Genomic DNA, 72,089 nt, shown 5'->3' on the forward strand with positions numbered 1-72,089 from the left:
CCACCAAGTTCAGTATTGGGCCCATCTACGAATTTAGTGCGACGGTTTAAATGGAAGAAATCCCGGAACAGCTCGACAGTTGGTTCTTCTTGTAGATACGCTTCACAAAAAACCTGAAAGTTGCAAATATTGGATACCAAGTTGGGTCCAATATCTTGAGGGTGGATCTGAAAGATGGCAAGTACATCTCAGAAAAACTTAGATCTGGGCGGTTTAAAGCCACGACCTATATGATCAAAAAACACCACTACTTCACCCTGTCTGAGGGTAGGAGGATTTTCCGACCCAGGAACTCGCCACCGGATTTCATTTTTCTTCGATAAGGTACCAATATTGACCATTCCGTTCAGTTGCTCCTCTGTAACCTGGGAAGGGACCCAATTATAGGAATAGAACTATTTGGCATTGCAAGTGAAGAGCTGGAAAGAAAATAATGCCGGTTTATGATTCATTAATGACAAAGCGTATGGCACAATAGGTTGAGGAGAAAGGAATTTAAGAAGATAATATGGTTAAATTAGAGGCTGATGCATTTATAAATGGTAAAGCAATAAGCAGAAGCAGAGGTATATGCACATTGTTAACCGGAGTTTAGCGATGGAAGAAGTGACAGAATAAATGAATCGGCGGTTTAGGAGGGGACTAATGGTATATGCCAGATTATCATGCTTCCAAAGAGTTAAACCACCTATATTGGTATGACGAGTACAAATCTACAAATGCCTAAGTGAAGGAAAACAAGTTTCACAAGAGTTATATGATGATTTCAGATCTGTGATCTGACAGAAAACAAGAATATATTCAAGACCTAAATTACAGATACCAGTTCATCAGGTTCAGATGAGTTTTTTCCTATATGAAGGGGATGGTCAGATAAATAAAGGTGAGATTATGGCTACAAATAAAGGTGAGATTATGGCTACAGTCGCACAAAGAGCTAGCAGATCTAACTAGTTTTTGATGCTACTGGGAAGGAAAGAGAAGAACAACACCGGAGCTTCGACGAACTCCGATGAACACTGAAACCCTAAGTCAACATGGAGCTTCTTCATGCGTTTTATACCGATATGACTTACGTGGCTGTGCCACAAGTAGGTGGTACTATCTTTTGGCATGAACATGTGTATCACTACGATCGAGATTCAATAAACCATTCATTTTAGGTGTAAGACCATTGAAGGTATTATTCAAATAAACAGAGTAACCATTATTCTCCTTAAATGAATAGCCGTATTGCGATAGACATAATCCAATCATGTCTATGCTCAACACAAACACCAATCTCGATGGTAGAAGGAGCGTACGATATTTGATTATATCAACATTGGAAACACTTCCAACACATATCATCAGCTCACCTTTAGCTAGTCTCCGTTTATTCCGTAGCTTTTATTTCGAGTTAGTAACACTTAGCAACCGAACCGGTATCTAATACCATGGTGCTACTAGGAGTACTAGTAAAGTACACATCAACACAATGTATATCCAATATACTTCTATCGACCTTGCCAGCCTTCTAATCTACCAAGTATCTAGGGTAATTCTGCTCCAGTGGTTGTTCCCCTTATTACAGAAGCACTTAGTCTCGGGTTTGGGTTCAACCTTGGGTTTCTTCACTAGAGCAGCAGCTGAATTGTCGTGTCATGAAGTATCCCTTCTTGCCCTTGCCCTTCTTGAAACTAGTGGTTTCACTAACCATCAACAATTGATGCTCCTTCTTGATTTCTACTTTCGCGGTGTCAAACATCGCGAATATCTCAAGGATCATCATATATGTCCCTGATACATTATAGTTCATCACGAAGCTCTAGCAGCTTGGTGGTAATGACTTCGGAGAAACATCACTATCTTATCTGGAAGATCAACTCCCACTTGATTCAAATGATTGTTGTACTCAGACAATCTGAGCACAAGCTCAACAATTGAGCTTTTCTCCCTTAGTTTGCAGGCTAAGAAAATCGTCGGAGGTCTTATACCTCTTGACGTGGGCACGAGCCTGAAATCCCAATTTCAGCCCTCAAAACATCTCATATGTTTCGCGATGTTTCAAAACGTCTTCGGTGCCTCAATTCTAAACCGTTTAACTGAACTATCACGTAGTTATCAAAATTAAATGTGTATGTCAGATGTTCGCAACATCCATAGACGACGTTCGAGGTTCAGCACACTAAGCGGTGCATTAAGGACATAAGCCTTCTATGAAGCAATGAGGACAATCCTCAGTTTACGAACCTAGTCCGCACAATTGCTACTATCAACTTTCAACTAATTTTTCTCTAGGAACATAACTAAACAGTAGAACTGAAGCGCGAGCTACGACATAATTTGCAAAGATCTTTTGACTATGTTCAGGATAATTAAGTTCATCTTATGAACTCCCACTTAGATAGACATCCCTCTAGTCATCTAAGTGATTACATGATCCGAGTCAACTAGGCCGTGTCCGATCATCACGTGAGACGGACTAGTCAACGTCGGTGAACATCTTCATGTTGATCGTATCTTCTATACGACTCATGCTCGACCTTTCGGTCTTCTGTGTTCCGAGGCCATGTCTGTACATGCTAGGCTCGTCAAGTTAACCCTAAGTGTTTTGCATGTGTAAAACTGTCTTACACCCGTTGTATGTGAACGTAAGGATCTATCACACCCGATCATCACGGCGTGCTTCGAAACGACGAACTGTAGCAACGGTGCACAGTTAGGGGAGAACACTTCTTGAAATTTTAATGAGGGATCATCTTATTTACTACCGTCGTTCTAAGCAAATAAGATGTATAAACATGATAAACATCACATGCAATCAAATAGTGACATGATATGGCCAATATCATATAGCTCCTTTGATCTCCATCTTGGGGCTCCATGATCATCTTGTCACCGGCATGACACCATGATCTCCATCATCATGATCTCCATCATCGTGTCTTCTTGAAGTTGTCATGTCATCTATTACTTCTACTACTACAGCTAACGGTTAGCAATAAAGTAAAGTAATTACATGACGTTTAAGTTGACACGCAGGTCATAAATAAATAAAGACAACTCCTATGGCTCCTGCCGGTTGTCATACTCATCGACATGCAAGTCGTGATTCCTATTACAAGAACATGATCAATCTCATACATCAGATATATCATTCATCACATCCTTTGGCCATATCACATCACATAGCATACCCTGCAAAAACAAGTTAGACATCCTCTAATTGTTGTTTGCATGTTTTACGTGGCTGCTATGGGTTTCTAGCAAGAACGTTTCTTACCTACGCAAAGACCACAACGTGATATGCCAATTGCTATTTACCCTTCATAAGGACCCTGTTCATCGAATCCGATCCGACTAAAGTGGGAGAGACAGACACCCGCCAGCCACCTTATGCAACTAGTGCATGTTTGTCGGTGGAACCGGCCTCACGTAAGAGTACGTGTCAGGTTGGTCCGGGCCGCTTCATCCCACGATGCCGCCGAATCAAGATAAGACTAGTAACGGTAAGCATATTGAACAAAATCAACGCCCACAACTACTTTGTGTTCTACTCGTGCATAGAATCTACGCAATAGACCTAGCTCATGATGCCACTGTTGGGGAACGTAGCAGAAATTCAAAATTTTCCTACGTGTCACCAAGATCTATCTATGGAGAGACTAGCAACAAGGGGAAGGAGGGTGCATCTACATACCCTTGTAGATCGCTAAGCGGAAGCGTTCAAGTGAACGGGGTTGATGGAGTCGTACTCGTCGTGATTCAAATCACCGATGACCAAGTGCAAAACGGACGGCACCTCCGCGTTCAACACACGTACAGCCCGAAGACGTCTCCCATGCCTTGATCCAGCAAGGAGAGAGGGAGAGGTTGAGGAAGACTCCATCCAGCAGCAGCACAATGGCGTGGTGGTGATGGAGGAGCGTGGCAATCCTGTAGGGCTTCGCCAAGCTCCGCAGAAGAGGAGGAAGAGAGAGGGAGGGCTGCACCAAGAGGCAGAGATCAGATCGCGTGTTATGGGCAGCCCTATGCCTCACTATATATAGGGGAGAGGGAGGAGGGTGCGCCCCCATCTAGGGTTCCCACCCCTAGGGGGGCGGCAGCCCTAGATGGCAAAGGGGGTGGCGGCCAAGAGGGGAGAGGGGAGGGAGGCGCAGCTAGATGGGCCCTAAGGCCCATCCCCTTTAGGGTTTGCCCCTTTCCCACCTCTTAGGCGCCATGGGCCCTTGTGGGAGGCGCACCAGCCCACTAAGGGGCTGGTCCCTCACCACTCTTGGCCCATGCAAGCCTCCGGGGTTGGTGGCCCCACTTGGTGGACCCCCGGGACCCTCCCGGTGGTCCCGGTACATTACCGATAAACCCCAAAACTCTTCCGGTGTCCAAAACAGGACTTCCCATATATAAATGTTTACCTCCGGACCATTCCGGAACTCCTCGTGACGTCCGGGATCTCATCCGGGACTCCGAACAACATTCGGTAACCACATACAAACTTCCTTTATAACCCTAGCGTCATCGAACCTTAAGTGTGTAGACCCTACGGGTTCGGGAGACATGCAGACATGACCGAGACGTTCTCCGGTCAATAACCAACAGCGGGATCTGGATACCCATGTTGGCTCCCACATGTTCCACGATGATCTCATCGGATGAACCACGATGTCAAGGACTTAATCAATCCCGTATTCAATTCCCTTTGTCTAGCGGTATTGTACTTGCCCGAGATTTGATCGTCGGTATACCGATACCTTGTTCAATCTCGTTACCGGCAAGTCTCTTTACTCGTTCCGTAACACATCATCCCATGATCAACTCCTTGGTCACATTGCGCATATGATGATGTCCTACCGAGTGGGCCCAGAGATACCTCTCCGTTTACACGGAGTGACAAATCCCAGTCTCGATTCGTGCCAACCCAACAGACACTTTCGGAGATACCTGTAGTGCACCTTTATAGTCACCCAGCTACGTTGTGACGTTTGATACACCCAAAGCATTCCAACGATATCTGGGAGTTGCACAATCTCATGGTCTAAGGAAATGATACTTGACATTAGAAAAGCTTTAGCATACGAACTACACGATCTTTGTGCTAGGCTTAGGATTGGGTCTTGTCCATCACATCATTCTCCTAATGATGTGATCCCGTTATCAACAACATCCAATGTCCATGGTCAGGAAACCGTAACCATCTATTGATCAACGAGCTAGTCAACTAGAGGCTTACTAGGGACATGGTGTTGTCTATGTATCCACACATGTATCTGAGTTTCCTATCAATACAATTCTAGCATGGATAATAAACGATTATCATGAACAAGGAAATATAATAATAATCAATTTATTATTGCCTCTAGGGCATATTTCCAACAGAAATATGGAAGCAACTCTCCATTCACTCGAATAGAGTAGCGAACAGAAGTTACACACTTCATAATTAGTCTGACCAAGGTAGCACCGAAACCCAGTTTCAGCAACATAGCCTCCAAGAAATGCCATTCTACCCGATCATATGCTTTCATCATGTCCAACTTGATTGCACAAGAGAAATTATTTCCTTTCTTCCTTCTTTTCATTGTGTGAACACTTTCGAAAGCAACTAATACGTTATCTGTGATCAAACGACCCGGAACAAAGGCACTCTGTTCTTCACTGATTATAGCATCCATGCAAGGTCTCAAACGATTTGTAAAAGCCTTGACAGCAAGTTTATAAAGCACCTGACATAGTGCAATAGGACGATATCGTGTGATATTTTGTGGATGGCGTACCTTGGAAATAAGAGTTATCAAAGTGTCGTTTAGTCCCTCTAGTAGCTTGCCACCATTCAGAAATTCAAGCACCGCCGGAACGACCTCATGTTGAAGTAGCTTCCAGTGGCGCTGAAAAAATCCTGCTGTAAACCCGTCGACTCCCGGCGCTTTAGAAGGTGCCATTTGAAATAAGGCCTTGTGGATCTCAGCAGCCTCAAACGGCATCTCTAGGAGCTGACTCATCTCTGGAGTAACCCGGACTGTTACATGCCATAACAGCTCCTCCATGTTGTTGTGACCTTGGGAAGTATAAAGGGCTTGGTAAAACGCCTGTACCTCGTCTTTGTCCTCATAACCATTTGCACAAGTGGAACCATCAGGTCTTTGCAGATTAGCAATTATGTTGATGCTTTTCCGTTGCTTTGCTTGTGCTTGGAAATAGGCCGTATTGCGATCCCCTTCCCTTAGCCAGGGAACGCGAGATTGTTGCTTCATCGATATCTCTTCCAGTAGGAGTGCCTCTCGAAGTTTATCCACAGTTCTTTTCTCTTCCTCAGACAGACCCCGACCAATGGACTGCTCCCTCAGCCTAGATAGACGTTTCTTCAACTGTCTAACTGTCCTAGAAAGGCAGCCAAATTCCCTTGCCCCCCAAGGCGTAAGTTGACGTTGTAACGCACTTACGGAGTCCAGTATACCATGCAAGCCTGGCGTCCGGGCTTGATTACGCCAAGTATCCTTTACCAGCTGCTCGTAGTCGCTATGAGATTGCCATACATTCTCATAACGGAAGGGTTTTGGTACAGAAGAATTGTTCCCCAGTGCATGATGGCGAAATTCAGCAACCACAAAGCAATGATCAGACTCCGTCGCACAAACATGCCGCACTCTGGTGTACTCATACATTTGTCTGAATTCTTCATTGGCAAATGCTCGATCAATACGAGCTTTCACATTTGCATCTCCGGACTATCGGTTATCCCAAGTGTAGGGGACGCCGGTCCAACCCAAGTCCTAAAGAGCACAATCATCTGTGACTTCTCGAAATGCCCTCATCTGCCACTCCGGTCGTGCCGCCCGACTAAAGTGTTCCTCAGCATAAAATGTTTCATTGAAGTCACCCATACAGAGCCAGGCTGAATGTGCAACTATCCCTAGGTTGTTTTGGTAATTCATAACAACATATAGCTCATTGAGCTAATGCTATTCCAAGGTGATTATTTCAGGAAAGCTCAATGATTGGCATGGCATGGCTGTGAAAGTGGAACCCTCAAAATGCTAAGGAAAAAGGATTGGCTCAAGCTCAAAAGCTCAAGACTCTTCATTTTATATTTTAGTGATCCAAGATCACATTGAGTCTTTAGGTAAAGCCAATACTATCAAGGAGGGATGAGGTGTTGCTTAATGAGCCTCTTGCTTCATGTGCTTAGTGATATGCTCCAAAAACCCTCAACTACTTTCCCATATCCACATTTGACCTAAACCCTAAGCCAAACTCGGTCCTACCGATTCTTCCTATCCGGCGCCACCGAGTTTCACTTGTCATTAGCCACTGCCAAACCCTAGCAATTCGGTTCTACCGATAGGGATCTCGGTCTCACCGAGATGGGATTGCAAACTCTCTGTTTCCCTTTCGTAACTTTTCGGTCTCACCGAAAGAGCGAATCGGTCCCACCGAGATTGCAATGTAAATTCAGTGTTTCCCCTTTGTAACTTTTCGGTCTCACCGAAAGAGCAAATTGGTCCCACCGAGTTTGCCTGACCAACTCTCTGGTTAGCTAATTACCAAATTCGGTCTCACCGAGTTTGTGTAATCGGTCTCACCGAGATTACGTTATGCCCAAACCCTAACCATATCGGTCCTACCGAGTTGCATGTCAGTCCCACCGAAAATCTCTAACGGTCACTAGGTTTACATTTTCGGTCCGACCGAGTTTGTTGATTCGGTCCCATCGAGATTGGAAAATTGTGTGTAACGGTTGGATTTTGTGTGGAGGCTATATATACCCCTCCACCTCCTCTTCATTCGTGGAGAGAGCCATCAGAACACATACACCATTCCAACTCGTATGTTCTGAGAGAGAACCGCCTACTCATGTGTTGAGACCAAGATATTCCATTCCTACCATATGAATCTTGATCTCTAGCCTTCCCAAGTTGCTTTCCACTCAAATCTTCTTTCCACCAAATCCAAATCCTATGAGAGAGAGTTGAGTGTTGGGGAGACTATCATTTGAAGCACAAGAGCAAGGAGTTCATTACCTACACACCATTTGTTACTTCTTGGAGAGTGGTGTCTCCTAGATTGGCTAGGTGTCACTTGGGAGCCTCCGACAAGATTGTGGAGTTGAACCAAGAAGTTTGTAAGGGCAAGGAGATCGCCTACTTCGTGAAGATCTACCGCTAGTGAGGCAAGTCCTGTGTGGGCGATGGCCATGGTGGGATAGACAAGGTTGCTTCTTCGTGGACCCTTTGTGGGTGGTTGCTTCTTCGTGGACCCTTCGTTGGTGGTTGCTTCTTCGTGGACCCTTCGTGGGTGGAGCCCTGTGTGGACTCGCGCAACCATTACCCTTTGTGGGTGGAGCCCTGTGTGGACTCTCGCAACCGTTACCCTTTGTGGGTTGAAATCTCCATCAACGTGGATGTAGGATAGCACCACCTATCCGAACCACGGGAAAAACATCCGTGTCTCATATTGCGTTTGAATTCTCCAAACCCTTCCCTTTACATTCTTGCAAGTTGCATGCTTTACTTTCCGCTGCCAATATACTCTTTGCATGCTTGCTTGAATTATGTGATGATTGCTTGACTTGTCCCAAAATAGCTAAAATCTGCCAAGAACTAAAATTGGGAAAAGGTTAAGCTTTTATTTGGTCAAGTAGTCTAATCACCCCCCTCTAGACATACTTTCGATCCTACAAGTGGTATCAGAGCTTTGGTCCCCACTTGCTTTGATCTCCATAGCTTTGGTGGTCATAGCCTTGGTTTCACAACCTAGGAGAGTATGGCGTCTAGTGAGGTAAAGTACCACCGTAGAGGTCCCTACTTTGATGGTACTAATTTTGCTAGTTGGAAGCATAAAATGAAAATGCATATTCTTGGACATAACCCCGCCGTTTGGGCTATTGTGTGTGTTGGTTTGCAAGGTGACTTCTTTGATGGGAGAGAACCAAACTATGAAGCTACCGCGGATGAGTTGAGGATGTTGCAATACAATGCTCAAGCTTGTGATATTCTCTTCAACGGATTATGCCTCGAAGAATTCAACAAAATCAGCCGTCTTGAGAATGCGAAGGAAATTTGGGACACTTTGATTGATATGCACGAAGGTACCGACTCCGTCAAGGAATCTAAGTTGGATGTGCTTCAAAGCCAACTTTACAAGTTCAAGATGAAGGATGGTGAAGGTGTCGCTGAAATGTACTCTAGGCTTGCTCTCATCACAAATGAGATTGCCGGATTAGGAAGTGAAGAGATGACCGACAGATTCATCATCAAGAAGATTCTAAGAGCCTTGGATGGAAAATATGATACCGTGTGCACATTGATCCAAATGATGCCCAATTACAAAGATCTCAAGCCAACGGAGGTGATTGGAAGAATTGTTGCTCATGAGATGTCACTTAAGGATAAAGAGGAACTTCACAACAAATCAAGTGGTGCCTATAAAGCCTCATGTGAATCCCCTACATCATCAAGTGAGAAACAAGACTTCAATGAAGAATTGAGCTTAATGGTGAAGAACTTCAACAAGTTCTACAAGAGTATAAGCAAAGATAGAAGCTTCAAGTCAAGGTCCTACAATGACAAAAGATCTTCTAGTCGAGAGCGAAACTGCTACAGTTGTGGAAGACCCGGACACTATTCCAATGAGTGTACGGCTCCCTACAAGAGAAGAGAAGATTCTCCAAAAAGAAGAAGCAAAGAATAACCACCAAGAGAGAGGAGGAGTAGAGATGATCGTTATGAACGAAGATACTCACGGAGAAGCAAGGATTCGGAAAGGAAGGAAAAAATCATCAAGGAGCTACACAAGACGAAGACATCAAGCTCATGTTGGTGAATGGGTATCCGGCTCCGACTCCGACAGCCACTCCGAGAGAAGTTATCACTCCGACTCCGAAGATACTCAAGATGAAGGTGTTGCCGGTCTAGCACTTGTGTCAACCAACTCCTACGACATATTTGACTCACCAAATGAAGGAATTGGAAGATGCTTCATGGCCAAACGTCCTAAGGTAACACACCCCGAGTATGTTGATTTCAATAGTGATGAAGATGACTTGTTAGATGATGATTTGCTTGTTGACAACTCTAGTGATGAATACTATGATGAAACATCAATTAAACATGTTAATCAAGATAAAACGAATGACAATGATAAGGAGAATATTGAGGCTCTAACTAAAGAACTAAACACTCTTAAGTTAGCTCATGAAACTTTCTTCGAAGATCATCGAGAACTTTTAAGAGCTCATGAGAAATTACGCTTTGAAAATCTCAATCTTGAGCAAGAGCATGAGTTCTTAAAAGCAATCAATGATGATATCCGCAAGAAAAGCTCTTCTTACATTGCCAAGCGTTTACTCTTATCCACTTACATGCCTCAAGTCAAGTCTAGTAACAAGAACGAGAAAGATTCTTCCTCTAGCAGTAACAATGATCATGCTAAATCCAATATTGTTGCTTCTAGTAGTTCTCTTGATTCCACTAATGATTCTCTTAGCCAAGTTACACTTAAGCAAGAAAATAGTTTATTGAAGGGAATTATAGAGAAAGGAGTGTACAAAAGCCTTGCCGGGAGTAAGCAATTCGAGGAAATTGTGCGCAAGCAAGGAATGCATCGGAAGAATCAAGGTGTTGGTTTTGAACGAAAGTTCAATGCCAATGGAGTTGAGTGGGAAGAAGATCAATACCCCAAGACAAAGTTTGTTCCTCAACAAGAGAAGTATACTTCTTTCAAGGGGGCACAAGCTCAAGATGATCTTCCACCACAAGACTGCAAGCAAAAAGGCAACGACAAGCTTCAAGAGGAAATTGACGCATTTGAAGAAGCTCCTAAGACCTTAGTCAAGTGGATTCCCAAGACTACTTCAAGTTCCACTTCATCAAGTACGACTACAACTCCAAGGATTCCCATCAAGATGATGTGGATCCAAAAGAAGAAGAACTAGAGAGTTCTTGAGGGTGACTCCGCCAACATTCTTCACTCTTATCATTTTGGCAAGAACAAGTGCAATCAACTTCCACATCTTGCACTAGTTCAAGGAGTCACAAACCCTCTTGTTGGTAAGACAAGGGACAAGGTAACCTAAAAGTTTTCATGGACATCATCTTTTGTGTGCATCACTCTATGTCTATGGATATCCTTGTTTGTTCCTTGTGGGACTAACCCATGTAGGTATTGAAAGTGCAATTCACTCAAATGGATAGCTCCAAGTGATCTACATCAACATTGAGCATCCACATCTTCAACATCTACATGAAGTCATCATCGACAAAACCCAAGGTTAGTTCATCCCTCTTAGGGGGGATATCACATCTAGGGGGAGCTTTACTCTAAGACTTGAGCTAAAGCAACTCTAAAGATGTGAACACAACAAGGCTTTATGTAAAAGTGGTAACCCCACTTGAGCTTAAACGATGAGTATGACCTATGATCAAGTGCTCTCACTTGACTCCTAAGTCAATATACTCATATATAGATGACCTTGTCATCGCAAATTGCTTGATAGATGCTAGAATTGGTTGTGCATGCCTTGCCACATATTTCATTTGCCATCTTATTGTGTGAGCATGCTGGTTGCATATTTTGCTCATTCGAGGACATCCACTTGTTGTTTTGATTGTTTGGTTTTATTTTCTTTTGCCAAGTGGATGGACAAGAATGCCTAAGTACCTCCTCTAGCTATCTATGCTTTTCTCGTCTCAAACTCTATTCATGCTGCATCACAAAATTTGATCAAGTCAGATTCGAACCACTCTATGTGAGGAGCGCTCGGAGTCCCCGATTCGTCATAGACTTAAACTTCCAAAACCTCTTTATGATTCTCGGTCTGACCGATACCCACTTTCGGTCCTACCGAGATCATTAAGTTGATCTAGGTTTTCGATCTCGGTGCAACCGATTTGAACATTTCGGTCACACCGAGTTTCAGTAACTGCCTGCAGTTATGAATCTCGGTGCCACCGAGTTGTTCCACTCGGTCACACCGACAGGGTCGGGCTATATATAGTCATGGGAAAAATTTGGAAATTTCTCCGAACCCCGTTGCCCGCGCGATAGCCTGCTCTGCCAACGTGGTCTCCGGATCGTCTTCTCGCCGCCAGCCGCCTCCAGTCGCTAGTCTCCGTCACCGTCAACGGGAATTCTGCCCCGCCGTTGCCGCCGTAGCGAGTCTCCGCCGAACTAGGGTATGGACTCGATCACAGTGCTATTCCCCGTCCGATTCCTAGCACATTGTGTTCTTCATGATTCTTGCCACGATTGAAACACTCCTATCCAGTCAATATGCCCGTAGATTAGTTTTGATTCGAAAATTTTAGGGTTAGGTTCCCGCCGAAACCATCTCGGACCCACCGAGTTGAAAAACTCGGTCCCACCGATTTGGCTTATGCCATTGCACAAGTGGGACTCGGTCTGACCGAGAATTACTTATCGGTGTGACCGATTTTGGAACTCTGTGAAACCCTAGCAGTCTCGGTGCCACCGAACTATGACTCGGTCCTACCGAGTTCACTAGTTTAGGTTCCAAAACTGTTTCGGTATCACCGAGTTTGAAAATCGGTAGATCCGAGATGATTTCAGTGGGAAACTAAAACTAAGTTTTTGGATCATTCTTTTGCAAAAATCTCTGCATTTTGTGATGCTCATCTTTTTTGCCTCATCTATGAACTGTTCACAGGGTCAGCAGTCAGAGTTTGCAGCATGTCTGATCAAAGTGACAGCCAGAACATGTCAGAGCAGCACGTGCACATGAGTGAGGGCACTAGTCCCTCCAGCTCTTCAGATGAGGGCAGCAGGAGCACCCCTAGCAACTTGCCAAAAGCTGCCACCAGACAGAGGAAGAAGAGAACTTCTGATTCCGAAGATGAAGATTATGTGGCAGAGGAAGAGGCCACATCAAAGAGAGTTGAGCCAGCTCAAGGCACAAAGCCAGGGCTGAAAATCAAAAGGCCAGCAGGCAGGCAGCCCATGTCAAAGGCAAGAGCTTCAACTGAGAAGCCTGCACCCAAAGAGCCAGTTGCTGCTGAGGGAAAGAAAAGAAAGGAAAGGGTCAAGAAGACCGTAGCCAGAGTGCTAGGAAAGGCTTCCATCATGGAAGAGGAAGAGGAAGAAGAGGTAGCTGCACCAGCACCCAAGGCACCCAAGCTGATGGGTGATGCCATAAGATCAGGGGCTACTGCATCTAAGCCCAAAGCTGCCTCCAAGCCAAAACCAAGAGGAATACAAGGAGCATTCCTGCAGCTGAGAAGAATAAGGCCCCAGTGCCTGAGACTGTTGCTGAAGAAGAGGATGAAGAGCAAGTTCTGAGAAAGCTCAAGCCCAAGATCCCAGACCACAATGATGCGCATCCTATGGCTGAGGACATGAAGCTCAGGAGAGATTCAGGGCTGAGGAAGTGGAGAGAAGCAGACCCGTATGCTTCAAGGAGGAGGACTGTTGTTGACTACAGATTCCACACTAAGGAACAGCAGGACTTCTATGAGACAGTGCTGCTTGATAAGAAGTCAATAGTCTGTGATATGAGATGGGTTGACTGGCAGTACATCAAGGACAATGAGGAGCACTATCCTGGAGTGCAAGACAGCTTCATAGCTTGTGGAGTAGCTGACTTTGTTGGGCAGAAGCTCACAAAGTGGAATGAGGAGCTTATAATGCAGTTCTACTCCATAGCACATTTTTATTCAGATGGGAGGATCACATGGATGTCTGAGGGTACAAGGTACCAATCCACAGTTGCTGAGTGGGCACAGATCATTAATGCCCCAGAGGAGCATGATGATGACTTGGACATATATGCCAAGAAGAAGATGGACCATAACTCTATGTCCAATATGTACAAGGAAATTCCCAATGAAGCTCTTGACACCTTCAAATTTGGGTCTGTGCATTACCTTCTGTCAGGGCTGCCAACTATCAATTGGATCTTGAGGCACACCATATTGCCCAAGTCTGGAGATCACAAGATGATCAGAAGCCATGCTATCAACTTGCTACATGTATTTGATGTACCTCAGAAGTTCAAGGTGATGAGCCTCATAGTGGAAACTATCAAAAGGACTGCAGCAGATCAGAAGAGGAGTTGCGGATATGCCCCTCAGATCCAGGAGCTCATTAACTCCAAGATGGGCACGTGCATATATTTATTGGACAAGGAACACCTGCCCATCCATCCAGATTTTGAGAACAATCAAGTTGTCATGACTGAGAACGAGCCATCATCTGCTCAAGCATACGCAGAGAAGGAGAAGGCAAGGAAGGAGAAAGCTGCCAAGATGCCAACTCAAGAGGAGGCATCTGAGTATTTCTTGAAGACCAAACAAGAGCAGCTTGGTTACCTGATTGCATCCACCCTGCGGATTGAGCAAGGACTAGCCACCCTAACTCAAAACCAGGCAAGCCTAGAGAGAATCATGGAACAAAAGTTCTATGACTTGGATGTCAAGGTAACGGAGATTCAGACTGCAGTGGAGCAGCTCCAAGATGATATGCAGGAGAGGAGAGGCAGGACTACCACTCATGCCTTTGCTAGAGTGCCACGAGGTCCGAGGTCGTCTGCCGTGTCAGTTGCTGACACAAGAGCCACCACCTCAGCACCAGCTACAGCCTCAGTTCCACCAGCTCCAGCATCTACTTCAGCTCCAACTCCAGCGTCTACAGAAGCCTTCGTCCTTGGAGTGATCCGGACTCCACCACCACCAGAAGATCAAGCCTGAGCGTCGATCTAGTACTATGCATTTTCTAGGAACTTTTTGGTAACTTGTTGCCAAAGGGGGAGAAAAATGTATAGATCATAGGCTTCGAGAGAGAGAGTGTTGCTTTTCTCTCTTGCTTTATTTGGTGGTTTTTCAAACTTGTTTGCTTTTGAGTGCTTGAGATACTACGTCATTATTTGTGAGACATTGATGATCATATGCTTGATCATAAGCTACACTTAATGCTTGCTTAATGCTATTATCTTATCTATCTTATGTGATCTTTCACTATTCTTGGTGATGAGTGCATGTATTTCATTCTTATCATTTTAAGCGCTCCACCAAGATGTATGTGACATGGAAGAGTAACCCATGACTCTAACTCCTTGTGCATTTGCAGTCCAAAGCAAATTTTAAATATGCACAAATTTAGGGGGAGCTCTTACTTATCACATACTTCTCAAAGCGACGATATATTTCATGCTTATTATCATTTGTCGAAGCTTTGATCTATATGTTGTCATCAATTACCAAAAAGGGGGAGATTGAAAGTGCAACTATCCCTAGGTGGTTTTGGTAATTCATAACAACATATAGTTCATTGAGCTAATGCTATTCCAAGGTGATTATTTCAGGAAAGCTCAATGATTGGCATGGCATGGATGTGAAAGTGGAACCCTCAAAATGCTAAGGAAAAAGGATTGGCTCAAGCTCAAAAGCTCAAGACTCTTCATTTTATATTTTAGTGATCCAAGATCACATTGAGTCTTTAGGTAAAGCCAATACTATCAAGGAGGGATGAGGTGTTGCTTAATGAGCCTCTTGCTTCATGTGCTTAGTGATATGCTCCAAAAACCCTCAACTACTTTTCCATATCCACATTTGACCTAAACCCTAAGCCAAACTCGGTCCTACCGATTCTTCCTATCCGGCGCCACCGAGTTTCACTTGTCATTAGCCACTGCCAAACCCTAGCAATTCGGTTCTACCGATAGGGATCTCGGTCTCACCGAGATGGGATTGCAAACTCTCTGTTTCCCTTTCGTAACTTTTCGGTCTCACCGAAAGAGCGAATCGGTCCCACCGAGATTGCAATGTAAATTCAGTGTTTCCCCTTTGTAACTTTTCGGTCTCACCGAAAGAGCAAATTGGTCCCACCGAGTTTGCCTGACCAACTCTCTGGTTAGCTAATTACCAAATTCGGTCTCACCGAGTTTGTGTAATCGGTCTCACCGAGATTACGTTATGCCCAAACCCTAACCATATCGGTCCTACCGAGTTGCATGTCAGTCCCACCGAAAATCTCTAACGGTCACTAGGTTTACATTTTCGGTCGACCGAGTTTGTTGATTCGGTCCCATCGAGATTGGAAAATTGTGTGTAACGGTTGGATTTTGTGTGGAGGCTATATATACCCCTCCACCTCCTCTTCATTCGTGGAGAGAGCCATCAGAACACATACACCATTCCAACTCGTATGTTCTGAGAGAGAACCGCCTACTCATGTGTTGAGACCAAGATATTCCATTCCTACCATATGAATCTTGATCTCTAGCCTTCCCAAGTTGCTTTCCACTCAAATCTTCTTTCCACCAAATCCAAATTCTATGAGAGAGAGTTGAGTGTTGGGGAGACTATCATTTGAAGCACAAGAGCAAGGAGTTCATTACCTACACACCATTTGTTACTTCTTGGAGAGTGGTGTCTCCTAGATTGGCTAGGTGTCACTTGGGAGCCTCCGACAAGATTGTGGAGTTGAACCAAGAAGTTTGTAAGGGCAAGGAGATCGCCTACTTCGTGAAGATCTACCGCTAGTGAGGCAAGTCCTGTGTGGGCGATGGCCATGGTGGGATAGACAAGGTTGCTTCTTCGTGGACCCTTTGTGGGTGGTTGCTTCTTCGTGGACCCTTCGTTGGTGGTTGCTTCTTCGTGGACCCTTCGTGGGTGGAGCCCTGTGTGGACTCGCGCAACCATTACCCTTTGTGGGTGGAGCCCTGTGTGGACTCTCGCAACCGTTACCCTTTGTGGGTTGAAATTCTCCATCAACGTGGATGTAGGATAGCACCACCTATCCGAACCACGGGAAAAACATCCGTGTCTCATATTGCGTTTGAATTCTCCAAACCCTTCCCTTTACATTCTTGCAAGTTGCATGCTTTGCTTTCCGCTGCCAATATACTCTTTGCATGCTTGCTTGAATTATGTGATGATTGCTTGACTTGTCCCAAAATAGCTAAAATCTGCCAAGAACTAAAATTGGGAAAAGGTTAAGCTTTTATTTGGTCAAGTAGTCTAATCACCCCCCTCTAGACATACTTTCGATCCTACACAGGCCGAATGTGGTATATCATGTAGCGTCCGAAGAAAACGCCAACTGTGATGTCTTTCTTGTGCCCTTGATGCTCCATAAAAACCAGTAAATCTCCACTCCACCGAATTCGGGGAATCCTTCCGAACCACAACATCAATGTGGCCGGTATTGTAGTTTTTTAGTTCAACTACAACATCTTTGGACCAGAACAAGCCTATCCCACCGCTTAGGCCCACACTGTCTACCGCAAAGCTTCCAACAAAACCCAAGATTTCTTTCAACTTCTCAACACGTTTCCCTCCAATCTTCGTCTCGGTGACAAAGAGGAGAACAGGACCTTCTTGCTTCACAACACTGCGAAGCTCGCGAACTGCCTCGGGGTTCCCAAGCCCCCGGCAGTTCCAGCTTATGGCAATCATTGGGACGGGCAGGGCTGACCTGCAGCCGCTGCCGATGATTCAGAACTGGGTGGAGTTGGCTTCTTCTTCTTTGGTTCTCTTAGTGTACCATCATCCTCGTCCTCAATGGCCTTACCAGCAAGGGTAGTATCAGCCAACATGGCCCCATCCGAGCCATGAGCCTGGTTCGTTAGCATCGGTAGCTCAACCATGCGGTACACTTGTACAGGAGGACCTCCCTTCCTTTTAGGTGCAGTGTTATGTTTCATTGGTGAGGTCACCTCTGCATCTCTTGCTGCCGCGCTAGAATTCTTCGTCTCTGTCTTGCTAGATTTGGTTTGTTGTGTCTTAGTGGAACTCTCGCTGGACGTCACCCGCTTCTTCTCTTCCGGTGGCCTCAGCCCCTTGCCAAAGGGTAGATCGCCATGCTCATCCCTGGTGCCGGGACACGGATAGTGAAGATCAGAGTGGCCCACATGGCCACAGGAAAGGCAAAAGTGGGGAATATTTTCATATTGGATGTCATACGGATCAGTGCTTCCCCTCCTTGCTGATTCAATAAGGATCCATCTCCTCAACGGCTTGGCCACATCCAGTGTGACTCTGGCGCGTAAATAGCCACCACCATGATCGGAGTGGATAGAAGTAACCTGTTTATCAATCTACTTGGCTATAGCCCTACTCCACTCCTTACCTCGTAGGTTGAATGGGAGATTTACTACCCGTGCCCAGACTTGCAGTTTATCAAATTTGAGCTCTGATGGGCACATACATTCGTCAAATTCAGACAGAATCACGGCGTGTTTATTGATATGCCAGGGCGATCCATTCCACACGCGATCTCGATCCCGCTGCGAAGCAAACTCCGCAACGAAAGTGTTTTCTCCTACACTGTGGAAGCTCATCCCCTTAGGGTTTCCCCAAGCGAGCCGAAGGGCACTGGTGATGGTTTGGATGTGCAGAATATAGCGACTGAGAACATTCCCCGCCACCATCCACTTCTCCGGCGCCCCTTCAACACGATCATCTAGAACCAGTGGCTGTCTGGTGCATGTAGTACCCACCTTGGGTCTATTGTATGCAATCTTTCCCTACATTTCCGCAAGAGGATATTTCCATGACTCATCCCGTGACCTCATGGGCACAAGGCAACAACTTTCCCAATGCGCCAAGGCTCCCCTTCAAAATAGAGGAAATAACAAAAATGAAAAGGGAAAATGAAAAGAAAAAAGGCCAAAAAGGAAAAGAGAAGGATCGAAACCCAACAAAACTGACAGGAAAAGAGAAAACCATAAAATACCATGGAGCACAACATCAAAAACAAAATCTATCGCCCGCTCAGCTGTCTCCTCTCGATCCATATTGAGCCCGCCCACAACAGCGGTGCTGTAAGGGTGTGTTTAGTTTCCGGAACCAAGTGGAACGGCACAGGTCGGTTCCGTCTGAAGGCCCATTCACATGTTTAGATCGACAGAGGAACCGGAATCAGTCGATTCCAGGGAACGACATATTCCCTGCATATGCCGTCCCGCGCGGTCTCTTGAAATCGAGCGGACCACACGGAACCAGCTGGTTCTTTCCTTTTTCCCCTTCTCTCGCGCTACCCCGCCTGCGCGAAACCTCCCGTTCTTTCCTTCCCTTCCCTCTTGACGGAGCGGCCCGGCCAACAGCTCGTCGGTGTGCGCCGCCGCTGCTCGTCTACGTGCGCCGCTGCCGGCCGCCTCGTCTCTGTGCGCCGTCGTGTCTGCGTGTGCCGCCGCCGCTCGTATGCGTGCACCGCTCCCGCCTCGACTGCGCGCGTTGCCGTGTCTGCATGTGTCGCCGCTGCAGCTCGTCTGCGTGCACCGTTGTGGCCTAGACTGCATTCTTCGTCGCGTCTGCGTGCGCCGTCGCCGCCTCATCTACATCTCCTCCTCCCGTTCCTTCCTTCACTGTGTCACCATGCTTGGGAGTCGAAGGCACCACGCTGGCGGATGGGGAGGCGAGGTGGCATGCCGTTCCTCTCCTAAGAACCATTCCATCCTACGTCGTTTCGTTCTAGCCGAACACCAAGATGAAATCATTCCATTCCTTTGGAATTGAACGGTTCCATGACATTTCACTTGGTTCTAGTAGAACCAAACACACCCGAAGGCTAGCTCGATGTAGGACTCGCAGTAGGCTAGTTATAGGGCTTCTTTGATTCAAAGAAATTTTATAGGATTTATGGAGGATTGAAATCTTTAGGATTTTTTCCTATGTTGATCCTTTAATTTGTAGGATTGGATCTCATAGGAATTTTTTCTATGGAATCTTTTGTACTACATTTCATAGAAAATTTAACATCCACTCCAACCTCTTTTTACAATTCCTTTGTTTTTCCCGTGGCATCAAACAATCATTGCTAATTTTATAGGATTCAAATGGGCATGCCACTCCAACCCTACACTTTTCCTATTCCTACGTTTTCAAAATCTTACGAATCAAAGAGGCCCTTAGCATTTGTGGGGCTATAGTAAGCGTGTGATGGACTAGTTCCGATGCCTGCTCGTTCGCCAGTCAGCCCATTGACTAAACCCAAAGTTTTAGGCCTAGGCGGAAATGTGAGCTCTTTTGTTCAGATCATACAAAAATTTAAAAGACACGAATATTCCTTTTTCAAATTAGGCTTTCACCCTACTTTATAGATAAAACACCACCAAATACATACAAAAATTTATCTAAGTACAAAGAAGATGCAAAATAAACCTGCTAGGGCAACAACACAAACTTGCCCAACAACAATGACAACTGAAAAAGATAGAAGAGGGGTGTCATCTGCTAAGGTGCGCAAAAAGGTGACGATCGATCATCTAAAGACCATCCAACATGTCACGTAGTCGTAAAAAATAAATCCTAAAACCATCCCAAAAAATTCTACAAAATAACATATCCATTGAAAAAACAATACTATACCAGAATAATAAATTAGAACGATCTAGATCAACAACTACTGGACCAATAAAACACTATAATACATCTTCCCCTCTGAACGGGCTCTAATCTCGGTCTAATTGGTCTACGTGAATTAGACTCCTAATTAGACAAGAAGAGCCGCTAGGCTTTCTTGATCTCTAATTTTCTCGCAATTCTTCTTCCTGGACGTCGAAGCTTTGTCGGAGTACTACCATGGAACGCGTGGATACTTCGGAGGGGTCGTCTACTTCGACTCTCGACTCGGTGAACTCTTCTCACGGCTGGGAGGTGTAACCTATCTGCGGGAATCGATGGGATTGTTAAGCTGCACTGACTCATCACTGCTTTCGCTACTCTGCACCGCCGGTGAGTTTGATTGTTACCGCCATCTTCATAGCGATCCTGGGTGTAATTGTGTAACATATTTTTTTTTGCTGCGTAGCTCGCTTCCCAGTGGGGGGCAGGTATGCGGAAATTTAATCCCTAGTCATGTAAATGGGGATGGGCATGAGGCAATGGGGAATGGACGGGATGGGTTTGATCCGTGGTCCCCATAGGGATTGTCGATATCCCAAGGAGTAGTTGATGAGAAGGAGCCGTTAGTGAATAGTTTGGTGATTTTAAGGTTATTAGTCAAATGGTTTAAGGGGAAAAGGATATAGGCACGGAGTAGAAGATAATTTTCCTTTAAAAAATGGATCCACCAGGTCAGAGAGCATTCACGACTTCCTAAAAATGCAACTCTATGATCTAAATGATAGGGTATGCATTTCCCCATCTTACTTGCAATCCTCCATTGTTCTTTAAATTTCACATGTTGTTTCAAAGAAGCCCTTACGGTTTGTTTTAATTCAATCATATGGCTTTTAACTCTTACACTCCTTTTGTCGAGCTTCCTTGGTCTGTAGGTTGAAAACCATAGGAAATTTTGAGAGTGAACTACTTTGCATGTAATTCTCGAAGAAAAAATTCTACTGATTTCGCACTCATTGCTTTTCTTTTGTCTCTATGCCATGTTTGATAAATAGCCCACCTCTCAGATTTGTGTGTGTGTATTTATGTTTTTCTTTCTTCTGTTTTTTGTGCTTTTAAAATGATGCGAACTAAGCATGCATCGAGGCCAAGGAAATCTTCAAGTGTCATGACAACCCGGAGCTTCACTTTTTCTATCAAGCACACTAATATACCCATGTTTGACACATAAAGTCACCACTTCATCTCCATTCTTGTGGAGAGGGTTAATTTTAAGGGAAACAAATGAGAAGCACAAGGATGCAACCAAGGTCATTTCATGAGAGCCCCGTCGACTTTGATGTTCTTCTCGGCGTCGAGAGGGGGGAGGACAACATATCCTCACCTGCTCGTTGGATAGTTTGGTCTCCATTCGTTGGTTTTGTTGTTGCTCATTGCTTCGGTTTTGACGATGTTGACGATGATGGTATGTAATGTCAGTAGCACGCATCAAAGGTGTGGTCTCGTGGATCTGAAGCTATAGATCTCACGAGACTGTTTGCAGATGTAGATCTTTTGCTGAACCCCCATCAAGCTAGCCATCTTACTGCAATCATTTGAACTATCGGTTGCTTGGTTTGTCGGCTATGTGATGACTACGACATTGAGTCGCTTCAAAACGGTCGAAGAAGAAGGCCTTACTCAAGCCTCCATTTCATTCCACTTGTTTATTTAATGCTCTTCTCAATTATTTACCAACAAGTTTTTTCTTGAGGGGTCATATTTACCAACAATGAAACAAGTTTGTTGCGAGTATAGGATGGAATTTCCTTTTAAGAAACAAAGCTAGGGTTTCTCTACCTCCTGCCGGGGTAGCCGTCGATCCGCCTCGCCTCCGGTGACTTTAGGGCCATGGGAGCGGAGTGGGTCCCGACCTTTGCTGGTGGGAGGGCTCCGTTTTTACACATCTTTTCGAGTTTTGTTAGGGTTTGTGCCCTGCTTAGGAAGGTGAGATGGCGGCGGCTCCTTGAAGATGGAATAAGATTCTCCCTGCCTAGCCCCCGTTTCGGTGGTGCATCTAGTATCGTTGGTGGGCGTATGGAGATGTATCTTCGGCGGATCTGTCTTTGATGTATTTGCTCGGATTTGGTCGTCATTCATGTACGTTCGACTATCTTCAGATTGGATCCTTTTGATCTACGCTACTCGACAGCTGTTATTGTTTTGTTGTGTTGGTCCTATGAGGTCTTAGCACGATGACTTTCCGACTGTCTACTACAACAAGTTTTGCCCGGCTCCGGTAAGGGACAGGCAATGACAGTGGCGTACCTTCGGCTCACTTAAGTCTTTGTAGTCGTCGCTAGGTGATCTATGGATTTGGATGTAATTTTTATTATTTGTAGTGTTCGTTGTGCTATCATGATCGAAGTTGAATAGATTGGAAGTTTTCTTGTAAAAAAACAATGATATTGCTTTTCAATTCAAAGATACTGTGGTTACCAACCTTGTTTAATCAAAGATTCTAGAAAGCCACAACAAACAAATGCGATTTGTTTAAAGCTAAGAAAGAAATCGGACGGTTAGCGACAGGCCCTTGTTGGTAGATCAGACGACAAGGCTCCGGAGGCTTCCCCTCCTCTGTTCCCGTCTCGCGCGGAGCACAACGCCCGCCCTCCACCAACTTCAGCTCCAGATCCGGCGGCCGGCCGCGCCCTCCTCCCGCACCAACCAACGGCGCTGATCCCCTCCGCCATCTCCGTCCATCTCCCTCCTAATTAGGTAAGCGCCGCTGCTTCTCTTCTCCCCCCGAAACACAAAAGCTTTCCCTTTTCGCCACCTCGCCGCCGGCCTCTCACTCCCTACCATGGCGCCGCCGTGCAGGCGCAGGCCTAGCGATGTCGGAGGCGGTGGGCACGCCGGAGAGCAGCGGGGCGAAGGAGCAGGAGCGGTTCCTGCCGATCGCCAACATCGGGCGCATCATGCGGCGCGGCGTGCCGGAGAACGGCAAGATCGCCAAGGACGCTAAGGAGTCCATCCAGGAGTGCGTCTCCGAGTTCATCAGCTTCATCACCAGCGAGTCAGCCTCCGCCCCTCGCCTCCCTCTCTCCCCCTCTGATCCGCTCCAGCTTTCTTAGTACCAGCTCACTCATCTGTGATCCCGGGCGCCGCAGGGCGAGCGACAAGTGCATGAAGGAGAAGCGCAAGACCATCAACGGCGACGACCTGATCTGGTCCATGGGCACGCTCGGCTTCGAGGACTACGTCGAGCCCCTCAAGCTCTATCTCAAGCTCTACCGGGAGGTGATATTCATTCATTCATTCCCCTCTTGTTGTGCTGCTTGTGCTACGAGGAATTCTGAATTGGTGTGATTGGAAGGTTGGGTGGGTACAGTATTGTTGTTGGGAATTCTGAATTTCTTCAAGGGGCCCTGTATTTGCCATGTTTAGCTGCAGTGATATGGTTCCTAGACTCATGATAGGCAGGCAAGAGGATGCCCCTGAATCGCGTCTGCTGTCGCTGTGCTCATCAAGGCATTGACTTTAGTTAGGATGTCACTCACATGGGTTTGCTCCTCGCCGTGTCGATGAATGCCTGAAGGAGTTGTCAACAGCAGGGTAGTTGAAGATTTTCTGCAAACTAAACGTCCTAAGAGTACGAAGTACGCATCATTTGGGTGGAATTTCCCCTTTACTTATTATTAATGATGAATAAGACGAACCAACTTCATAGAAATTTTCCTAATTTTGTGACTGAAAGGATGATGATTGTCCCTCAGTTTTGCCTTCATTAAGCTATCAGTCTCTGACGGTTAATGTCAAATCGTTATTGTTAGATTTACCAACAAAATGTGTTACAAGCTTATTCAACTGAAAAGGAATGTGCAGCCAGAACTGCGTACGCACGATGTTACCTTTTTAGTTTTATATTTAGACCAAACTCAGGATTTTTTTCTCTAGTATACATGGTTCTGCAAACTCCTCCTTACCAATAGAATTACAGTATTATATTTTACACGAAATAACTTTTGTGCTGATGAGTTTTTTTTACTCTTCTTTCATGAATGATGATGACCCTTGGCTCTGAAGATGGAGGTATATTCATTGCCTTACTGGTCTTCCATGTTTCGGCGATCTATTATCTTAGGTTCAAGTTTCCTGAATCTACTCTTCATTGATTGTCTTCTAGGGTGACACGTCAAAGGGTTCGAAATCTGAGCAGGCTGCAAAGAAAGTGGGTGCACTGAATGGGCAGCCTGGATCATCGGTAATATGCACTTCCTTCTCTCAAGTTGATATCAAAATGTATTCCATTACCGCATGCCTGACTCCAGCTATTAGGCTTTTTGCTTTGCGTAATCTGGCTATGCTTATGCTCATGGGCATAACGATGGAAATCTCACTGTAATATTTATGTTTTCGACAGTTCAACGGCATGTAGGGTGGAGGATGATACTGATCGGCGTATGACAAACATACACATACAATTCGTTGGCAGTGTGATCCTAGCAGTACTGCGCCTTTGTGGCCGGGGAAAGTCCCCAGCACTCTGCTTAGTTCTGTGCATGCGGGATACTTGAAATACCATGCTATGTCTTCTGTAGATGTTAGCTGTTCTTTCCCTCTCTCTAGTTCAGTCCGTGTGTTGTATGGGTCTGTCTAACCTTATGGTAAATTCAGAGATACGCCTTTTCCGCGTCAACTTTTAGGGGTTAGTGACTGTAATAAGATGATGAACAGGTTTGAAAAACCGCAGTCTTTCGCTCGTGTAAGGTATTGACTGAAGAAGATAATGCAGCTGCTGATGTATGCTTTTGACCACGATAACTTGTCATCGTATTGTTTAGACTGTGGTAACTTGTCATATATTGCCTTGACTGAGACAACATGTTGTTTCTCCACCAAAGCACCACACGTGCGGGTGTCGCGGCTGTCTTGTTATGTGTTGTCGTGCAGAGGAAACTGAAGGAAATGCTATCACCGATGGGGTTGCGGGGCAGAGCTAGTAGCTTGAGTTTCCCAGCTGCTCCCTATGACTGATTCAGACTTGGTATTCATCACAGCACCGCAGGTCATTGCCATTACATGCACGATTTACTTCCCAACATTTGTGGTTCCAGTGAAATTTGACACGTTCTGTTGATTTACATTTTGACCGTCAGTTTTCTTCTGATAGAAACTTGCGTTTTTATAGACATATTACTTGACTATATAAAACAAGTAATAATACCATTTTGTGATGTACTCTCTCTTTCCCATAATGTATGTCACACTTAGCTTTGTACCCAATGTACGATACCGGTATTGTCATATTTGCCGTGCAAAATAATTTGATTTGCTTATATTTTGGGAAAGAGGGAGTAGCTGCTGGTAATAGTCTTTTCATATGATCAGTCAAACTGTAAAATGTTTGACTCACCCGATTATACTACTAATATTTTATACTGAGATAGTATATGGTTCTACTATCTAAGAGCATCTTCAATAGCTTGTCTATATTGGATGTCTATACTAGTTTTTCACGACGTGAGCCCAAAACAGGCGTCCAACAGCTTGTCTATATGGTCGTCCAAATATATAAATTCTCTAAATCGACCTCGACAATGTCCATGCTTGGACAATGTGAAGACGTCGTCTAAACTCTGCTGCAGCCACGATTTTTTGCTCTCCTCAGCGACGGCCCACCTGTTATGGTCCCTGTATATAAACATTCTGATGCAAAACTGAACGTGTATATGAGGAAGTCTTTTTAGACCATTGTCTATATGAATATCATCCAAATATACACATGCTATTGGAGATGCTCTAAGAGCCCAAAAGAAGGAAGGAGTCCATGATCGTGTTGCCTCTTCAAAGCCATTACCGCCTGCCGGGCCATTTGAAGATCACACGTCTCCCTCGTCTTCTTGACCGAGCACGGTCAAATTCCTGCCAGTGACGGCTCGTCGGCTACTTATCCCCCTCCCAGTTGTACTCTTCTTCTACCTCTGGACCTGTACGTCCATTCTCTTCAGCTAACCTTAGGTGACTTGGCCGATGTCGACGAGGGAGGAGCAGCAGGGCGCGAATAAGCCGCCGGCGACGGTGAGGATCATCGAGACGCTGTACGTCGAGGCCGGCACGGCCGCCGACTTCAAGTCCGTCGTGCAGCGGCTCACCGGCAGGGACTCTGGCGCCTCAGCCCTACCAGAGCAAGACCGGACGACTCCGCAGGGTGCTGACCGGAGGGCTGGGGCGGCGAGAGGGGGTGGCGCCTCCGACGCAAAGCGGGGCAGCTGAGATCGACGCTGCGTGGATAAAATGATCATTGGCTCAGCCTGCAGTAACTGTAAGCGATAGCTTTCGTTTTCATCTCTGCCCTGTTGCTTTGATCTTTCTCTGTTGGGTTCTTTTGTTGTAACAGGGAGTTGTTAATCAGACTCATACATGCATTCATCTTCTTCTTTTGTTTGATGTGTCTATCAGTTCCTTAATTAACTCCTTTGTTAATGTAAGAAATCTCTCTCAAAGAACCATGAAATCCACAAGCATCAAATTTTCCAATGTTTAGCACAATAATATACTTGCAAGAGAAGTTTATACAACACACAACAATAGATACCCCAACATAATCATCGTCATATCAAAGAACGATGTATGTCATATGTCTACAATGTCAACAAAATCAAACTATACCAAACTTGAGCAATGGGTACAAATATAAGGCAAAAACTTGAGCAGCAACAATTAGGACAAGAGGAACACCAAGTGGAAACCCCTTGCAGGGAAAAACCACGGACGACGGCGAACAATCTTCCACTATAAAGATGAATCAGGTACAAGGTGGAAGCCAACAAAGGAGACTTCAAATCCTGAATTTTATCACTCATATTTGGATAGATTTGTGGATCCAATAACCTCTCTTCTCTTCCTACTCTAAAACTCTCTCAAAGAAGAGAAAAGCTCAACTGTCTGTTTTATAGAAAGCCACCCTCGCCCAGCTTGCTAATTATCTCAAACAGTCACTATTCAAGCCTACAGCATGCCCATGGGTGGAGCTAGTTAAGTTCATGGGTGTATAGATGTACATCCATTTTTTTTGGAACAACAGCTTAAAACCAATACTAATCTTATAACAAGTTAGTAGAGAACACTAAATTTTAATCTATGTACACCCAACTAAGAAATCTTGGTTCCGCCAATGAACACTCCTAAGTGATGTTTGGTATGTTTAAATGGCAAAAATGGTTTCCAAATGGTGAAATAAGATAAGCACCTTATCTCGTTTACAAAGTTCTATAGTGCATCCCCAAAGCTCTTCAAAGATTCAACAGATATATGTGTTAAGTTATAGGCTTAAGTTGTAACGTGACAATATGTGTGCATGCTTGTACGTTGAGTTTGTTGTATCTAGGCAGGTTGTTAGGATAGATAGATCCTCTCTTGTATAGCCTTGGAGTATGGATCAAGTCTACAAACAACCTAGCCGTATCATGTAATCTATTGCCTATATAAACACGTACGCATCCCTGCTGAGAGCACACGCTTCCAATCCTAGTTCTTTCATGGTAATCAGAGCCATCCTCGAACGCATCCATGGCAGCGTCGTCTTCAAACTCCTTCCCGTCCTCGCCATTCGTACACGCCGCCACCGAGAAGCTGACGAAGGGCAACCAAGCCCTATGGCGCGCGACGGTGCCCTCGGCCATCCGTGGAGCGCAGATGGCCAAGTACCTTGACGTCGAGCAGTCGCCACCTCCCATGCAGATCGATGTGACCTCCTCCGATGGCAAGACGACGGCAAAAGCGCCGAACCCTGATTTCCAAACCTGGTATGCACAAGATCAACAAGTCTTCTCCTATCTCCTGACGACTCTTCCTCGCGAGATAGCTATCCAGGTCGCCTCATGTCACACCTCTGCTGAGCTCTGGAACACGATGGAAGGGATGCTTGCATCCCACACTCGTTCCCAGACCACCAATGTTCGGATCGCCCTCGCAAACTTGCAGAAGGGCAACTCCTCCATCACCGACTACGTCGGGAAGATCAAGTCCCTCTGCGATGAGCTGATCGCTGCAGGGAAGAGGGTGGACGACGACGACATCGTCTCCCACATCCTGGCCGGGCTAGATGAAGATTTTGACCCGGTGGTGTCGGCCATGTGTTCCGGGGTGGAGCCGGTGACCGTGGCTGAGCTGTTCTCGCAGCTGCTGAGCTTCGAGACGAGGCTCAACCTTCGCGGCGGGGGTTCTCAATCCTCTGCCAACGCCGCTACCCGAGGCCGTAGGAACGGTGGTGGCGGTGGTGATCGCGGCCGCAGACAAGGCGGCAATGGTGGTGACCGCGGCGGGCGCGGCAGCTACTCCAAGTCTGGAGACGCGGAGGCGGACATGGCGGCAACAACGGCGGTGGGGGCGACTACAACAACAACCATGCCCCCGCCCCCAGGGTCCAGTGCCAGATCTGTGGCAAGATGGGCCACCCAGCCTGGAAGTGCTGGAAGCGCTACGACGAATCCTATCAAGGCGTGGAGGAGAAGTCGACCAACCTCGCTGCACCGCAGTACGGGGTGGACACGAACTGGTACCTGGACAGTGGTGCCACTGATCACATCACAGGAGACTTGGAGAAGCTGATCGTACGTGATCGCTACGGTGGAAACGAGCAGATTCATACTGCCAGTGGTTCAGGTATGGTTATCAAGCACATTGGTCATTCAGCTATTCATACTCCTGATCGAGATCTCCTAAACAACATTCTTCATGTACCTCAAGCCAACAAAAGTCTAATCTTCGCTAGCCGCCTTGCTGTTGATAATGATACTTTTGTTGAAATTCATCCCTATTCTTTTCTTGTTAAGGAATGGGGAACGAAGAAGGTGCTCCTTCGCGGCAGGGGTAGAAGAGGACTCTACCCAGTTAGGCACACGGGATCCGACGCCAAGAAGCACATGCTCAGTGTCACCAAACTATCCTCGGATAGGTGGCACCGGCGTCTAGGCCATCCATCTCCTCTTATTGTTAGCAAGATCATTAGCAAGAATAATCTCCCGTGTGCAACCTTTTTCAATAAAGATTATGTTTGTGACGCCTGTCAAAAAGGCAAAAGTCACCAGTTGCCTTATCCAAAGTCAATAAGTGAATCAAAATTTCCTTTAGAACTTGTGTTTTCTGATGTTTGGGGTCCTGCTGTTGAAACAGTAGGAAGAAAGAAATACTATGTGAGTTTCATTGACGATTTCAGTAAATTCACATGGATATACTTGATCAAACACAAGTCCGAAGTATTTCAGAAGTTTCATGACTTTCAAAACCTAGTAGAGCGTCAATTTGATCGTAAGATTCTCGCTCTACAAACAGATTGGGGAGGGGGTATGAAAAGTTGAAGTCCTTCTTCACCAAGATAGGCATATCTCACCACGTTTCGTGTCCTCACGCTCACCAACAGAACGGGTCAGCTGAGAGGAAACATCGACACATTGTCGAAGTTGGTTTATCCCTTCTTGCTCAAGCCTCTATGCCCTTAAAATTCTGGGATGAGGCCTTCATTGCGGCAACCTACTTGATCAACCGAATTCCTAGCAAAATCATCAAGTTTGAGACACCCTTTGAAAAACTCTTCCATGAAAAACCCAATTATTCCATTCTTAGAATCTTTGGGTGTGCTTGCTGGCCGAACCTAAGACCCTACAATAATCATAAACTTCAATTCCTCTCTAAGCAATGTGCTTTTCTTGGGTACAGCAATCTTCACAAAGGGTTTAAATATCTTGACATATCCACTGGACGAGTTTATATTTCCAGAGATGTTATCTTTGATGAAAATATATTTCCTTTTGCTAGTCTTCATCCCAACGCCGGCACCCGTCTTCATGCCGAAATTCTATTACTTTCTCCGAAGTTATTAAATCCGTCTGATCATGGGGGTGAATGTACTGATGATCATGTGTTTAATAACCTTAATACTGCCACTAACGGAGGCTGTGCTGATGAAAATAGTGAAAAAACAGCACTCAGAAACGTCATTTTATGCAGCAGATGAGTCCAAACAGGTCCGACACCAGACCTGAGGTGGATCCCACTGCTGCGCCGGATCCCGAGAGATCTGGCGGCAGCGCAGACCCTGGCGCAGAACCTGATGCAGGCGCTCCTCCGACACCACCAGGCGCTGGGCCAACGGGCAGCCAGCCAACGCGCGACACGCAGCGCCGGTCTCCCGTGCGGGGCGGCAGCCTCAATGCAGCGGGGCCCTCCTCCGACAACTGGCGACAATCGGTTGGGTCCGGGTCGTTTTCCACCGCGGGTCCCTCCGCGGGTCCCTCCACCACGGGCAATGATGGTGCGCCCCCGACACGCTTGTCGCCTGCGCTGCGGGATTCGCTGGACCCATCTCCTGGCGCGCGGGTGCGTGATCCCACGCTGGATTCGGTGGACCCAGCCTCTGGCGCACGGGCACGCGATCCCATGCCCGACCGCGCGACAGCCGAGGAGGATTCTCTGCTGGTATGAGGTGGCGGATCCTCTACGCCAACCGCCGGATCTCCTGTGGCTACACGCCCGAACACATGGGCTAAAAAAGGTATATTTAAGCCCAAAGTTCCTAGTGATGGAACTGTCAGGTATGACAAAAATTTCAAAGTTGCAAATTTTGCTGCCACTCAAGAACCTTGTAATCCAGTAGAAGCTTTGCAAGATAAAAACTGGAAAAATGCTATGGAAGTAGAATATGATGCACTCATGAAAAATAGAACCTGGCATCTAGTTCCACCTAGACTAGGTAGAAATATTATAGACTGTAAATGGGTGTATAAAATCAAAAGAAAATCTGATGGCACTATAGATAGATATAAGGCTAGACTAGTGGCTAAAGGCTTTAAGCAACGCTATGGTATTGATTATGAGGATACTTTTAGTCCGGTTGTTAAAGTAGCTACTATCAGATTGGTTTTGTCTATTGCTGTGTCTAGGGGATGGAGCCTTCGCCAATTGGATGTTCAGAATGCTTTCTTACATGGCGTTCTCGAGAAGAGGTTTATATGAGACAACCACCTGGTTTTGTGGATAAAACCAAACCACAACATGTGTGTAGGTTGGACAAGGCCTTATATGGATTGAAACACGCACCCAGGGCGTGGTATTCAAGGTTGAACTCAAAGCTTCAACAACTTGGTTTTCGGCCCTCCAAGGGAGACACTTCCTTGTTCTATTTCAGGAAAGGGAAGGTGATCATTTTTATGCTCATTTATGTAGATGACATAATTGTTGCTAGTTCCTCTCAAGAGGCTACCTTAGCTTTGCTTAAGAATTTGAAAAATGAGTTTGCCTTAAAGGACTTGGGCGAGTTGCATTATTTCCTAGGCATCAAAGTAAAAAAGATACATGATGGTATTCTGCTAACCCAAGAAAAATATGCAACAGAGATACTTAAACGTGTAGGGATGAAGGATTGTAAACCCTCCAGTACACCTCTGTCTACTACTGAACAGTTGTCATTGCATGAAGGAGAATTGCTAAGTCCAGAGGAAGGAACAAAATACAGAAGTGTAGTTGGGGCACTACAGTACTTAACATTGACAAGACCTGATATAGCTTTTTCTGTTAATAAGGTTTGTCAGTTTTTGCATTCTCCTACATCTCTGCATTGGACAGCTGTTAAGAGGATACTCAGATATATCCAAGGAAGTGCTGGAACTGGTCTTAAAATATGTAAGTCACCTTCAACAATAGTGAGTGCCTTCTCTGATGCAGATTGGGCAGGATGTCTTGATGACAGGAGGTCTACTGGTGGATTTGCTGTCTTCTTTGGCTCTAACCTTGTATCTTGGAATGCAAAGAAGCAAGCTACAGTTTCACGTTCCAGCACTGAAGCAGAATACAAATCACTAGCAAACGCAACAGCTGAGGTAATGTGGGTGGAAACCTTGCTTGATGAATTGGGAATTGCAAGGCCACGTGTCTCCTGTTTGTGGTGTGATAATTTGGGTGCAACTTACCTCTCTGCGAATCCTGTGTTCCATGCAAGAACAAAGCATATTGAAATTGATTTTCACTTTGTTCGTGAAAGAGTTGCTAAGAAGCTCTTGGACATCAGGTTCATTCCAACAGGAGATCAAGTTGCCGATGGCTTCATGAAGCCTCTTCAAGCTCGACAACTTCAAGCCTTCAAGAACAATCTCAACCTTGACGTGTTTAGATTGAGGGAGGATGTTAAGTTATAGGCTTAAGTTGTAACGTGACAATATGTGTGCGTGTTTGTACGTTGAGTTTGTTGTATCTAGGCAGGTTGTTAGGATAGATAGATCCTCTCTTGTATAGCCTTGGAGTATGGATCAAGTCTACAAACAACCTAGCCGTATCATGTAATATATTGCCTATATAAACACGTATGCGTCCCTGCTGAGAGCACACGCTTCCAATCCTAGTTCTTTCAATATGTAGTGCGTCACTAGAAGTTCTTCGAGCAAGGCAAAGGGATCAGAGATCTAGGCATCAATTGGACCCACCAAACATCACATCAACTTTTTCATCTAGTTTACTTGACTTATAAGCATGATGAGCGGGTGTATTTGCACTCCATATGCAATGCGCTGCACACAAAAAAACATTGAAAGTGCATCTCTTGGGTACTCTTATTGGGTTTTGATGATTAATGGCAAAATCAATTGAGAGGACTGACTGTTTACCAAGTTTATTTGAGAGAAATTTGATCTGAAACTTACGAGCCCCCCTCAGTTGCTTCAACACAAGAGTCTCAGTATAGGTACTCCCAAGCAAATATTTTTGGAACATGTGAGCTATGACTTCAGCATTTCTGCGATTTTTCACTCAGAAATGCTTTGTCATCCTCTAGAACTTCTGAGACTTCGGTTTTCTCCAGTACTTCCGAGGTAGTTCAATCTTCATAGAAAGGAGCCACCTTTTTGGTTTGATATCTCCGTGTTTTTTCCAGGTTGATGATGTTACGGCCCAGGGGTACCTCATCATGTCAGAAGCCGGCCCAAGTAGGACGACCCGTGGCCCCCTAGATCGGTTTATGCCCTGGGCCAACCTCACGGTCTAAGGGCCCAATAAAGAGAAGGACCCGGAAGACTTGGAGTACACGACAAGGAAGTCAACGTCTAGGAGGACTCCTCCACCGATACTAACCGAATAGGATCTTGTAAACCCTAGGTCCTGATATCCTATAAAATTTGGGGTCAGGAGCAGGAGGTCACTTCCAAGGGTTCAGAAAAGAAATCCAGCTGTGTTACTCTCAAGCAGCTGTAGAAGAAAGGCAAACTTCATGAAATTAGAAAATACCAAAAGAAAGAGGTGTTCCGAGAATTCACGAAATTATTATAATTTTTCTGTTTATTGTACCGTTTGCATGTGTTGATGACAGTCTGCAGTCAAATTACAACAGCATGCAGATAGAACCGGAAAATTCTTCAGTTGAACCACAGCCACAAAACAGAAGAGGAATGGCCTTATGGCCATGCATAGTGAGGCTATGGACCTCATCAAACCTGTGGTCCAAAACCTTATCCTCGGAGCACCAAAAGCACAAAATGGCATTGCAAAAGGGTTTTCAACATGGGGATTCCGAGAATTGAACTCGGGACCTTTTGCTCCCTAAGCAAATATCCTACCACTAGACTAAATCCCCATCTATGCTGTACCACTGCATCACCTTCAACTGAAGAGTTTCAGGCAAGAACAACTAGCTGCCAAATTTACAGGATCTCACTATCTGCTTTCAGGTTAAAGCGTGCTGAATGCTCAACCTGTCTGTAGTCAATGGATGACTTCGCCATAGTGCTCATGTATCAAAAGTGCATATTTAATTGCCAACAGATCATGCATATTTAATTGTCATGTTTGTTCTTATTTCAGGATGCAGAGTCCTCGATCGTCGTGGTTGTGGCATCGTACCAAGTTTATAGAATTTCAATCCTCTGATGCTCTATTGCGCAATATATCAGCATTATTAGACTTTATTTATAAGAGGAAGTGTTAGAAGACAAGTACAATATAGTTCTAGCTAACTATAGCTCGAAAGCATAACTTACATCTCTCAAGTATTAACAGCAGTTTAGAACTCAGGTAGCATTACAGGTGACTGGAGCACTATTCACTGGGGAAGAGGCAGCTTTAAGACGTACAGTAGTATTGCTAGCTCTAAACAAATACTGAAAAATGGCGCAAGCACCAGTGTTTTATACGTACAAGTCCAATGTGATTCATGCTCCCCTGTCCACCACCAGGATACTTAGCTGCTATTTCTGGTTCAAGATTTCACTCACACATCACTGTGATCATAATGAATACACATTGCAGGATGTGTCCTTATAAGATGACGTATACAAAGGCATTAAAATGACTAAACTAACAAAATTATAGTCCCCAACATGGGCACAAACCACTAAGGAAATAACTCATGTCAGCTCAGTCAACATTTTTTTTCTTCATTTGTCAGTAGATAAGACGATGTGGAAAACAATATGAACGAATAGGTGTGACATTACATACTATGTGCATTGACTAAGGTAAAGCTGCCAAATTTTGTCGTAACATGCAGCAAGGCGCCCTCGCGGCACCTTGCAATTGCCGCTTTAGGCGCTTAGGCGTCCTGGCAATTGGTGTTCGCCTTAGGTCGTCTTACCGGCTTGCAAAAAATGGTATCATGGGGGTGCCAGATAACTCCATGTTGACTCTTTGCATTAATTTTAAAGTATAGCCCACATTTGGTCGTTTTCTTTTAAATGCCAGGTTAAACAAGAATTTGAAGTATCATCACATCGCACACCAGTTAGCAGCGAAAAATCCAAAAAACTTTCAAGTTAAACCAGATTCAAATGAGGACAACTGTTGTAGAATCTGGTGTGATGTGGAGAATTAGAAAAAATGGTTCAACATGTTATTAGTGCATGGATATTAAAGATCAACCCATCCACCATGGTTTCCGTCACCCACATAAGGGAGTTCTTCATGCTGTGGATGCTTCTACTTGATTTCCACCTTGATGAGCATGCCGAAGACGACATTGTGTGGAGGCACACTACGGATGGGCACTACTCGGTGGCTTCCGCCTACAAGGCACAATTCTTGGGAATGACTCTCTCCCCCATGGACCAAATGATTTGGAAAGTTTGGATCCCGCCCAAGGTCAAGTTCTTCGCATGGTTAGCCATTCAAAACCGGGTTTGGACCGCCGATAGATTGGCCAAACGAGGGTGGCCAAATTATGGCCTTTGCCCTCTATGCAAGAGGGAGCAAAAAACGGGAGTGCATCTCTTCTTCAAGTGTCGTTCACAATTAGGCTATGGAATTTGGTAATCGAGAAGCTTGGTCTACACTATATGGACATCTCTTCATGGCACTTGGAGGACTCCGTCAAGTCTTGTTGGGATCATAGGACCGGGTTGACCGTACCCAACTGGAAGGTCGTGGCCTCCCTCACCATGCTTGTTTCTTGAACAATTTGGAATGAAAGAAACTCCCATGTCTTCCATAACAAAAGTGCACCGCTGCTGATTCTACTCAACACTCTAGGAGAGGCCAAGCTTTGGAGCATTGCGGGAGCTAAGAAACTAGGGGCACTTGTAGCATGAGAGTAATCACCATGTGGGGTTTTATGGGTCGGTTGTAATTCAAACAAACTCTATTTTCTCTTCTTAATTAATGGATGAGGCAAATCGTTTGCCGCCGTTTAAAAGAAATATTACTTCCATGGTACTAATCCATAATGCGGTTTACCAACATGTATTTGAAAACCGAGGCAGTATACATTGAAGATCACAAGTGAATTCCCAGAGTTTCCACCAGAATGACTACTCCCCATGTTCTGTGCATTTCACAATATATGCCCATATTTGTGGAAAGACATGCATGTCGATTTTTTTTTTGCGGGGTAAATCAAATTAGAAAACCACCAGTGTAGTTATTGTAACATCTCCAGCGCACTTGGTATCCATGAACTTGCAAATCGTCAATCAATAAAAAAAATAACTCATCATATGTACTCACTTTGGTCCAAATATCAACCAAACGAGGCCAAACAATTTTGAACATGTGAGGCGGTGAGTCGTTTTGGAATTCACAGGAAAAATTAAATCTTGATTATGAATTTTCATTAAAGTGAATTCTTCTTCTTCAGAGATGCTAAAAACAAAACTGCTCTCTACCAAGAGATTTTTTCTTGTCAGTTAGAAGGTCTACCTCTAAAATATCTGGGTATGCCTCTGTCCAATGTTAGAATTAGGAATAAACATTGGAAAGGGGTTGAGGATAAAACTGAGACGAGGTGTGGATGTTGGCAAGGAAAATTGATAGGAACTATTGTTGGTAGAGTTACTCAGGTGCAGGCTTATCTCACTAATATACCTTTGTTTATAATGTCCTTTTACCCTATTCCTATTGTAAGAAAAGGGTTGCTTTCTTTAGAGCTAGCATGGTTTGGCAAGGTGATGAAGATATCTTGTTAATTGGAATACCTGTTGTAAACCCAAAGATCGGGGTGGTTTGGGAATTTTAAATCTGGAGCTTATGAATAAGGCCTTGCTGGCCAAGTGGTTCTGGAAGTTGGAAACTGAGTCTGGTTTATGGAAAAGCGTGTTGTCAAACAAATATGCCCCTAACAAATGCCTATCTAGGGTCGAGTCCAAAGTGGGAGATTCTCAATTTTGGACAAGCCTCTTGAAAGTTGAAGACTTTTATATCAAATATTGTAAGAAAAGCCTACTCAAACATGCTTTACCCTAGATTTTATGACCTTAGTTTTGATCATAATATCACTATAGTTGATGCTTTGGTGCAAGGCTGGAATGGATTTGCCTTTAGGAAAACTCTTTATGGGGAGTCTCTGGAATTGTGTGAGAGTTTGAAACAGAGATGTGAAGAAGTTAAAATGGGAAAGGGTAAAGACAAAATTGAATGAATGCTTACTGCAGATAGAAAGTTCATTGTGAGATCTCTTTATAAGAAATTGGTGGAACCTAAATGAAATTTCCCTAAGAAATTCTGTGAAAAAATGAAATACCTGCTAAGATTAAAGTGTTTCTTTGGCTAATGGTGAAAAAGAGCATTCTTACTGAAGATAATCTCCTTAGAAGGGGATGGCTTGGTAACAAAATGTGTGTGTTATTGTGGGGAATATGAAAGCGTTGATCACCTTTTCTTTCGATGCTCTGTTGCTGGACTCATTTGGAGTTTGTTGAGATGTGCTTTTGATGTAAGTTCCACTCATAATAACCTAAATGAATGTTTTCGAAGTTGGATTAAAAGCTTTCCAAAGCATGATAAGAAAAAGTTGGTGCGAGTTGGGATTTCTGCTATTTTTTTGGACTCAGTCGGGTTGCAGGAATGATGTTATCTTTGAGAAGAAAATTATTAGTGATCCTATGGTCTTAGTGAGGCTGATATGCTATTGAATTTCTGGTCTATATTGCAGATAAATGAGAGAAATCGAAAGGCGGCGCCATTGAGCAAGTAGCAAATGAGGTGTACCGCTCCTCACAAGGTTGGCGACCAGGCGTCCTTGGGATTGGTGGTTGATCCTTCAGTTGCTCCCCCCTGAAAGTCTTCATGAATTAGCTACTCGTGATCTTCTCTGACATGCTTCAGTTCGTTTCTTGCTTTTCCTTCGCTTAGCTGGTATAGTTGATATAGTTGGATGCAAGTTGGAGTCTCTTCTTAGCCCTGCTTCAGTTCCTTTCTTGTTTTTCCTTTTATTTGTTTAGCTGGTACTCCCTCTGTAAAGTAATATAAGAGCGTTTAGATCACTATTATTTTAGTAATCTAAACACTTATATAATAGTTTGCAGAGGGATTGGTTATCTATGGTTGGATATTCTTAGTCTTGGTTCGTTGTGTTTTTTTGCTGCTTGCGCTTCGGGCAGGTTTGTGCTTTGCGCGCTGTGATCCTTCGTCATCCGGGTTGTATAAAGTGTTACGAGTCTGGATTTAGCTAAAACCATATTTTTAGTTTGTTCTAGGGTTGAACCATATGGTTCCCATACTTCGATAACCAGACAAATATCAAACCTCCTTTGTTTTCTGGGTTGTTTTGACCGGTTTTCAGTTACCACGTCACACAGACATCAGCATGTTACTGTTGATAGGAGAGGGCCATCTTTCAATTACAAAAAACGCCATAACAGTCCATAAACCATAAGCTAGGCCGGGGCAGCGTCTGCTGTTACTGCCACCGACGACGCGGGCGAGCTCTACCACTGGTACGTGAATTTCGAGAGAGATGCGGCAAAAGCTACACAAACAGCAACATCTATCCCGACGAACCAACTTTTATTATTCTGGAAACGAAGACGACTCACTCAGTCCACCACCAACAGGGGTCTCTCTCTACCTGACAGCAGTTCACAACTTCAAACAGCTAGTCGCACGCATACATTACAGTCCATGAATTGTCCACCCATCAAAAAACAACTCTTCAGCCCCAAACCTAGGCAGACTGCCGGAGCTCTGGGCGCACAAAGTCCGCGTCGGCCGTCACCGAGATGTCGACGGTGGGCCTCAGCTCGGCGCAGACCTCAATGGCGCCATGGACAGGGTCTGACATGAAGTTGCTGATGAGGTCCTGGTTGATGGGCTCGTCCTTGTCCACCGTCACAAACGCCTGCTGGGTCAGGATGTAGTCGAAACGGGGCGCCCACTTCCTCGACCCCAGCCGTGCCGTCGTCGAGCAGTTGTCCACCATGAAGGCCACCCCTCGCGCATGCATGAACGGGTTCAGCGAGTCCACCGACTCGATCACGCTCTCATTGATGATCTCAGAGTAGGAGTGCCCCTTCTTCCTCAGCACCTCAATCTGCAGTTTAGAAAGGGAAACAGGAAAGATCAGTAATTGCTTTCGTTTCATGTAGAGTAATCAATCATTCAGGAAGTGTAATCTACAGCTTACACATCATCATCAACTTGAATAAGATGTCAAGCCATCGTATTCTAGTGTACTGGTATAATATGTAACTGAGTGGAGAGGAGCCTGACCTGGGCCATCATAAGTGCAACATAAACTCCAGCCGTGAAGGGGTGGAGAGGGCCAAGGTCACCATCTGGCCGGGTCGAGCGCACCTTTTCGCCGACCTTCCACATCCGAGTTTGGTCGATTTTGCCCATAGGGAAAGCAGGAAGGCCTTCCTTGTCCTGTGCAAGCATAAAGAAAATGAGATGGTGTGAATCAATAATCACCCTGTCTTATTTGGTGTCCACACCCCAAACCTAATCATGAACAGAATCGGATTGGAAGGTTGCAGTTTTAACAGCAGAAGAACTTACATAGAACCTCCGACCAGCCAACACAACACTCCGGATTTCACTTCCAGAGGCAACATCTTCGTAGCATTCGTAGAGTATGTCCATGCAAGGGTAAAATGATGCACTGTATGCCTTGTTGAACTCCTTTTTGCCTTCCTCGCTCAAGGAGTTGTATACTTCAAGCATCCCCTGGTAAGAAGGGGCAAATTGGACTGATAAGCAAAGATTAAAGGTGGTTACAAAAAGTTCAATCAAGGCATACCTTCTTTGAGATGGTCTTGGAGATAATTCCAGTGATGCCCTCCACAGTGCTTTTGTATGCCAGCTCCTCGTCCATTCCTTGCTCTGTGTATCTCCTAAACAGAGCCTCCACGATGCCATGAACAGCACCCAGCAAAATTCCTGGACAAAAACTGGTTAGCAACAGCACAATCATAACAGGCAACATAAAGTCACAAAGAAGAAAAGGAGATTCACCTCGCTCCCCAAAGATATCACTCTTGTACTCCTGTTCTAGAGTGGTAGCAAAGGTGAACGGGGATCCTAGTGCAACCGACCACCCAAGAGCAACATCAGTGGCCCTTCCATCAACATCCTATACATCAAAAAGAGCAAACACACACGGGTAGCTGCATGCCTTCAGACCAAATTGATAGTTGAGAAGTCAGCAAAATACCATACCTGGTGAACAGCAAAGCTAGCGTTGATGCCAGCACCATTTACTTCCTTGCCCTGAACATACAGTCTCCGAACTGATGGACCCATTCCCTTGGGGCATACAGCAACCACGCTGATGTTCTTAGGGAAATCAAGGCCATGTGATTGCAGATGTCCAAGGAGAAACCCGTGAGATAAACCAAGAATGCTGTTTGGTTTCATGTGAGAGAAGATCTTCTCATAGTTGTCTGCCTGCAGAAAGTAAATGAGAACTTTAATTACAAGGATAGAATAAAGTGATGATGGGACTCAGACAAATGTATCATGCAGTGAATGATAGATAGTACGTATGCTCCAGGCAGAACATGCAAGTTAAATTAATTAATTAATTAAACCAACAGGATGCAAAGAAACATCATCCTGAAGCTGAGCCTGATCTAAACAAACAATTAACAAAGGAAAGCTTAAAATCATGCAGAAAGCTATTGAGCGTAAGTGAAGCACACCTGGGCAGAATCTGAGATCAACAGCAGCACAAGATCACTGCCAGAGACCGTCTCCCATATGTCTCCCAAGGTTCCGTTCTCCTCGGTGAATCCAGCACCACGTGCTTCCTCAAAAGACTTGGAACCTTTCCTGAGGCCAATCTGAAAGCAAAAAAGACAGCTTATTGAACAACTGACATGGTAGTGCCAAAGTACCTACCAAATGAGACAGAATATAAGCTGGCACACAATTTGCATATTCCAAGTTGTATAACATCAAAGGTAAACGAGTGATAAATTACTAGAAAGCTAAAGAAAACAATAAGCATTAGCTGTGGGTTTTCTTTCCACTCAGGGCTGCAAGCCAAAGCTTCAGTCAGAGCTTTTCACTTAAACACATAGTGAAAACTCAATCCCATGTCTAAAGCTGGATACTTGTACATGAGAACAGCTAACCTTGACGACGATGTCAGACCTGGCTTCCACCAAGGAATCCCTCAGGTTCTGGGCCTGCGCCGGACCCTGCAAAAGCACCATAGAGAAAAATCTGTTAGAGCCAGCAGACAGACCTGCAAACTCTGAACCTACCAAGTGGCAGAACAGAGCAAATCTGTGAAATCAGCCACTCCGTTTGACCGCACCGACTGATGTGTACATCCAAGCAGTGTCTCGAGTAGACAGACATGTAAATCTCTCGAGTGAGGAAAGAAACTGCGCATAGAGGGGAGGAAAGCAGAGCTGGAGACTGGACCTGGGAGCCCCATCCGATGACCCCGATCTGCTTGACGCCCTTGAAGGCCTCCGGGAGCAGCGGGAAGAGGTTGCGCCCGCCCCTCACGATGTACTGCAGCCGCACACGGAACAAATCGTAAGAATCCAGAGCAAAAAAGCAAGCCCGGAGGTGGGAGTGAGGAGCGAGAGATGGAGTGGGGGCGGGGGCGCGTACGTACCTCCTCGTGGCCGGCGAGGGAGACCTTCTCCTTGTTGAAGACGTCGGTGTCGAAGTCGAGCGACGGCATGGCGGCGCCGACCTTGGCCGGGGCCGCGACCATGGCGGCGACCGCGCGGCGGCGGGCGCCCGAGACTGATAGGGCGCATGCAGGGTGGGAGGCGGCCGGAGAGAAGGCGACAGAGGATGAGCCTCCGGCGGCGGTGGCGGCGGCTAGGGTTTTGGGGTGGGAGAAGGGGGCGAGGGTGGATGCCGCGGAGGAGGTGGGCGCCGCCATCGTGTCCGTCTCTGGCCTCTGGGGGGAGCGAAGGGCGGCTCTCTCTTCTGCCGGTGGTTGGTGAGGGGTTTGGGGTCGGGGTGACCTGGATGGATTTATACGCCTCGCCCGGCCGTCCGATCCCATCGACGGCCGCGATGCGACCCGCCCACGGGGACGCACTCACGTGAACGGCCGCGCCGGTACAATATCATTCTGGACGTTGCGCGCATGGAGATGCGCGCGCTCTCTTTGTCTTTGGCCTACGCACGCACGGCTCAACGGCACCTTTGGCCGCACGCGCGGCGCTCTCGGCCTCGTCGGAGGGCAGAGCGAGGGCGGCATCGGCGTGGTGCGCCCGCCGTGAACGCAGCGCACGGCAGATCCCGCGGTGGCTGGCCGTGTCGCTGCCAACGGTGGACAACTGGATGCCACAGCGCCGGCGGTGGGTCTGTGGGCGCACGGCGGGCGTCGGCGTCGCAGGTCGCCGTCCGGCGGCATCTCGGGACGTATCCTGTGGGACACACGGAGGATCCGCTCTGAAAACCACGCCCGGGGAAAGGCTCATGGATTACACTTTCCCCGACGAAGTGCTTCTGTGGTCTAAAAATCGAGTAAATCATTGATACGGATGAGAGGGAGTAGCATTTCTTTCAGTTGAGCAAATCAAAATCATGCTTTACTATCTCGCACATAAAAAAGAGCATAGTTTACTATGCCTCACTTGCGCGCGGGACACATGAACACGGCCGCATCGGTTTTCCCTCTAGGCCTCCTTTAATTTACAGGAACTAGCAGCGTGGCCTGTGCATTTGCGCGGCTAGAATTTGTATATACTTTTCTTTTACATATATTGCAAAATCCTTGATAACAAAACTAACATTTCTAAGCACTCTCCCCCACTCTATTCATCATCCTTTCTATTTTCTCCATCCATGTGAATGTTATTCACATAAAACTATAATACTTAGAACGACATAAATGATCAATTACATAGTCAGCATTATCTTTATCTTCTATGTTTTTTTGCTATTGTAACAACGTGGTATTCATTTGTCATATGATACTCACTTGCACACATGACATATTTTTTTTCTTACTCATGCTCTATGCGTTATTTGTACATGCATATATTGCTTGCTTCTTCTCGGCCTCACTTAGTAGTTTGAACATCAGCTATGACAACATTTCATGAATACTTATGCTCGCCTCTATTCTAATCATGTGCACTCTTTGTTGTCCTATCAAAATGTTTTTACGTTGACACACATCAAGCTTGGGGTATACGATTTATCATGAGTAGATCCAGCCAAATGCATGACGATACCTTTGAGGACGCCGCGGTTTTGCTTCTCTCGCGAATATTCTTTGTCAAAGGAAATCCAAAAAATTGCATAATAGTTTTCAAGATTATGGTTATAGATGGATTTCATATATTATATACGAAAACAAATATTGATAATTTCCATGTATTTCTCATTTCGAATTTTGTGTATATAATATGAATTATTTCATCACCATATATATATATATTGATATCAGCTACTTAATTATTTCACTTAAGATATGAAATAGAATACTGAGTTTAGTTTTATATAATATTTCATAAGTATAAAGAGTCATATTCTTTGTACAACTAATAAGAATATAAAAAGATATAGTTTATTCTGGACTTAGTTATCAAGGCTTTCAAACGGAGTTCATTTACAAACCTAAATTTTAACTTTAGCTATTCATGTACCCAATGCGGTGTTCGAATTAGAAGAAAAATTCTATTTTTAACAATTTATTATTGCAAAATGTATACATGTATTCATTCGCCGAAAGATTTTCTTCTTGAATTACATATTCGTCTGATAGCGATTTTAAGTTTAGTATATCAGGCGATTTTAGGCAAGCAAGAGTTACAAAAAATTTGATCGACAATATACGTAGGCACAAAACTTAAGTTATATAGATGTGGATAACGACCATGGTATGGAACTATCCCAAATAATTCAGAGAACAGTGAGAAATACTATAATTCCAAACTTTTTTGAATGTATTCAAACCTCGATTTCTCACAAAAAAGAAGTATTCCAAACTTGATTTCTCACAAAAAAGAAGTATTTCAAACTTGATTTTTTTTTGCATGCACAATCTCATGTATAGACACTCCGTCGATAATGTTCCTACCCCGTGATGAAGGTAGAAATGAACTTGTGGTATAAGGTGAAGCTTTAATTGTCATGATGTTGAGATCATGTTAAAAGTACTCCCTTCATCCCATGACAGGTTGAAACACTAACATCTTATTTAGGGCCCTCTCACGCATCCACACTTTATAGCCGTGAGATTGAGTCTCCAGATTGGTTTTTGGCCATTAATTGCTGCCTAATCACGTGTTTTCTTGCGAACGGGCTGGCTGTCCTAGAGGGCAGCTACTCCAGTAGAAAAATCTGAGTTTTCTGGTTGATTGGACCATATGCACCCGTCTAGCGTCGGGTAAGCCCAATCCATCTGGCCCTCCCTTCTCTCACACAATCGAGAGACCATGCTGCGGCGCCGCCCCACCAGACCACCACCGCCAGATCCCGTCGTTCACCCCCTCCCGCCACAGCACGGTCCGGCGACGACTTCCATGTCTGGCGGCAGCCACCCACCATAGTGGTTCCTCGTCACTTTGCTCTTGGCCCAACCCCGTCCGCAATTCCGGCCAGGTATGAGTATATTCCTCTCCATGTTACTCCGCTTAAAATACATGGACGTTAAGATCCACTCCGGTTGCTCTGCTATCTTGATAGGAGTACTATTTATTAGAGTAATTAAGTTTAATTGGTTTATGCATGTCCATTGCAGTTCAGGATGATGGGGACATCATCGACTTCGCAACTACAGTGGTGGATCATTGCCATCCGGATTCATGGGAACTCCGCTGAAGTGGCAGCAGCAGCAGAATAGCAGATCGTTAGTTTGAACCGTTAAGCAAACCATGCCAACGGAATCACAGCGACTGATCGGTTTAAAATGTGTCGCATTATGTTCTGTGGAGTTATGTCCGACTACATCTGTGATGACTCAGAGGGACCACCGTTTGATACGCTTCGAGACCTTCCAGAGGTGCTTATGTTAAAATCTTGTGCTCTAGATCATCTCTTGGTTGCAGATTACTAATTTCTAAATGCTCTTATATTAGTTTCGGAGAGAGTATCTTTTTGCCGCAGGGCTTGTTGTGGACAATATATTTAAAGTTGCCTTGGGATGTGGCTGTAAGGACCAGTGCCCTACCAAGGCAATGGAGATACTCGTGTCCTAAACTGATTAACGATGGAGATACTTTGTGTGGCCAGATCCCGTTGTTCATCCCCATCCCTTTCACCAATGGAATCCTGCCTCCTTCCACAAACTCGCCTCCCGCCACAGCCCTTTGCTTCGCGGCCCAATCCCCTGCACTGGCACGACATCGATCCTGGTCAACGCTTGCTGCGATGGCTGTGATAGCCAGCGCCGCCAGCCGGTGGTGGTATTCCCGTGGGTGACCAGCGACCTCCGCCGAGAGAGTAGTATCATCAATGTAGAAGAAGAGGGCTTTCTACTCTGTTTGTCCATGGAATTTCTTAAAAAAAAATGCTAAATCAGAAGGCCTGAACTCCATTCCGTAGGGTTGGTTCTCCCTTGCCGTAGATTCACCTTCCTACCTTTCTTCTTTCAACTAATTATTAATTCTAGGTTCTTGCTACTATTTTTTCTTCCTTGTCAACTTGGTGCACGGATTGATAACTGGTTTTGCTCGATTGGCTCCAGGAATCCTAGAGCTATCGATCTCCAATGGCTAACTGCCAGATAGTATTGGAAGCCAAATAAAATTGCCATGCAAGATCTTCGTATTTTTCTCTAATGGATTGGTGTCCAACAAAACTAGGCATAGTATTAGATCCTATGAATGTTTATGCCTCATAGCTGTGTCCTAAGATAGGCATATATAAAGCTGAATTGAAGTATTAGGTATGTTCTTAAATTATCTTCTAATGCATCATGTCGTATGGGGCTAGATCTAGCCTCTGGCAGCACCGCCCGGTGTCCTTTCAATTTACATTTATCCCATCATGTCTGTATTTTCTATGCTCGGTGAAAATCAAGTGCATCAGACTGATCATAGTGGGGAGTAACTTAGACTAGTGTCATGCATATGACACTAGCCTAAGTTACTACCTTCATAATGCAAAGTAACATAATACTAGTATCTTAGATGCCTTTATTTATTAGCTTGTGGACTCATCTTATCTTGGAAAGCGCTATGTTACAGTAACATATTATGTTACCACCTCTCATTAATTACTTGTCACATAAGCAAAAATTTCTTGGAGTGCGCTATGTTACTAGCTAAGTTACTTCCACTATGACTAGCCTCAGTCTGTAGTTTTAGTTTACATTAATGCCTATGTGTCATGGTTAAGATTAACTAAAGTATGTTTTGCGGGCTGTGGTTAATAGTCCAAACCAGAGATAAGTAAAAAATCTAAGCGGCTAGGATCTATTTTGAACCCAATGTTTGATACTGCAATCATATACATATATTGTGATTGTCTCATTTGTGTTCCTCATGTGCAGCCAAATGATCTTATCAATTAATTTCCAAATGTTTCTGGAGGCCTCGTGTACTCTTTTTTAGTCCAAGTAAATTTTAGAACATCTATGTAAATGGTCCCTGGCTCCCTGCCATGTTCACTTTTCGATAAATAGAATGTTTGCATTGGTGAAACTTGCATTATAATTATCTTGCTGCTTTAGATTGTTGCACGACACGCAATGGTTGAAGAAGAGGCCGTCCACTGTCATCACTGCTTGAAGAATTTATGTTTTTCAAGCAGTTGGTCGTTTTTTGTTGATTGTAAATCAAATATTCTAGCTGAGCATATCCCGTAGCTTGGTCGAGATCTATAGATCGGTTAAAGTGACTACTAGAATACATTGAGGTTTAACTTGTGACCTTTATGGGTAAGTTATCGTCAAATGACACGTATAATTACACTTTCCTATCATTCTATTGTCAAATTGACGGGTGCGGCAACGCGCACCACCAACGATCTAGTATTATGTGACCGAGGGAGTATTTGGAGAATGGAGAGGCTTTCATGCAAATAGGCTTGTATTTATGAATAATTAGCATCATATGTGCTCCTGGAAACATCATTTGGGATATAATCCCGCAATTAAAAGGTAGAATGTAGATGCAGTACTGCAGTTTACAAATCATTGGGATATTTGAAAACAACAACGTGAAATACTAGTCTAGATCATAGACCCTGAACGTGAACGAATTATTTGCACATGCATGCATGAGCATGACACGAACGTGAGATGGATTGATGGAGACGTCGGCTTCACTTGTTCACCGGCGGCACGGCGGCGTCCTCCCTGTCGTCCTCGTCCTCGCAGTCCACCAGCCTCCAGCGCCCGTCGCCCCCCTTCACCATGCCCCTGTTCCACGGCACCCACCACGCCGCCGGCACCCCATGCTCCTCCTTGAGTGCGTCGTACGACTTGTTCACCAGCGCCACGTCCCGCTCCACCACATGCTCGAAACCCTGTCCGGAGGCCGTCGGCGCGCCCGCCACCCCGTGCAGGTAGCATTCCAGGTTGTGCCACAGGTTCTCGTCGCCGGGCGCCTTCAGGTACGGCGACGCGCTGGTGTCGATGACCAGCTCGGCGCCCACGTCGTGGTACGGCAGCGCCGGGTACCCGGGCACGATGTCCCGGGCGTTGCGGACGCGCAGGACACGGAGGCCGGCGGCCGCCGCGGTGTCCAACCGCTTCTTGAAGCTTGCGCCGCCCACGCGCGGGCTGGCGAACGCGAACGCCGTGACCGGGAACGTCGCCGAGGCCGTGCAGTTGTAGCCGTTCTCGGCGATGTCGAACGCGCTTAGCGTGGCCAGGGCAGCCCCGAGGCTGTGCCCGGTCACCGTGATGCTCACCTCCTCGTCCTTGTACGTGTCCACCAGCTTCCGCACCTCAGCCAGCACCTGGCATTCATGGTTTCACGAGCATGAAGCTGCATGTGAGCTCTACACTGTACGTGACAATGCTGTCGTTTATATAGTCACAAGATTACCTGGCTTCTGGCGCTGTCCTTGTTGTGGGTGGAGGCCGGGTCGGTGGAGGTGTAGATGGAGAGCCAGCCGCGGTGCACCATGGCGTCGGCGCCGGTGGCGTCGCCAAGGATGCCACTGGGATGCACCATGGCGAACTCGAGGTTGTTGGTCCACTCCAGCGCCTGGATGGTGCCGCGCCACGCGACGACCACGTCCCGGCGCCCGAGCACGGACTTCCCCGCGTCGGTGGCCACTGCGACGTACCCGATCCAGTTGGACTCCCTGCACCGGCTCCGCGGATGGCCGCCCTTCACGAACGCGACGGCCTTCGCGGCGTGGGCGGAGGACGTGGCGTACAGGAACCTGGTGACCCGGTACGCGGCGGCGTGGCCCGGCAGCATCACGCGCTCGAAGAAGCGCTTCCTGCCGAACCGCGAGAGCCCGGCGTGCGGCGAGTGCCTCTCGTGGTTGAACGCGTCGTACGTGGCCTGCGCCATCTCACCGTACCAGATCACCTTGCGCCGGAGCTCCAGGTCCAGCGGCCGCAGCAGCCCCTCCCACGACCGCTCGCCGTGGAGCTCCTTCCACCTCGCCGCCGCCGTGGCCGTGATCGGTCCAACGAGGCTCCATTGCTCGCCCAACACGGCCGTCGTCCACACCTGCACTACTACGTGCAGCAGCTGGCTTGCCCATGCTCGACCTTTATACACGCGGCGGCAATGGCGGCTCCTGCTTTCCTGAGCTTGCTTGTGCGCTTGGCGCGATGACGAAGGGGAGGTGAAATTGGCGTGACATTGCGATATGGGGCACGACGACACAAACGCGTATTGATTCGTCCGCAATTGCATGCTCCAATCGGAGACGATGATCAGTGGGGTGGCAGTGGCATTCGCACTTTCGCAGGCCATAGGGAATTCGGTTACGGACATTTCGTGTGAGAATCCGGAATTAGCATCCAGATTCTCCCGTATATATTTGTCAACCTCAGAATCATTGTTGACAATACAGTGAAATGATATCATTGCACAATACATTAAAGTATTACAAGTAATATATATTGTCACAAGACATACCTAACGAAATGTCTCATGACATTTATTACATTCAGAAAAACTGCGGAAAGTACAGTGCGTAGCGACTCCATCTCAGCCACAGGCAGTCGATGTAGTCCACGTGATCTCACTTCTACAGATCGCCATAGTAGTTGTAGTCATCATCTTCGTCTCCAGGTAACTCTGTTGTCAATAAAATTATTGCCATGAGTACATTATGTACTCAACATGCCTCCCACCGGGAAGAACCTAATAGCTACATGTGGCTTCAAAGGAAGGCTGTATGGCTCATTTGCATAAAGCTAATTTTGTTTGACAAATAAAGCAGTTGGATAAAAGCAGTTTTTGATGAGAATGTGTTTTATCTCCAGAATAACTTTCATCAAAGTGAAGATCCTCGATCAACTCACACTCTTCATAGGTTCCAAGAATAGGGGTAAAGAGGGAATAACCAAAACAGGTCATGTATGTCAAGAAAGATTCATGTGATGTCCTTGACCGTGGACACGGCTATTCGAATAGTTTTACACTCTGCAGAGGTTGTACACTTTACCCACACGACACAATCTCGACTTGTTGCCACTAGCCGTCGCTAGCGTAGTACACCATCTAGTATACCGGCAGGGAGATTGTGACGAGGTCTTTCGACTAGATCCCCCAAAGATGTGACATGCCCACCGGGTCTGGCGCACAGAACTGAGAGTACGTCCTCAAACCGGCCCCCCCATCTGTGCCGAGGATACTCCCCGCAGGGCAGCTATCCCATCTGCGGTACGGCGACATCGACACCTAAGGCTGACTAGCTTACTTGACCAAGCCAGTGCCCATATAGCATGTGGCTATACTGTTATCACAATCTTCAAATCCAAGACTTATTAGGCCTCATGCGACACGGACGACTGATTGCCCCCTTCAACCTGTGAAGGGCAGCCAATCGCTCCTTCAATCATTGATTTAGCTGTCGCCCGCGCCAGTATTCAGATGGTAAGTTTCACCCAGAGTAGAAGAGAGTAGAGGAGATCAACAAGGGCCAATCAGCCTAGCTCAGCGATAAGTTTCAAGTGTCAATGACTCAAAGGTCATTCAACAATGCACCTATAGGGTAATAAGCATGGCTAAGCATTTCTACTCTACCAGAATACTATAATTCAACTCAGGTGTCAATTGAATAGGGGACAAGCGGATCAAGGTAATGTGTCAATCGACATGCTAGCTACAAGAATTAAAATAGCATGCATATAGTAACCATAAAACAGAATGCAATTTTGTAAACCATAGGATAAGTATGATCAAAGAAGGAGGCATGCCTTCGTTGTTGAGTCCTTCTTCGGTAACCTGTTTCTGTCCATGTCCAACATCGTCGTCACTCCCTACTCATCGTAACGATACAAAAGACAAACAATAAATACCAAAGCAATAGAAAATCCAAATAACATCCAAAACAAATTAAGAGTGGATGGATAGCAAGATATTGATCAGATGGAGATTCCAAAAGGATATAGCACGATTGGAAGGTAAGTAGAGGACTCAATGAATTGACAGGGTTTAGGTTGACACAGCTAAGGAAGGCTTTGTGATCAAGACTAAAGTTCTAATATGAATTATGCGATTAAACACTAGTAGTGCCCACTACACATCTTGACAAACTATATAGGAAACTACTATATAACAAACACAATGGCATCAACACACATGAAAAGGAACCATCCTATGCATTATAACTACATAATCACAACATGGCATGACGAAGGTAAAGTCAAGCACAAATAAATAATTAGACATAATCTAAATATTTATAATGGTCATCAATAGCATCCAAACCTATACATCATCTATTATATTCAAAAGCAAGTAATCCATAAGTTAAGCAATCAAATACCATTTAACAACATGGATTTAATTGATCTAGGTCTAGCCATAAAACATTATTAAAAGAAATAGGATCAAGTCTATTATATCAAACCAATTCATTTGTCAAACAATTAACAAGAAACTATACATGACATGGAACAAAAGAGTGAACTACTATCCAGACATGATATGATTAAGTTTAATAATCAACCAAAAGTAAATATTTGGATGTATCCAAATATTTATAATGGTTAACAATAAGCAAAGACTAAACACCAATCATAACAACTATTAGCAAGCATTTCTATAACAAAAGATAAACCAATGCTATCACAAAACTAATTGGACAATTAAATAATCAAACACATCATACAGGGCACATGTGAGTACAGAATAGTGAAGAGGTCTTATATAATAACACAAGCATTACACATATGAGTGACCATGAGAAGATACTAAACTAGGACATTCTCTTTATAATAAAGGAAACAACTAATATCCAAATGATCTCTAGCAAAAAGATTACCACAACATGATTAACAACAAAGCAAACTATGTGCACTAAGCATATGAGAAAGGCACAACTCAACTATTGAAAGGTAAACTATCCTAATCATGTGATGAGCTAATGCAACATGTGCCAAACACTCATAATGCTATCATGAGATAAGTCAAACACATATAAGGAACACAAGGGTCTAAGTACTAAATTATAACACATGAAACATAATAAGACATGAAATATAACTTACATTAATGATGTCTAGATATACAACAATGTAACAACTAGATACAAATGTATAATGCTAAGTATGAATGATCATCACACGATATGCCAAAGTATTATACCAATAGAATACAACTCACAACAATGAGATAACTTAGTTGATATCAACTAACATGAATATGAAGAATGGTAAGAGCACACAAGCTTACATACTTGTTATGTCATATAAGCATATGGACATACCATACTAGACATCTAGGCAAGTCAGAGAACCAGATCATGACATCAAGCAATGTACTATACTAGCATGAGTAACAAAATGACATGCAATTCTATTTGTTACAATCTGTAGTAGCAAAGACATAATATACATAACTAGGCATGATCTAATATATGAATTGCTATAGACATGCTATACAACCTAGTTATACAATCACAACATTGTAGCATGGTATTGATCAACTAAACTAAGAAGGGATCCTTCTTAATTAAAATATATGAAATCATAAACTACTAACATGTATCTACTAAGCAAAGGCAAACCACATGTCGGAACACAAAGTACAAACTAGCAATGATATAACATGCAGTAGGCATACAACCAAATCATGCATTCTACTTTGAGTAATCACTAATATGGCATGGCAATCAACTAAGCATGCATAGCTACTGTCCTAGGTAAACAAAACACCTATAATAATTAACAAGAGGTAATAAACTAAGGTAAATAAACACACATGACAATTACCAAGATACAATGAACTAGGTTGTATGCATGAGAATAAACTCTATATAGCAATACATATATGAGCTAAGACATCATGCATCCAACCATGCAAATCTTGGATAATAAATATATACAAAATAGGATTAAAAACTTCTCAAAATTTCCTACTAAAATATCACACGAAACTTGTCATGCGACACCAAGTAGTGTTGGGGAACGTAGCAGAAATTCAAAATTTTCCTCGTATCACCAAGATCTATCTATGGAGAAACCAACAACGAGGGGAAGGAGAGTGCATCTACATACCCTTGTAGATCGCTAAGCGGAAGCGTTCAAGAGAACGGGGTTGATGGAGTCGTACTCGTCGTGATCCAAATCACCGATGATCCTAGTGCCGAACGGACGGCACCTCCGCGTTCAACACACGTACAGCCCGGTGACGTCTCCCATGCCTTGATCCAGCAAGGAGAGAGGGAGAGGTTGAGGAAGACTCCATCCAGCAGCAGCACAACGGCGTGGTGGTGATGGAGGAGCGTGGCTATCCTGCAGGGCTTCGCCAAGCACCAGGGGAGAGGAGAAGGACTTGAGAAGGGGAGGGCTGCACCAGAACATTGGTATGGCTGCCCTCCTCCCCCCCACATATATATAGGGGCAAGGGAGAGGGGGGAGGCGCAGCCTTGGCCCTTCCTCCAAGGAAGGGTGCGGCTAGGAGGAGTCCCTCCTCCCCAAGGCACCTCGGAGGTGCCTTCCCCCTTTAGGACTCTTCCTTTCCTTATCCTTTGGCGCATGGGCCTCTTGGGGCTGGTGCCCTTGGCCCATATAGGCCAAGGTGCACACCCCTACAGCCCATGTCCCCCGGGGCAGGTGGCCCCACCCGGTGGACCCCCGGGACCCTCCCGGTGGTCCCGGTACGTTACCGATAAACCCCGAAACTTTTCCGGTGACCAAAACAGGACTTCCCATATATAAATCTTTACCTCCGGACCATTCCGGAACTCCTCGTGACGTCCGGGGATCTCATCCGGGACTCCGAACAACATTCGGTAACCACATACAAGCTTCCTTTATAACCCTAGCGTCATCGAACCTTAAGTGTGTAGACCCTACGGGTTCGGGAGACATGCAGACATGACCGAGACGTTCTCCGGTCAATAACCAACAGCGGGATCTGGATACCCATGTTGGCTCCCACATGTTCCACGATGATCTCATCGGATGAACCACGATGTCAAGGACTTAATCAATCCCGTATACAATTCCCTTTGTCTATCGGTACGATACTTGCCCGAGATTCGATCGTCGGTATCTTGATACCTTGTTCAATCTCGTTACCGGCAAGTCTCTTTACTCGTTCCGTAACACATCATCCCGTGATCAACTCCTTGATCACATTGTGCACATTATGATGATGTCCTACCGAGTGGGCCCAGAGATACCTCTCCGTCACACGGAGTGACAAATCCCAGTCTCGATTCGTGCCAACCCAACAGACACTTTCAGAGATACCTGTAGCGCACCTTTATAGTCACCCAGTTACGTTGTGACGTTTGGTACACCCAAAGCATTCCTACGATATCCGGGAGTTGCACAATCTCATGGTCTAAGGAAATGATACTTGACATTAGAAAAGCTTTAGCATACGAACTACACGATCTAGTGCTATGCTTAGGATTGGGTCTTGTCCATCACATCATTCTCCTAATGATGTGATCCCGTTATCAATGACATCCAATGTCCATGGTCAGGAAACCGTAACCATCTATTGATCAACGAGCTAGTCAACTAGAGGCTTACTAGGGACATGGTGTTGTCTATGTATCCACACATGTATCTGAGTTTCCTATCAATAAAATTCTAGCATGGATAATAAACGATTATCATGAACAAGGAAATATAATAATAATCAATTTATTATTGCCTCTAGGGCATATTTCCAACAGTCTCCCACTTGCACTAGAGTCAATAATCTAGTTCACATCGATATGTGATTAACACTCACAGGTCACATCGCCATGTAACCAACATCCAAAGAGTTTACTAGAGTCAATAATCTAGTTCACATCACTATGTGATTAGCACTCAATGAGTTCTGGGTTTGATCATGTTATGCTTGTGAGAGAGGTTATAGTCAACGGGTCTGAACCTTTCAGATCCGTGTGTGCTTTACAAATCTCTATGTCATCTCCTAGATGCAGCTACCACGCTCTATTTGGAGCTATTCCAAATAACTGTTCTACTTGGAGCTATTCTAAATTGTTGCTCCATTATACGTATCCGGTATCTCTACTCAGAGCTATCCGGATAGGTGTTAAGCTTGCATCGACGTAACCCTTTACGACGAACTCTTTTACCACCTCCATAATCGAGAAAATTCCTTAGTCCACTAGTTACTAAGGATAACTTTGACCGCTGTCCTTTGATCCATTCTTGGATCACTCTTGTACCCCTTGACTGACTCATGGCAAGGCACACTTCAGGTGCGGTACACAGCATAGCATATGTAGAGCCTATGTCTTAAGCATAGGGGACGACCTTCATCCTTTCTCTCTATTCTGCCGTGGTCGAGCTTTAAGTCTTAACTTCATACCTTACAACTCAGGCAAGAACTCCTTCTTTGACTGATCCATCTTGAACACCTTCAAGATCATGTCAAGGAATGTGCTCATTTGAAAGTACCATTAAGCGTTTTGATCTATCCTTATAGATCTTGATGCTCAATGTTCAAATAGCTTAATCCAGGCTTTCCATTGAAAAAACACTTTCCAAATAACCCTATATGCTTTCCAGAAATTCTACGTCATTTCTGATCAACAATATGTCAACAACATATACTCATCAGAAATTCTATAGTGCTCCCACTCACTTCTTTGGAAATACAAGTTTCTCATAAACTTTGTATACACCCAAAAACTTTGATCATCTCATCAAAGCATACATTCCAACTCCGAGATGCTTACTCCAGTCCTTAGAAGGATTGCTGGTGCTTTGCATACTTATTAGCATCTTTCAGGATTGACAAAACCTTCCGGTTGTATCACATACAACCTTTCCTCAAGAAAAACGTCGAGGAAACAATGCTTTGACATCCTATCTGCAAGATTTCATAAATAATGCAGTAATCGCTAATATAATTCCAACAGACTCTTAGCATCGCTACGGGTGAGAAAGTCTCATCATAGTCAACTCCTTTGAACTTGTCGGAAACTTCTTAACGACAAGTCGAGCTTTCTTAATGGTGACATTTACCATCATTGTCCGTCTTCCTTTTAAAATCCATCTGTACTCAATAGCATTACGACCATCGAGCCGTTCTGCCAAAGTCCACACTTTGTTTTCATACATGGATCCTCTCTCGGATTTTATGGCCTCGAGCCATTTATCGGAATCCGGCCCACCATCGCTTCTCCATAGCTCGTAGGTTCATTGTTGTCTAGCAACATGACTTCCAAGACAGGATTACGTACCACTCTGAAGTAGTACGCATCCTTGTCATCCCACGAGGTTTGGTAGTGACTTGATCTGAAGTTTCATGATCACTATCATAAGCTTCCACTTCAATTGGTGTAGGTGCCACAGGAACAACTCCCTGTGCTCTGCCACACACTAGTTGAAGAGACGGTTCAATAACCTAATAAAGTCTCCACCATCCTCCCACTCAATTCTTTCAAGAGAAACTTTTCCTCGAGAAAGGACCCGATTCCAGAAACAATCCCTTATTGCTTTCGGATCTGAGACAGGAGGTATACCCAACTGTTTTGGGTGTCCTATGAAGATGCATTTATCCGCTTTGGGTTCGAGCTTATCAGCCTGAAACTTTTTCACATAAGCGTCGCAGCCCCAAACTTTTAAGAAATGACAGCTTAGTTTTCTCTAAACCATAGTTCATACGGTGTCATCTCATCGGAATTACGTGGTGCCCTATTTAAAGTGAATGTGGTTGTCTTTAATGCCTAACCCATAAACTATCGTGGTAATTCGATAAGAGACATCATGGTATGCATCATATCCAATAGGGGGCAGTTATGATGTTCGAACACACCATCACACTATGGTGTTCCAGGCTGTATTAGTTGTGAAACAATTTCCACAATGTCTTAATTCTGTGCCAAACTCGTAATTCAGATATTCATCTCTATGATCATATCATAGATCTTTTATCCTCTTGTCTCGACGATCTTTCAACTTCACCCTGAAATTACTTGAACCTTTCAATAATTCAGACTCGTGATTCATCAAGTAAATATACTCAACATCTACTCAAATCATCTGTGAAGTAAGAACATAACGATATCCACTACATGCCTCAGCCCTCATTGGACTGCATACATCAAAATGTATTACTTCCAACAAGTTGCTTTCTAGTTCCATTTTACTGAAACCGAGGCTTTCAGTCATCTTGCCCATGTGGTATGATTTGCATGTCTCAAGTGATTCAAAACCAAGTGAGTCCAAACGATCCATCTGCATGGAGTTTCTTCATGCATATACACCAATAGACATGGTTCGCATGTCTCAAACTTTTCAAAAATGAGTGAGTCCAAAGATCCATCAACATGGAGCTTCTTCATGCGTTTTATACCGATATGACTTACGTGGCAGTGCCACAAGTAGGTGGTACTATCATTACTATCTGTTGGCATGAACATGTGTATCACTACGATCGAGATTCAATGAACCATTCATTTCAGGTGCAAGACCATTGAAGGTATTATTCAAATAAACAGAGTAACCGTTATTCTCCTTAAATGAATAACCGACATAATCCAATCATGTCTATGCTCAACGCAAACACCAATCTTGATGGTAGAGGGAGCGTGCGATGCTTGATCATATCAACATTGGAAACACTTCCAACACATATCGTCAGCTCACCTTTAGCTAGTCTCCGTTTATTCCGTAGCTTTTATTTCGAGTTACTAACACTTAGCAACCGAACCGGTATCTAATACCCTGGTGCTACTAGGAGTACTAGTAAAGTACACATCAACACAATGTATATCCAATATACTTCTATCAACCTTGCCAGCCTTCTCATCTACCAAGTATCTAGGGTAATTCTGCTCTAGTGGCTGTTCCCCTTATTACAGAAGCACTTAGTCTCGGGTTTGGGTTCAACCTTGGGTTTCTTCACTAGAGCAGCAGCTGAATTGCCGTTTCATGAAGTATCCCTTCTTGCCCTTGCCCTTCTTGAAACTAGTGGTTTCACCAACCATCAACAATTGATGCTCCTTCTTGATTTCTACTTTTGTGGTGTCAAACATCGCGAATATCTCAAGGATCATCATATATGTCCCTGATAGTTCATCACGAAGCTCAAGCAGCTTGGTGGTAATGACTTCGGAGAACCATCACTATTTCATCTGGAAGATCAACTCCCACTCGATTCAAGCGATTGTTGTACTCAGACAATCTGAGCACAAGTTCAACAATTGAGCTTTTCTCCCTTAGTTTGCAGGCTAAGAAAATCGTCGGAGGTCTTATACCTCTTGACGTGGGCATGAGCCTGAAATCCCAATTTCAGCCCTCGAAACATCTCATATGTTTCACGACATTTCAAAACGTCTTTGGTGCCTCAACTCTAAACCATTTAACTGAACTATCACGTAGTTATCAAAATGTGTATATTAGATGTTCGCAACATCCACAGACGACGTTCGAGGTTCAGCACACTGAGCGATGCATTAAGGACATAAGCCTTCTATGAAGCAATGAGGACAATCCTCAGTTTATGGACCTAGTCCGCATAATTGCTACTATCAACTTTCAACTAAATTTTCTCTAGGAACATATCTAAACAGTAGGACTGAAGCGCGAGCTACGACATAATTTGCGAAGACCTTTTGACTATGTTCAGGATAATTAAGTTCATCTTATGAACTCCCACTCAGATAGACATCCCTCTAGTCATCTAAGTGATTACATGATCCGAGTCAACTAGGCCGTGTCCGATCATCACGTGAGACGCACTAGTCATCATCGGTGAACATCTTCATGTTGATCGTATCTACCATACGACTCATGCTCGACCTTTCGGTCTTCTGTGTTCCGAGGCCATGTCTGTACACATGCTAGGCTCGTCAAGTCAACCTAAGTGTTTCGCGTGTGTAAATCTATCTTACACCCGTTGTATGTGAACATTAGAATCTATCACACCCGATCATCACGTGGTGCTTCGAAACAACGAACTGTCGCAACGGTGCACAGTTAGGGGGAACACCTTCTTGAAATTTTAGTGAGGGATCATCTTATTTACTACCGTCGTTCTAAGTAAACAAGATGTATAAACATGATGAACATCACATGCAATCAAATAAAAGTGACATGATATGGCCAATATCATATAGCTCCTTTGATCTCCATCTTGGGGCTCCATGATCATCTTGTCACCGGCATGACACCATGATCTCCATCATCATGATCTCCATCATCGTGTCTCCATGAAGTTGTCACGTCATCTATTACTTCTACTACTACAGCTAACGGTTAGCAATAAAGTAAAGTAATTACATGACGTTTATGTTGACACGCAGGTCATAAATAAATAAAGACAACTCCTATGGTTCCTGCCGGTTGTCATACTCATCGACATGCAAGTCGTGATTCCTATTACAAGAACATGATCAATCTCATACATCACATATATCATTCATCACATCCTTTTGGCCATATCACATCACATAGCATACCCTGCAAAAACAAGTTAGACGTCCTCTAATTGTTGTTTGCATGTTTTACGTGGCTGCTATGGGTTTCTAGCAAGAACATTTCTTACCTACGCAAAGACCACAACGTGATATGCCAATTGCTATTTACCCTTCATAAGGACCCTTTTCATCGAATCCGATCCGACTAAAGTAGGAGAGACAGACACCCGCTAGCCACCTTATGCAACTAGTGCATGTCAGTCGGTGGAACCAGTCTCACGTAAGAGTACGTGTAAGGTCGGTCCGGGCCGCTTCATCCCACAATGCCACCGAATCAAGATTGGACTAGTAACGGCAAGCATATTGAACAAAATCAACGCCCACAACTACTTTGTGTTCTACTCGTGCATAGAAACTACGCATAGACCTAGCTCATGATGCCACTGTTGGGGAATGTAGCAGAAATTCAAAATTTTCCTACGTATCACCAAGATCTATCTATGGAGAAACCAGCAACGAGGGGAAGGAGAGTGCATCTACATACCCTTGTAGATCGCTAAGCGGAAGCGTTCAAGAGAACGGGGTTGATGGAGTCGTACTCGTCGTGATCCAAATCACCGATGATCCTAGTGCCGAACGGACGGCACCTCCGCGTTCAACACACGTACAACCCGGTGACGTCTCCCATGCCTTGATCCAGCAAGGAGAGAGGGAGAGGTTGAGGAAGACTCCATCCAGCAGCAGCACAACGGCGTGGTGGTGATGGAGGAGCGTGGTGATCCAGCAGGGCTTCGCCAAGCACCACGGGAGAGGAGAAGGACTTGGGAGAGGGGAGAGGGCTGCGCCAGAACATTGGTATGGCTGCCCTCCCACCCCCACATATATATAGGGGCAAGGGAGAGGGGGGGAGGAGCAGCCTTGGCCCTTCCTCCAAGGAAGGGTGCGGCTAGGAGGAGTCCCTCCTCCCCAAGGCACCTCGGAGGTGCCTTCCCCCTTTAGGACTCTTCCTTTCCTTATCCTTTGGCGCATGGGCCTCTTGGGGCTGGTGCCCTTGGCCCATATAGGCCAAGGTGCACACCCCTACAGCCCATGTGGCCCCCCCGGGGCAGGTGGCCCCACCCGGTGGACCCCCGGGACCCTTCCGGTGGTCCCGGTACAATACCGGTGACCCCGAAACTTGTCCGGTGACCAAAACAGGACTTCCCATATATAAATCTTTACCTCCGGACCATTCCGGAACTCCTCGTGACGTCCGGGATCTCATCCGGGACTCCGAACAACATTCGGTAACCACATACAAGCTTCCTTTATAACCCTAGCGTCATCGAACCTTAAGTGTGTAGACCCTACGGGTTCGGGAGACATGCAGACATGACCGAGACGTTCTCCGGTCAATAACCAACAGCGGGATCTGGATACCCATGTTGGCTCCCACATGTTCCACGATGATCTCATCGGATGAACCACGATGTCAAGGACTTAATCAATCCCGTATACAATTCCCTTTGTCTAGCGGTATGATACTTGCCCGAGATTCGATCGTCGGTATCCCGATACCTTGTTCAATCTCAGTTACCGGCAAGTCTCTTTACTCGTTCCGTAACACATCATCCCGTGATCAACTCCTTGATCACATTGTGCACATTATGATGATGTCCTACCGAGTGGGCCCAGAGATACCTCTCCGTCACACGGAGTGACAAATCCCAGTCTCGATTCGTGCCAACCCAACAGACACTTTCGGAGATACCCGTAGTGTACCTTTATAGCCACCCAGTTACGTTGTGACGTTTGGCACACCCAAAGCACTCCTACGGTATCCGGGAGTTGCACAATCTCATGGTCTAAGGAAATGATACTTGACATTAGAAAAGCTTAGCATACGAACTACAGATCTAGTGCTATGCTTAGGATTGGGTCTTGTCCATCACATCATTCTCCTAATGATGTGATCCCGTTATCAATGACATCCAATGTCCATGGTCAGGAAACCGTAACCATCTATTGATCAACGAGCTAGTCAACTAGAGGCTTACTAGGGACATGGTGTTGTCTATGTATCCACACATGTATCTGAGTTTCCTATCAATACAATTCTAGCATGGATAATAAACAATTATCATGAACAAGGAAATATAATAATAATCAATTTATTATTGCCTCTAGGGCATATTTCCAACAAGTAGAGCTAGCACAAAATAATACAGTGGTCTTGAACAATGATGCAACAATGAGCAATTTGCCACAAGCAACTATGTCCTAAGTTAACACACGATTCACAACAACTATTATAAAGAACTAAACCACAAATACAACAAATTGATGAACAACCATCAAAGGCATGACATGATTTCAAATGCACAAAAAGAAACACATGATAAAAGGATGTAAAAGACTAGATAAAACATATCTAAGATATATTCATGCAAAATGAAAGATGAATATAATAATCAAAACATGAAATAATAATCATGCAAAGCTTAAGATAATCCTACGTAAACCCACACACGTAATAATACGCAAAAACTTATACTTAAGCATGTCATAAGACTACTATCGCACAAAAGAAAAATAACACACGAAACAACATGTTCAACAATTTTCAAATAACTATAATCGGTAAAAAGATAAATCTATCAAGTCACTTGCCACATAAAAATTATAAGACAATTATCATGCGCTCCTAGCCATATCCTGAACTTATGAAATTAACATAAAAGTTCACCGATCAACTACTACTCATGATGATAATTCACAAGAACTAATATAAAAGCATATTACACTACTACATGATACAAGAAATTATCTAGATGAAAACATACAAGACTATAGTTAATAATTTAAAACGTGCATTCAAATCAGTCGATTAAACCACCTGATACTCCTATGATATAATACTAGATGACTCCTAGGCATACACAACACACGGAAAAATAAACAACACCAAGAAACATGCATGTAGTGCAATTCCAATTTAACTCAACGAGCGCCTAATATGATAAAAAAAAGATATATACCTCTATGATATATTAAAAGAAATCTAAACAACGAGCGGGTTCCCATAGCCACTTAGAGCATTTGATCTATTGGGATCGAGATCAAACGATGAACAAACAAAATGGAAATAAACCAATGACCTACGGTCCATGCGACGGATAGCATCGATGCGCCCAACAACGAAAATAGGAGGTGCTATGATGTCTAGGAGATACTATGAGTGACATTTTGAAGGCCCACAAAAGGAATTGGATAGAAACTCATCGAGCACGACGAATCAATCCGACGAACTCGATGAACAATGTAGACGAACATGCTGAATTCTTCGCGTGTGGTCTACTAGATGCGTTCGTTCTTCTCTGAATGGATTCGTGGTGTGGAGATGGACCTTGGGGTGCAAGGGTGCTGATGGAGATGGCCTATGTCACCGGAATTGAGCGCTGGCGTCCATGAAGCACCATTCCTTGGAGAGATTTTTTGGAGAGATAGAGGAAGGGAGAGGGCAGAAGCTACGAGGGAAATGAGAGAGGAGGTTGGGGGATCACGTCCTCATATCTCCAGTTCTGGAAACGGTAGCAATTAAAGGGGCAAGTGGAGGAAGGATGTAACACCCCGGATATGTTTTACCTAATATGTAATCCAACTCTTGCCGTTTCCGGCGTTAAGTTATTTTATTTTCTCGGGTTCGGGTTTTTGTCTCCGTGTGTTGTTGTTGTTGTCATGCATCTCATATCATGTCATCATGTGCATTGCATTTGCATATGTGTTCGTCTCATGCATCCGAGCATTTTCACCGTTGTCCGTTTTGCATTCCGGCGCTCCGTTCTCCTCCGGTGGTCATTTCTACCTTTCTTTCATGTGTGGGGGTTAAACATTTCCGGATTGGACCGATACTTGCCAAGCAGCCTTGGTTTACTACCGGTAGACCGCCTGTCAAGTTTCGTACCATTTGGACTTTGTTTGATGCTCCAACGGTTAACCGAGGGACCGAAAAGGCCTCGTGTGTGTTGCAGCCCAACACCCCTCCATTTTGGCCCAACACCCTCTCCATCATCTAGAGCGTTCGATCACGATCGTGTGGCCGAAAACCGCACCTCATTTGGACTCTCCTAGCTCCTCCTATGCCTATTTAAAGACCCCCTCCGAAATTCTTGTTTTCCCCTCTCCCGAAACCCTAGATCCATCTCCACCCGCCGCCGCCGGACAAAATCTCGCAGGCCGGACAGTGTCCGACCCGCACAGCCGCCGCCGGACAAAATCTCACAGGCCGGACAGTGTCCGACCCGCACAGCCGCCGCCATGTGTCGTCCGCCCGTTGGCCCGCGCCGCCGCCCCACTTCGTCGCCGCCGCCGGCCCGGGAGGCCCAGGGCGGGCCCCCGAGGCCCATCTCCGCCGCCGCCTCACGCCCGCGCCCCGACGTCGTCTTCCTCGGCCCCGGCCGCCGCCGCCCGTCGTTCGCCGTCGCCGCCACCTACCCTCGCCGGTGCCGCGCGCCACCGGAGCCGCCACGCTCGGCGCGCCCTCCTCCGCCGCCCCGCGACCAGCTCCGGCCGGATCCGGTGAGATCCGGCCCGGGGACCCCTTCTCCGGCCTCCCCCACCTCTACTCCGGCGACCCCCGCGCAGGAACTCCGGCGAGGTGCCTCGGGAACCATGCCGGCGATCCAGATCTGAAAAATTAGGGTTGACTCCATTTTTTTCCCGAAGTCCGCAGATTAAATTGCCATGTTCATCGTGTCGTAACTTTGCATCCGTAGATCCCTTTTGGGCATATAGCATATCAAAATGTTCGTCTCAGAGAGCACATCATTTCAACCCATTGCATCATTTTCATTTGAGCTCATCTTGATGCCCGAAATGCTGTTGGAAGAGTGCTATTTGAGATAATTGTCAGATCTGCTGCTCCAAATGGTTATTTATCATTTTTGCCATGATTTTTGTGTGCATGATATGCCCCTGAGCTCTACATATGTTTTGTTATATGCTTTGCTATCTTTCCAGAGATGCAATCTATGTATTTTTGTGATGTGTGTGGTGACTAGCACAAGCTTGCAAAGTGGTGCATTCTTTAATGCTGATTTCAGGGACTTAGCAATTCCACTAAGTCCTTGGACTGTGTTGATCAATATGCCATATGTTCATGTTGTTTCCTAGTGATCCGTGCCTCTTTTGAGGATGATCAGCAAGGATGATTTGTTATTCTTGTAGTGCTCTATCCATCCATGTCTTTTTTTGCAATTATAGAGCACCCTAGCTTGAGTCCATCGAGCTCTACTTTTGCTATTTCGTGAATCTGGGCAGATTGTCTACTTGTTAGCGATTTTGCCGAGGATGTTGTAGTTGATCCGTTCATGCTATGTTATTGTTCTTGCCATGCCTAGCTTGTATTATGTCTCTTCTTGATGGGTGCATGCTTAGTTTGTCATGACAGGCTCTGTAGTGATTGCATCGAGCTCGTAAACATGCCTATTTGATATCTGATTTGCATGTTCCAGTTTTTCTCTAAGTCTGTGATCTGTTTAAGTTTTTGCCATGTTCACATGCTTGCAATTGTATTTTCTGATCCCTTTTGGCTCAAGGTCACTAAGGGACTTTTGTTAAGCTCTTTGAGTAGCTCCATGACATGCTTTACTTTGCCATGTTCAGGCCCTGCAGCATATAGTTTTCATGCTCCAAAGTGTGCTACCTGATCTGAAATTCCAGACAAGTGTTAATTTCACTAAGTCTGAGATCTGTTTACCAATTGCTCTTTTGCCATGCTTGTTTGAACCTGTTAGTGGATGAATTGGCCGTAGCTCAGTGTTCATCTTTTGTTAAGCATTATGAATGGATCCCTGCCATCTATTTTGTTGCCATGTTTGAGTGTCGTAGCATGTTTAACTTGTTGCATTTAGATGCCTACTTGCTGTTTATCGCAGACAGGTGTCATATTTGTTTCGCTTGCCATTTCCAAACCGTGTCTCCGGTTCCGGCGTTCTTTATATCGTTTTCAAGCGAAATTATCTCACCTTTCCAGTGGCACACTTGGATTTCCAAGTTGAGGCCAGGTTCAATCATCCCTTGTCAAATCTTGCATATGCATCACATATCGCATCTCGCATAGCATACCATGTTTGCATCATATTGTTTGAGCTTTGCACGTGGTTGATTGTGTACTTCTTGCTTGTTTGTCTTGTTTGGGTAGAGCCGGGAGACGAGTTCGCTAACGAGGAGCCCGTTGAGTTTGCTTTCGAGGATCCAGTCAACTCTGACAACTTTGCAGGCAAGATGATCATACCCTCGAAATCACTTCTATCTTTGCTTTGCTAGATGCTCGCTCTTTTGCTATGCCTATGCTACGATGCCTACCACTTGCTTATCATGCCTCCCAAATTGCCATGTCAAACCTCTAACCCACCATCTCCTAGCAAACCGTTGATTGGCTATGTTACCGCTTTGCTCAGCCCCTCTTATAGCGTTGCTAGTTGCAGGTGAAGATTGGAGACCGTTCCTTGTTGGAACATTATTTTCTTGTTGGGATATCATTATATTATCTTGTTATCTTAATGCATCTATATACTTGGTAAGGGGTGGAAGGCTCGGCCTTTTTCCTAGTGTTTTGTTCCACTCTTGCCGCCCTAGTTTCCGTCATATCGGTGTTATGTTCCCAGTTTTTGCGTTCCTTACGCGGTTGGGTGATAATTGGAACCCCTTGACAGTTCGCCTTGAATAAAGCTCTTCCAGCAATGCCCAACCTTGGTTTTACCATTTGCCACCTAGCCTCTTTTTCCCTTGGGTTTCTGGAGCCCGAGGGTCATCTTATTTTAAACCCCCCCGGGCCAGTGCTCCTCTGAGTGTTGGTCCACCTGTCAGCTGCCGGTGGCCACCAGGGGCAACTCTGGGCTGGCCTAGCCGTACCTTGGACAATCTGAGTGTGCCCTGAGAACGAGATATGTGCAGCTCCTATCGGGATTTGTCGGCACATTCGGGCGGTGTTGCTGGTTTAGTTTTACCTTGTTGAAATGTCTTGTAACCGGGATTCCGAGTCTGATCGGGTCTTCCCGCTAGAAGGAATATCCTTCGTTGACCGTGAGAGCTTGTCATGGGCTAAGTTGGGACCCCCTGCAGGGATTTGAACTTTCGAAAGCCGTGCCCGCGGTTATGGGCAGATGGGAATTTGTTAATGTCCGGTTGTAGATAACTTGAACCTTAACTTAATTAAAATGAATCAACTGAGTGTGTTACCGTGATGGTCTCTTCTCGGCGGAGTCCGGGAAGTGAACACGGTGTCGGAGTAATGCTTGCCGCAGGTTGTTCTCTAGTTATTCGTTCGCTCTTTGCCTTCTCTTCTCGCTCTCTTTTGCGAACAGGTTAGCCACCATATATGCTAGTCGCTTGCTGCAGCTCCACATATTACCTTACCTTACCTATAAGCTTGAGTATTCTATAGTCTCACCTAAATAGCTTGGCGTAATCATGGTCATAGCTGTTTCCTGTGTGAAATTGTTATCCGCTCACAATTCCAATATGACGCGTTAGAGCTCAAGTGGGAGTTCGACGAGGACTCACGCCGTTACTATGTTTCTTTCCCTGATGATCAGTAGTGGTGCCCAGTCGGGGTGATCGGGACTGTGTCGCATGTTGGGTTAGTCTTTTATTTTGGCACCGTAGTCGGGCCATGAGTGTTTGAATGATGTAATGCTATTTATGTACTTTGTGTGACGTGGCGAGTGTAAGCCAACTATGTTACTCATCCCATTGTTTTGTATTACATTGGATGTTGTGATGATTGCCTAACTTGCGACATTGCTTTCAATGCGGTTATGTCTCTAAGTCGTGCCTCGACACGTGGGAGATATAGCCACATCGAGGGTTATTACCTCCGCGGATATCTTTCAGCACTCGCCCTTCGGCGATATACTGAACTCATTAAGGTCTCTCTCCTTGTCAGGAGGATCCTGGCCGAACTATGTCCGGCAGGACTGGGATGCAGACGACGAAAGAAATTCACGGCCCACCCACCACCCACTTAGTAGCCACTGTCGATGACTTAACCGACATGCTCGACTTCGACTCCGAAGTCGACGGTATGGACGACGATGCGGGAGACGAAGAGGAACCACTGCCCACAGGGCACTGGACAGCCACCTCATCATACGATATATACATGGTGGATACACCCAAAGAAGGCAATGGCGACGAGACAGCGGAGGATGACCCCTCCAAGAAGCAACCCAAGCGCCGAACGTCAGCGGCGCCGCTCTAAGTCCCGCCAAAGCAAAAGTGGTGATACCGGCACAGGAGGATAATAACACTCCGGATAGTGCCGAAGACAACAACAACCCCCTCCAGCAAGATTAGAGCAGGAGGATGGAGGAGCCAGCCCTCCTGAGAGAGCGGCAGATGGAGAAGCGGAGGATGATAATTACATGCCCCCCTCCGAAGACGAGGCAAGCCTCGGCGATGACGAATTCGCCGTGCCAGAGGATCCCGTCGAACAAGAGCGCTTCAAGCGCCGGCTTATGGCCATGGCAAATAGCCTTAAGAAAAAGCAGCAGCAGCTTCAAGCTGATCAAGATCTGCTAGCTGACAGATGGACTGAAGTCCTCGCGGCCGAGGAATATAAACTCGAGCGCCCCTCCAAGAGTTACCCAAAATGCAGGTTGCTACCTCCGACTGGAGGAAGAAGCGTATGACGTGGCTGATCGGCCACCTCGTGGCCGTGATAGAGAGGCATTCCAGCCAAAAGCTCAACACCCACCCCGACGCCATTCAAATAAAAAAGCATGGGGAAACACACCAGACCTGCGAGACGTATTGGAGGACAAAGCAAAACATGCAAGATCGATCTACGGATCACGAGGGCGCGCCACTATGCGAGACGATAAACGTCACGCCGGATACAGTAAAAGTAAATCCGCCGGGCCGAACACAGCGGGCAAGACCCATTCGAGCTGCGTCGCGATATAGCCCAATACAGAGGCGCCGCACACCCCTTATGCTTCACAGACGAAGTAATGGATCATCAAATCCCAGAAGGTTTCAAACCTGTAAATATTGAATCATACGACGGCACAACAGATCCCGCGTATGGATCGAGGATTTCCTCCTCCACATCCACATGGCCCGCGGTGATGACTTACACGCCATCAAATACCTCCCACTAAAGCTCAAAGGACCAGCGCGGCATTGGCTTAACAGCTTGCCAGCAGAGTCCATTAGCTGTTGGGAAGATCTGGAAGCCGCATTCCTCGACAACTTTCAGGGCACTTATGTGCGACCACCAGATGCCGATGACTTGAGCCACATAATTCAGCAGCCAGAAGAATCGGCCAGGCAATTCTGGACTCGGTTCCTAACAAAGAAAAATCAAATCGTCGACTGTCCGGATGCAGAGGCCCTAGCAGCTTTCAAACACAACATCCGCGACGAGTGGCTAGCCCGGCACCTTGGTCAGGAAAAGCCGAAATCTATGGCAGCCCTCACGACACTCATGACCCGCTTTTGTGCGGGAGAAGACAGCTGGCTGGCTCGCAGTAATAACATATCAAAGAACCATGGTACTTCGGATACCAAGGACGGCAATAGCAGGTCACGTCGCAACAAACATAAGCGCCGCATTAACAGCGATAATACTGAGGATACGACAGTCAATGCCGGATTCAAAGGCTCTAAACCCGGTCAGCGAAAAAGCCATTCAAAAGAAGCACTCCGGGCCCGTCCAGTTTGGACCGTATACTCGATCGCTCGTGTCAAATACACGGCACCCCGACAAGCCAGCCAACCACACCAACGGGATTGTTGGGTGTTAGCAGGCCGGCAAGTTAATTGCCGAAGACAAAGATAAGGGGCCACATAGCGATGACGAGGAAGAGCCCCGGCAGCCGAACACCGGAGGACAGAAGAGGTTCCCCCCACAAGTGCGGACGGTGAACATGATATACGCAACCCACATCCCCAAGAGGGAGCGGAAGCGTGCGCTAAGGGACGTATATGCGTTGGAGCCAGTCGCCCCAAAGTTCAACCCATGGTCCTCCTGTCCGATCACCTTCGATCGCAGGGACCACCCCACTAGTATCCGTCATGGCGGATTCGCCGCACTGGTCCTAGACCCAATCATCGACGGATTTCACCTCACTCGAGTCCTTATGGACGGCGGCAGCAGCCTGAACCTGCTTTATCAGGACACAGTGCGCAAAATGGGTATAGACCCCTCAAGGATCAAACCCACAAAAACGACCTTTAAGGGCGTCATTCCAGGTGTAGAGGCCCATTGCACAGGCTCAATTACACTGGAAGTGGTCTTCGGATCCCCGGATAACTTCCGAAGCGAAGAGTTAATCTTCGATATAGTCCCGTTCCGCAGTGGTTATCACGCGCTGCTCGGGCGAACCGCATTTGCTAGATTCAATGCGGTACCGCATTATGCATACCTCAAGCTCAAGATGCCAGGACCTCGCGGAGTTATTACAGTCAATGGAAACACAGAGCGCTCTCTCCGAACGGAGGAGCACACTGCGGCCCTCGCAGCAGAAGCGCAAAGCAGCCTCTCAAGGCAATCCACCAGTTCGGTGTTTCAAGACCCGGACACCTTCAAGCGCGCTCAGAGTAATCGGCAACTAGACCGCCTGGCACGATCTGAGCTCGCGTAGCAATGCGGCCCCCACCCCAGTCCCAGCCAAACGGCGAAATCCATGCCACGCGTACATAATTACGCATTAAAAATACCATGGGCACAGGTGGGGAGGGGGGCACAACTACGGCACGCTCCAAGACGCGGCCTAAACCGCACTAGGGGCTTCCCGCTTTGTTATTTTTCTCTTTCAGGACTTTAATCTCTGGAAACCCTGTCCGGCAGCATGATTGCCGAACACATGATGCAGCAACCAAGAGAGGCAGAAAGCTACGTCACACCACGGAACTCCCAGGTGGATTACGATAACGAGTGAAATATTTGCTTTAATACTATTCCTCAGCTTGCCCTTGGAAGGGACATAGTCCTACTTTTTGCTTATCGCACTATCTGTATCATTCTGCTTTAACGCACCTCTTTGAATAAAACGCATAACATTACGACTATTATTGCATTCTTGTTTTATATATATGTGTTCATTAATGACACCTTGCAACCGTACACTTTGGTACGGCCAACACACCAGGGGCTTAAGTACCCCACAATATGGTGTGAGAAGTCCGAACACTTTCACAAGTGCGGCACCCCGAACTTATAGCATTATATGCATCAGCTCCGAATCATGTCTTTGGTCAAATGTTGGGTTTGCCCGGCTCCTATGTTTTGGTACCTTACGTTCCGCTCTATCGGCTAAGGTAGCGCTAGGAGAACTACTGCGATTGTGCCCCGGTTCTGCTGGGCTAAGCACCTCAGTAGAGAAAGCTAAAACTGACTGTCATGATAAGGCGAGAGACTGGTCGCTGTTCGGCGAGGTTTCGAGTCCCTAAAGACTTATGCCGCTTAGAGCGAGGAGCCGGTCCCTGTCCGGCTTAAAGGCGTGTATCGCGCCCCGAATTCGGCCTTCCGAATACCAGGGGCTTCGCCGAAATTTAAAATTATAGAATTCTATGGCTAAGTGAGAGTGATAAAGCATTATTAGTCTGGTTGCCTTGTTCGCTGTGCTGAGCACCTCCCTCGAAGGACCCAAATGGGAACAAGAGTGCTCAGGTTTATCCCGAACACCCCAACACTCGCGGCATGGGGGCAGAAGCCGAGGACTAGCCATCTCTCAGATTGGATAAACAGCCAAACAGAAGGTAATATTTTAAATTCAAACAAGCGTTGCATAGCGCATATGAAACAAGTTTTCATCATACAGGATCACACGAGCAAGTTTACTCAAATATTACATCCTTTGAACATTCGTCCGCTACAAGACGGGCACCCTTCAGGACACCCTCATAATAAATTTCGGGGGTGCGATGCTCCTTGCCCTGCGGCGGTCCCTCCTTGATCAGCTTCACGGCGTCTAGCTTGGCCCATTGCACCTTCACGGCGAGAAGCCCGGCGTGCACCTTCGATGCAGACAGACCGCTTGACGACCTCCAGCCGTGGGCAGGCATCCACAAGCCGCCTCACCAGGCCGAAGTAGCTGTTCGGAAGGGCGTCGCCAGGCCACAGCCGGACTATAAAGCCCTTCATGGCCTGTTCGGCCGCCTTGTGTAGCTCGACCAGCTGCTTCAGCTGGTCGCTCATAGGCACCGGGTGTTCGGTCCAGTATACTGAGACCAGAACAGCTTCTCCGTTGAGCTTCCCTCCTCGGCCTGGTAAAACTGTGCGGCATCCGACACGCTGCGGGGCAAATCTGCGAATGCTCCTGGAGAGCTCCGGATTCGGGTAAGTAATAGGTAATTTACTTTCACATGCTTGCTTTGCATATAGAATGCCTTACCCGCCGCTATTTTCTTCATCGCATCAATCTCCTGGAGGGCCTTTTGGGCTTCGGCCTTGGCACTTTTGCGCTCTCGAGGGCCGCGGCAAGCTCAGACTCTCGCGTCTTCGAGTCAAGCTCCAACGCCTCGTGCTTCGTCACGAGAGCCTGGAGCTCTTGCTGCACCTCGCCCACCCGAGCCTCTTGCCTTTCCCGCTCGGTGCGCTCCTTGGCCGCTTTATCTTCGGCCTCGGACAGCGCTTGCTTTAGGGTCGCCACTTCGGTCGTGGCCCCTGGCAAATTCATGATGATCCTGTCATTTTGCAATCGCATTCTTTTTATACATATCCATAAGACTAGGTACTACTTACCTTTGTTCTCCTCGAGCTGCCTCTTGGCAAGGCCGAGCTCGTCCTTGGACACTTTAAGGTCCTGCTTCAGTGCGGCGACCTCCGCAGTCAGTGCGGCAGATGCCAGCAGCGAAGCCTGCATATGCATATTGACATACTTATATTAGACTCCTGCGATGTTGTTTGATCCTCTGTTCGGCTTTTCTTTGTGAACACCGAACAGAGCATCAGGGGCTACTGTCTATGCGGTAATATTTTTCCTATATTTTAAACACTTACCTCAAAGCCTGTTAGAAGGCTGGCACAGGCTTCAGTCAATCCGCTCTTGGCGGACTGAACCTTCTGGACCACCGCACTCATAATAGTACGGTGCTCCTCGTCGATGGAAGCGGCGAAGCGCTCCCAGCAGATTGTCCGGCGCCTCTGGATGGACAGAGGTCACCGGCACAGGCGTCTTGCCCCTCTTGGAAGGAGGCCGCCTG

The 72,089-nt window shown here is 45.7% G+C and overlaps 3 protein-coding genes, 1 non-coding gene and 1 pseudogene across 4 annotated transcripts; 2 read left to right on the forward strand and 3 right to left on the reverse strand.

Annotated features, from left to right (window-relative positions):
• Window positions 1-22,841: 22,841 nt before the first annotated feature.
• On the forward strand, window positions 22,842-25,070 carry LOC125530085 (nuclear transcription factor Y subunit B-4-like). The gene is made up of 6 exons (XM_048694476.1): window positions 22,842-23,030; window positions 23,133-23,328; window positions 23,423-23,552; window positions 24,339-24,344; window positions 24,439-24,516; window positions 24,676-25,070. Exons 2-6 carry the CDS (start codon window positions 23,147-23,149, stop codon window positions 24,688-24,690), a joined length of 411 nt encoding a protein of 136 aa, XP_048550433.1. The 5' UTR covers window positions 22,842-23,030; window positions 23,133-23,146; the 3' UTR covers window positions 24,691-25,070.
• A 3,243-nt stretch (window positions 25,071-28,313) lies between these two features.
• On the forward strand, window positions 28,314-28,452 carry LOC125533298 (annotated as a pseudogene).
• Window positions 28,453-33,801: 5,349 nt separating this feature from the next.
• Window positions 33,802-33,873, reverse strand: TRNAP-AGG. Its single transcript has one exon. It is a non-coding gene; the product is annotated as a tRNA-Pro (tRNA).
• Window positions 33,874-38,491: 4,618 nt separating this feature from the next.
• LOC125530094 (ketol-acid reductoisomerase, chloroplastic) lies at window positions 38,492-41,920 on the reverse strand. Its single transcript, XM_048694488.1, has 10 exons — window positions 41,572-41,920; window positions 41,373-41,465; window positions 41,078-41,143; window positions 40,643-40,783; window positions 40,161-40,388; window positions 39,957-40,074; window positions 39,742-39,881; window positions 39,501-39,668; window positions 39,213-39,368; window positions 38,492-39,033 (listed from the first exon to the last, which is right to left on the reverse strand). The coding sequence occupies exons 1-10, from the start codon at window positions 41,845-41,847 to the stop codon at window positions 38,668-38,670; spliced, it is 1,752 nt and encodes a 583-aa protein (XP_048550445.1). The 5' UTR covers window positions 41,848-41,920; the 3' UTR covers window positions 38,492-38,667.
• Window positions 41,921-47,189: 5,269 nt separating this feature from the next.
• On the reverse strand, window positions 47,190-48,805 carry LOC125533147 (phospholipase A1-II 6-like). The gene is made up of 2 exons (XM_048696905.1): window positions 47,918-48,805; window positions 47,190-47,828 (listed from the first exon to the last, which is right to left on the reverse strand). The coding sequence occupies exons 1-2, from the start codon at window positions 48,803-48,805 to the stop codon at window positions 47,190-47,192; spliced, it is 1,527 nt and encodes a 508-aa protein (XP_048552862.1).
• Between the last annotated feature and the right edge of the window lie 23,284 nt (window positions 48,806-72,089).

Source organism: Triticum urartu, chromosome 1 (assembly GCF_003073215.2).
Source record: "Triticum urartu cultivar G1812 chromosome 1, Tu2.1, whole genome shotgun sequence".
Lineage (NCBI taxonomy): Eukaryota > Viridiplantae > Streptophyta > Magnoliopsida > Poales > Poaceae > Triticum > Triticum urartu.

Bases quoted from the DNA above. Each gene is read 5' to 3' on its own strand.
- LOC125530094 (XM_048694488.1), bottom strand. From the start codon at position 41,847: ATGGCGGCGCCCACCTCCTCCGCGGCATCCACCCTCGCCCCCTTCTCC. The intron at 40,389-40,642 runs GTGTGCTTCACT...TACTTTCTGCAG, and splicing joins TGATCTCAGATTCTGCCCAG to GCAGACAACTATGAGAAGAT. The intron at 40,075-40,160 runs GTATGGTATTTT...TTTGATGTATAG, and splicing joins CTAGCTTTGCTGTTCACCAG to GATGTTGATGGAAGGGCCAC.
- LOC125530085 (XM_048694476.1), top strand. From the start codon at position 23,147: ATGTCGGAGGCGGTGGGCACGCCGGAGAGCAGCGGGGCGAAGGAGCAG. The intron at 23,329-23,422 runs GTCAGCCTCCGC...CGGGCGCCGCAG, and splicing joins ATCAGCTTCATCACCAGCGA to GGCGAGCGACAAGTGCATGA.
- LOC125533147 (XM_048696905.1), bottom strand. From the start codon at position 48,805: ATGGCCTGCGAAAGTGCGAATGCCACTGCCACCCCACTGATCATCGTC. The intron at 47,829-47,917 runs GTAATCTTGTGA...CATGAATGCCAG, and splicing joins AGGACAGCGCCAGAAGCCAG to GTGCTGGCTGAGGTGCGGAA.